Source organism: Bombus affinis, unplaced genomic scaffold (assembly GCF_024516045.1).
Source record: "Bombus affinis isolate iyBomAffi1 unplaced genomic scaffold, iyBomAffi1.2 ctg00000064.1, whole genome shotgun sequence".
Lineage (NCBI taxonomy): Eukaryota > Metazoa > Arthropoda > Insecta > Hymenoptera > Apidae > Bombus > Bombus affinis.
This window is the reverse complement of record NW_026108821.1, coordinates 1419626-1491714: the sequence shown is the minus strand read 5'-3', so window position 1 is coordinate 1491714 and position 72089 is coordinate 1419626. Positions and strand designations below refer to the sequence as shown.

Here is a 72089-nt window from a genome sequence, read left to right as displayed (position 1 = left end):
GACGCTATCAGTTCTTACAGTATCACGATCACAGTCAATTTTAGAATTGAAGAAGCAATTAACGGCGGATCGCAAAGTAAGAAGCTTATAACATAATTGGCAAGGAAGTCGGTAAATCGATCAACCAATCACCTACATCCAACCGTCTAACGAAAGATGAAAAGCCATCGCGATAACGATCCTTCTCACCTGCAGGATTTTCCGGATTCACAGACACGAAGCTCGAATTATTCCTGATCGACCACCACTTTTCGTTTTTCGGCTGAAACATCACATGCTGGCCATTCGTCAGCGGCTGAACGAAGAACGATCTCTGCCCGATCAACATCAAGGCGTACACTTCTTCTTCGCATATCGTCACGACGACGAAGGAACTCGCGTCTCCTTCCAAGCTGCCTTGTCGAAGATCGCAGTTCGCCTTGGCGTTACGTCGCTCGGACTTGGTTTTACCCTGGCGCACCCAATTCACGGTGAAATTCGACGACAGTATCAATCGATCGTTGGCCATGGTCCTTAAGGTCCAGTTGCTGATCTCGGGGAACACCGGCTCTTGGTGGAGATACTCGCGCCAAGTTTCTCGGTCTTCGTGGGTCGATCTTCTGTTCCGCGCGCTCTCCTTCGGGATCACTCGAGGGTAAACGATCTCGTACTCCTGCAAGCTTTGCAGAAAGTCGCTTATTCGCGACTTAGTAGCGATCGTGCCGAGCAGCCACGTGGCGAGGAGAAAACTGGGAAGTTTCGATCGCGTCATGTCTCGCGCGCTTTGATCGAAATTTCAATAGGATTTTCTGGCTACCCAAAACTCGCCAGGCATGCTCGTTCACTCGCAGACGTAGTTATCGCGATGAAAGCAGCTAGTTCGCAGAACCGATATTCTCATTTCATTTCGCCGGTTCGTAACGCGTTCGAAACGCCGTGTTATATAGACGCGGATGCGACGATACTCTCGCGATCTAACATTTTCAATATCTCGCGCTTTATCACGTAGCTCGCGCGGAAGTAATACGAAGGTGAATCGTTGGTTTTAATACACAGGGTGTTGTTTAATCGATCGTATAATGGAGAAGGGAATGATTCTACGGTACACCAGAGATGAAATGAAATCATAGAATGCAGTGGTTTTGTAGGTAGTGCTTTATCGAAAAGATTAACCGTGAATATTTGCTCGACCTATTTATACCAAATTGATACAGAATCTTACAATACAGACGAATCTTTCTCAATTTCCTTCGATCATCGTCTCTAGGCGTACGAAACTGCCTCGTTGAATTCGAACGTTTCTCGATTTCCTTCGACGTCTTTCAATTTCTTCTTTCTTCAATCGCCGTTCGCCTTCTCAAAGCTGTCTTCGAACAGAATTCTTAGAACGACTTCCAATTCCTTTCGATTCGTCCAATCGTTTAGCTTTACGAAACTGTTTCGCTAAACTCCTTTTTCCACTGTACTTGCGTATCGTAACAAACTCGTCGGCGGTAACTCGCGTCGATTCACCACCAGTAAAGTAACCGGGAATGCAGCAAACTAGTAGTCGGTAGAACGAAGCGGAACGTAAGTGGAGCGAGCGATAAGAGCGATCGCGACAATCGCACGCCTCGCTGTGCGATTCCCACGCGAACGAATCATCAAATTCGAGCCAAAGATTCTCACTAACTCGAAGATTCGCGCCAGTATTTTCCACGCGCGCATCACAGAAATTCGAACGACTTTCGCGAAAAGGACGGAAGGATAAGACGATCGATCGGATCTCGGGTCGATCGCGATACCCCCGGACAGAAGGTTTCGACGAAAAAGTGGAGTAGACGCGACGAAGGAGCGTCGTGCAGCAACTGGTGGCCAATTTATTCACCATGTGCCGTAGGAATTTAATTTTCTTTCGCGCAAGAACGATCCACCATCGGAGAAAGTAGAATATAATTAATTTCGATCTCGTGTCGATCGCGACGTTCCGGATGGAACGTTTCGCCGAAGAGGTGGAATAAACGCGACGAAGGAGCGTCGTGCACCAATTTTTCCACCACGTGGCACCACGTGGAAATTTAAACGTTTCCCATGAAAATGATGTACCATCGGTGAAAGTAAAATACGATAATTAATCGGTCGTCGAGTCGAACGTGATATTCCGGATAAAATTTTTCGATGAAAAAAGTGGAGTAAACGCGACGAACGAGCTTCGTGCTACGACTGGCAGCCACATGGACGGATGAACGCGGCTGGAAACGCACGCGAGTGCAGCGGCGAATTGTGCGTAAGAGTAAGCGCGAACGCGAGACTGAAAAAAGCACCAGCGCTTACCGCCCACTGAAGTTCTAATAATGGCAGCTTTATGTGCAATCGCCGAGAAACGAGGATGCTGGCGAACGCATTGTTCGACCCCGACCGAGACGATTTAACAAGGGCCGAGGATTTCATCTTGAACGTTGCTCTCGACCCCACCAGAATTCTTCGCTTTCCCTTGAACCGCGAACTCGAGAATATCGTATTCAGTAAGGCGACGAATCTAATGAACGGGAATTAAATCTGTTCCGACAGCTTCCTTTGCCTGGATGAAAGTATAAGTACGAGAGATAAATTATGTTAGATAATGCACAGTGAGTGACTGGCAGAAAAGTCATATCTACTTACGTGTATGAATTCTAAGTAAAATTTATATTAAACATTACTTTTTTTTTGCCTATTACACACTTTTTTTTCTATTCTACGATATCTGTCACACGTTTACTCGTCTCGTCGATTAGAATTCAGTTTTATAAAATTACAGCATTTCTTCTTCAAATTTTCTTCAGGACTTTCGATATTTGCGATGCTCAGTGCGTGGTGGCTGTGCAGCTAACAATATCTTGTATATCAGTATCTTTTATAATCTTATACAGTGGCTGTGAAAAGGTATTTATATGCGTTAGGTTGTCCCAAAAGTTTCTTTAGTTTTATAAGGAAATATAATGTTATTATTATTGAATTCTGTATGAATAAAATAAAATGGATTCTATTACTACAAAATAGATCATACATAATTCAATACAATAATATGATACAAAAAATGTACATTTATTATTTCCTCACAAAACGAAAGAAACTTTTATGCCAACCTAATGCTAATACTTACGTATCTCTATCTTTTCCAATTTTTTTTCATCAGCCGTTACATTTCACTTTCAACTAGTGTCAATAGTTCGTAGTCATACGATAGTACTATCAAGTGACGCGAAATTTATCTGTCCACCTGCATAGTGGATGGTTTTCGACCAGTGACTTTAAGCGATTTTCCACTTTCTTCATATTTTTGCTTAGATTCCGCTTCGCTTAAAAAGATTCACATGTATCGATATGAAAATTATTGGAAGATATTCTAGCAACTTGCAAGAGTATTCAAGAATTTTTGAGCACACTTTTTAAAACACGAGAACGTAAACAGATATTGCATGATCCTAAACGATCCAGCGTGTAAATGTCGGTAAGGCTTTTGCAGACAGAGGACAATTAATATGCTTTCAATTAATAGAATTGATTAACACGCTGGGATAAACACAATAGTAGAAATAATACAGAAATACTTTTTGTAGCCACTGTAAGTAGCTGTTGGGTACAGTATTGTTCAAAAGTAGACAGACGCTCGATTACTTTTGGCAAAATGTACTTTACTCGCAAGATTATGCGTAAATGGACTGCAAAATTTCATAACAATTAAACGTAAAACGGACAATAGCCTACGTTTTGTAAAATGGTTTATCGAAATTAGGAGATAAAGAATTTCAGATAAGTAAGAGTGTAAAAAAGAAGAGAAAGATGGTTTTAATATTAATTTTAAAAATATTAAAAGGGACATTTCTGATTTTCTTATCCGTTGATAAATTGTTGTTTGAATAATTGCTTCTTGGAATAAAAAATATTTCTTTCCATTTTATTTGCGTTTTACACGACGAGATGAATGGCAACGAACGAGATGCAAAATGAGAGATGCTTAGCATCGAGGCATTACGCGTGGGCGATAGATTAGTATGACTCTTCAGAATGAAATTACATTACGCTTAACGACGATCGTTATTCTTTCCTGGAATGGTTTTATTTCCTCTTAACAAGGCGATGTCGTCTCACGTTTTCTACGAAAAACAAAAAATTCCATTCTTTGCCTTAGTTTTCATTATATGCTATCGCACGATAAATCATATCCCTTTGTTCACGGATGTGGAAATTTAATTAAAACCGATTCCTAGAAACGAATATGCGTTTTCCATTGGAACAAAACCCTATATCCCGTTAGAACCTTCCAGGAATTCAAGAACTTTGTAATTTTCCGTTTGACGATGTCGGATCTACATTCAACCTAAGCTCTCTCGATTTCTACGAAAATGATAACACGCAGATTTCCAGGATGCTGTTGAAAGAACAGAATGCACGAGTATAAACTGAATGCTTTCATTTAGGCAGTGTAATTACGTTAATTGGTTACAGCTGTAAACGCGCTGGTATAAACTATATAGTTTAAGCGATTTAGTAGATACCTGATCTCGCGTTTCCATGTTTCCAGCGAAATTTCAGTATTATAAACGGAATGCGGATGTTTGTGCGTTTGAGAGAAATGTGGGTGTGTATAAACGTCCAGGTTGTACACTCTTGTTCACGAGTATCGAAAAATATGCCGATCGTTAAAATTGTTCGCTTCCTGCAAAATAATCAAAATAATTGGAAACCAATCGGAGGATACTTAAAAATTAAAGTAAAATAAAAAGAAAATTAAGGTATAATTAATAAAAGAATATTATACAGAGATCGTACGAGGGAATTTAAATAAAAGTTGTGTACAATTTTCTAATGTTATGTGTCCACGAGAAAATTCCCATTCTATTGGGTTTTCCCAAAAATTTCTTTCGTTTTATAAGAAAGTGACAGATGCACATCATTTTTTGTTTTACATTATGATCCATTTTGTTCTATTAGTAGAAAACGCATCATACAAAATTCAATAAAATAATATAAAAGAAAAAATGTTGTGCATCTATTATTTTCTTATAAAACAGACAGAGACTTTTGGAACAACCTAATATGTTTCTCATTGACATCCTTGGGAATTATGTAGAGGATAATGGAAAAATGGAAATCGATAAAAAGTATTTATTATTATATCGAGATTAATGAGTTTTTTTTTTAGAAAAGTTTGTTACTTTATACAATTTATTGGTAGTGTATTGCTATAACAATTTTTCTAAAATTTACAATTTAAATTACATTGGTTCGTTGAACGATCGAGTAATAACTTAGCAGTGTTTTAAATCTCATTCTCGTAGATTTGATTGTATTTGTAATTATTATAATTATGAGCATCGTATTCTTAAGAACATCCCCTTTTTATATTATCAATTGTTCTTTGATTTATCGACATCATTAGAACGAGAACATCATTATTATTTTCTTATTTCTGAGCTTCGTATTATCGATATCGTCGTAATTTTATTGACTTATTAATCAATATTCATCGTAATATTATTATGAAACACATAAGGAATGAAACTCCATGTACACATTTATAAAATGAAAATAGCATTTTCATTGGTAATGCGACAAATCTTATGTATCGTGTTGTTGTGTAATATTACAGTGTATGTTACAATGTACGTATAAACGCGTTAATGGAACCAATTATTCTCATCGGCAACTAAAATGATTCACGATCGTGTGTTACTTCGTCTGCAATGTCAGGACGGATACATGATAATTGTTAATGTAATTTGTAATACTAAAGCTAGAAACAGATCGATCCCTCTTATCGTCAGATCGTTCGCAGCACCGGTACCGATATTGCAAAACGATTTCTCGCAGCAAGTGGTGCAAGCGGAGAGTTTTGTTCGTTCACCGACCACTATACATCCGGAGTCGCATTTGTTAGTACACTTTCTCTCCACCGACCAAGTTTGTGGACTAGACGTTGAATCTTCGGTGCTGGTAGTGTAAGAAAATCGCTTTACCTGAAGAGAAAGAAGCAAACGTGAAAGGAATATTTGCAGATTTTAAACTTTCACGATGTTCGTTATATGACATGTCCTAGCGGATCGCAAGAGACACTCGTACGCTAAAATATAGTATTTCTTTTAATTTTGTCCGAGTACGAGCTCATTTTGGGCGGCATTAAACCACGAACTTGATAGTATCGAGCGAAAAGAGAAAAAAGAAGACTGAAAAGAAAAGATGAGAAAGAATTCTACATATACGTAGAATGATTCTTGATACTAAAATTAAATTAATATTTGCAACAATTCCTTGTTTCACTCTGTATGACATTTCACATTGGAACTTGTAACGAACACGAGTGAGTGTGAACGTAACATATTTTTAGTCAAGGGAATATCAATTTTCCAGAATATCTCGCATCATTTCCAGAGAATACGGCTCGTTCATTGTTAATTCGGTCGGTTAATATCGATTACGGATTTCGTAAAATTTTTGCCGTGTATGTGCAAACTGTACAATTATATTATATCCAATATCATTGTTGATTACCAATAAATAAGAAGAACAAATAAAAAATTGCATTTGCATATTCCCTCAAATGTGTACACCATGTACATATGTTCCTATAAAGCGGAAACAATTTCAATAAAATACGTAATTATTATGAAACTGAATTGATCGACTATATTGAACATTTCCAAACACTAAAATCGTGTTATGAACGAAATGAAACTGTGGCTCTATCTTGAACAGCCTTCTCTCGCTCTCGTGTTGACGATAACTAATATCGCTTTTAGCTAGCTGTTTGCTATATTCTGTTTGCTTTAAAAGCACGCGATCAAAGCAAAATATCAAACATCTGCTGAAACACGTGCGTGACCTGTGTATAATCAACAAGCGTTTGAATCGCTGTTATCGTTTGTCATTACCATACAGGTCCTTTTGTCACCAGTGCACTTGTGCCCGAAAGTGGTGAAGTTTCCGGTCAGATTGGCGCATCTCTCTCCATCTTCCATTGTATCACACTGATGACATCATAAATCGTTTGCTCGTTCCGACGCTGCGTGAGTTCGATGTTCCGTAGTTAACAGTTGGCCTGATCATCGGACACAATCAACCGACAAATACGTATTAATTAATAGAAATCGTGATTTATCCTAGATTTCTAAAGATTATTAAAATCGACGTAGGAATCGGACGTAAGACGTTGGGCAAATCGTTGTCTACTTTTTAATGCTTCGCATCTTTCTCTCTTTTATTTCTTAGAAATTACTTCCTTCTACATCTTCCTTTCTTTCATTTTTCAAACAAATGTGTCGTGCTTTCATTAACGTCAGATTTTTGTACATTTTTATAAAAATAAATAGATATTAGTCTTGACATTTACAGACACATCGGCGATATGCGTAAGATGAAATTTCGTCGCGTTCGTTGACAAGATTGCTAGGAAGATTGCGGAAAGGGATATCATCGAGGAAATCGTCTAATAAGGTGAAACATCGGTTTAGGTTTCTTATTTACAACGGAATTCTTCGGATGTTTAGCTTTTCCGTCGAATAGCGTCTCTAACGATATTTAGCCAAATTTTCCTGCTGTTCTTGCGATACGTCCGACGGTAAGACTTGGCAAGCAAAATATCGTAAACCTATCTGGAAATTACGAAAAATTTATTTCGATTTATTTCAATTAAACGTATTCCGAGAGCATCAAATGTATTCCTTATCCATTGACAGGTAATCAACGAAATCATACACGGGTACTTAAAAATACCTACAGTTATGAAAGATATTTCCAAGTTCGGAAAAACGCTTCCACGCAAGTTTGACCAATCGTACCAATCCTCTAGAGTTTCAGCTTCTTAACAGATTGGATCATCTCCGAAGATTAAACAGACGGTATACGACTACGTTTGCATCTATACGACAATTGAATCTACGCAAGACTGCAGATTCGATATCCACGAAATATTCTATGTATATTTCATGAAGTTAAAAATTAAACTGTTTTATTTCACATCTGGTTCCAATAGAATAAGATGGATTAAACGTAATTCAATAAAATAATTTAAAACAAAAAATGTTGTGCGTCTATTATTTCCTTATAAGATAAAAGACACTTTTGGGACGATCTAATGTTAAAAATTCTCTGTGAAAGTTGATTGTAATATTCTTCTTATCTAAAGAAAAAGAGAAAATAGAAATAGATGTATTCAGTATGAATTATTTATTTTATACATAGGAAACATAGGCAAGACGGTAAATGAAAAAGGTAGCCTCGAAATGAGAATTCATCGCGAAGCTTATCACGGAAGAAAAGTGAATTAAATGCACCGTGTACGATGACCGTTGTTTACACGATTCGTAACACAAATGGCTAACACCTACGAGTGAAGGCTTCAACAGGTGCACTTTCCTCTATATGCAGTTTATATGTAGAGGAAGATCTTCGCTATAAATAGACGAAACATCGTTCCTTCAGACATCTAGTGAAAACTCCCTCAACGAAACACGCTCCTAAAACGCAACTTGCTCGTAAAACAAATAGGGCCATGTAACTGAAAGGAACCTCGAGAAAGAAAGAGAAAAATGGGAAGAAACAGAAACTTCCATTTTCCATTACAGAAACGCTCTTTGTTGAAAGAAAAATTCCTCAAATTAAAAATTCTCAAAAACGAAATACCGCCATTGTCTATCCTGGCAAATTATCTTCCGTCTTAACCAGTTACCTACTCTTGACGAGTATACTCGTCACTGCAATTTCAGCGAAAACTAAAATATATTCGTAAATTTGAAGACGTTTCGACCATTTGGAAGCCAGGACCAGGTAAAACGAACAAATGAAGAGATATAAATAATTATTATGAAAAAACTATAATACAGCGTGAACAAAGTAGTTGTTCTGTCCTTTCTACGCATTTTAGTCGCATTAGTCGCAACGGCTAACTGGTCAATACATTGTTGAGTCGATCAACTTTGGTATTCCGATCGTATCGACGTGAAAATCGGCGTGACGAATAAGGCGCAAGAATCGTTTTCTTCTCTCACAAATACCGAAGATGAACAACGCGTATCGGCGAATTTTTAATTTCAGAAAAATGTAATTTGATTCGTGGCGAAACGTGTGAGAAACGCGTCGAATTAAAGAGGCGAAGGTTTAAACAGCCCGACAAAGCGAGTGAAATGCGAGGCTTACCATTGATGCTTACGACCATGGAGATAGACGCGACGATCAGGAAGTACGTGACAGGGTACATGTATCGGCCATGTTGATAACGTCTAGCGCGTCATATTCGAAAATAAATTCGGCTGTTTAAATTGCGATCGGCTGATGTCCTTGGCGCATTGATCGCATGCTGGTGTATGGCGGCGAGCGCGTTGCAACGCAAAACGAGCGGATTTGGGTACAATAGACAGCCATATTGAGAATAGCCGGAGTCTGCGCTGGATGGGTACAGCTGCTCCAGAAACCTTGAAGCCCGAGGAAAATCAATATCCATGGCAGCCGGAAGGTCTTGTTCGTTCAGCGGGAACGTTTGACGTCAAAGTTTCTGCGCATTCGCATCACATCCAGGAAAAAGAAAATTCACTGTCACTGAATCAATGATTTGTCGACACCGCAACTAAAATTCAACTTACAATGCCTCGAAAGCTAAAATAGTCCGACACTCGCCGTAAAAATATCTTTCGTTTCGTACGTTCATTCGAACGAAATAACTCGTCTGCAACTGTGGACCGAACCATTTGAATTTTGCTCGACGAGTTAGAGGAAATCTTCGGAATGTGTTATTTAAATCTTCGTTACAGGTACAGCTAGAAAAATTGTAAAAAGCTACCTTTACTTTCTTCTTCGCTATTCCGACTAATTGTAGTTCTTTCAACATTTCTTTACACGTCACCTATTGTTAATCTTTCCAATTCTTCTAACTCGTAAAAAAAAAAAAAGAAAAAAGGAAAGAAACAAATTGTTTGACTCAATTTTTGAAAAGTTATTCTGTTTTAAAGAACGCACCAACGCCTCCTATAGCCCGTTACACGAGACTTCGGGATTTTGTTCGTTTTGTAACGAAACACGACTATCCCGATCACATTGGTAGAATTTGAAATCATCCTGAAAGTGCAAATGTAAAAGACAGAAAATAGTTGTGGCGAATATTTGGGGGGGGGGGATAGTACATAGTATAGATAGGTATTTTGAGCGTACAATAAATATCAAAAATTATTCCATTGAATATCAAGACTTATCGGTACAACAGATAATTGACTGTTTAATTAATTTCGTGAAATTAATTTCCTCCACGAGATACACCATAAAGAGCTATCTTCAACATATTATAGACGCTAAATACTGTCCCATTGAACATTGAGATGCATCGATGTGATGGATAATTGACTGTTTAATCACTTTTGGAATCTCTGCGAAATATACACTCGCACTAAATATCTTGTTACTTAAAATACAATATAATATGTAATATGCGATATGTAATATAATATGTAACATACACGTACACACGCGATATATTTATAAAGAAGCACGTATCAGAGTTGGAATAATTTCGTGAGCAACAGTAGACGGTAAATGTAATTTGCAAACGACCTCTTTATCAAATATCGATAAACGCGATCGATATGGAAGGGATCAGTCCTTATGCTGGCCAAATATTCCGTCATCATTCAAACATCCATCGAAACTAATCCCAGTACATACCATTCGAATAATCGAGTAACTTCGTTATCGCGTATGATACAGTGCACTTACTTGATTGCAATGATATCTCAACGATTATTAACAGATACCAAGATGTCTCGACAGTTGCAAAAATCTTTTATAAATAAATTACACGTGGCTCGCGAAGCTGTTTCAACGTTGCTGGAAACTTTTTGCGTATATGATATACGAAGCATTTCGAAATGATCATTGCAGCACTGTAGCGAGACACGCCTAACTTGATCGTATCGGTGAAATTTCAAACGGATTTGGAAGTGTGCATAGAAGTTATATTTATCAGGGACACGTACTTTCCAAAAATCATCAAACTATTCGAACAGTCAATTATTATTTAGTATGTTAATAAGCCACGATGTAATACTCTTAAAGAGTTAGAAAGAATAAATTTTCGGAAAATGGAACAATTTGACTTTCAAATGGCTTGTACGTGATGTAATCATCTGTTTGATGAACTTTTAATTGCTATCGTAGATAGGATCGTAAAATACTACGAATGTTACAGACATTGTCGTGATTTTCCTATAAAGTAACACACGACGCGTAGTCCGTTTGATGTTCGATTTGCTTGGCTCTTGTAATCCAATTTCAATAAAATTGTACAAAATGCACGTGATACGAAAAAAAATATAAAATATACAAAATACTCTTTACTTCTCTTTTTTTTCTTTTCAATCATATTCTCAAAAATATGAATTTGCATCAAAATCTACAGTCTAATTAGAATATTAGAAAGAATATTCAGACAGACGATGTATATAAAGGAGATACAAATTACGACGATGAGAGAACTCGCAAGATATTTGTATCTGTGAAATTGCAACTGTTGCGTCGATAAATATCTACGCCGATTAAATTTTTGATACACTTCGGATTCTCATCGGAAAACCAGTAATAACATATTTCTATTTCGTAATATATTTCTGATATACAGAGGATGCTCTCAAAAAAATATACACCCACTTTAATTAAATGGTATCGTGAAATTGCTGCATCGTATTATTACAATTTTTATACAAATCTTCCTTTCCTTCAATTTTGTGTACATTTCGGATGTATTCCTTTCTTTTAATCCTATTAATGGATCGATAGATTTAATTTTATAAAATTGATTTTTTGAATATTTATACATTCCATATCTTTTTAAGCACCACGTCACATGATTCTTTCGGTAGAAATAACTGCGTGAAATTACATTTTCTCTGTACCTGGGAGCTTTTGCGCTGTGAATTTTATACGATCGAAGCCCCTTTTTCGAGTGGCATGGGTGCTTCGGCATGGGAAAGTGCCTCTCCGTTATCGTTTTAGCTGGCTGTTTCCATTTGTATAAAATCGTCGTTATTATCGTCTTTATCACAACGAAACCATCCCATTACATCAGTGTATTTAAGGTTTCCCCACAGTTACCCCATCATTCGAGCAATCCACGTGCTTTACATAATTCTCAATATCACGTTTCCATTTTCTAACATCTGTGACTGTAGCTTTTCCAACGTCACGTACTCTTGATGAATTCTATCGCCGATTCTTACACCACCTCCCACGTTTTTAATTAAATTGTATTTTCTTTCTGTACGACTGGAACGTTGTTAGTTTCATACCAAATTCTTATTTATCGGAATTCTATTCTATCGAACAGAGAAAAGAATGTGTAGATTTTTTAAAAAGAAACTTATCCGTCACTGAGAAATGTTAAGTTCGACTGATAAAACGTACAGACACCAGAGTATTCGTGGGAGCAGTCGAACATCAACGATTCTACGATCTCGGCATATTCCACCTCAAACGCGATTCCGTAAAATTCAAACTAATCGTCCAGCGAGCTGTTCCATGTTTTCCAAACTGAACAGATCGTGAGCATCGGCCAGCGATATGGGAAATGAAGATAATTTCCAATTGTTCGTAACATCTGACGATCATTCGACTTAAAACATAGTTCTCGCGGTCGCGGCAAACAAGTTACGCAGGCAATTTGTCAGCTGTCGAACGAGAGAGCTGGCTGGTTGTACTGCGTTGAAGCAGAGCGATTCGAAGAACGGGAGAGACGCGAAAGGGAAGCGTTCACCGAGAATACGTCCGTTTCGTCTTTCTCGTTAGACGGTGGAAATGAATTGGCGATTTCACCATGAATACTACAAAGGAAGTTAACGCTGTAACTGGCGCGAGTTTCGCGTGAAACGTAGCCTTTGACGAGGTGAAAGCCGGTTTGTTTGCGCGTCTCGCCGAACAAATCCGATAACTAAAATTGTCTGGCGAAATTGTTTTACACGAGCCGTGTTCTCGGTAACGCTAGCGGCTATTTAATCAAAATTGTCGGCCGCGTTTCTCGTTGGCCGTTCGATCAACCAACGTGTAATTAAAATGATAATCTTAATAGATCCTCATGGACAAAGCTAGCGAGGCTGGCAGTTGGCGAAGCGAGCTAAGCAAATAGCGAATTATATCGCGTGTTATAACTGGATCGTGGAAGTTTGCGCATATTTTTACACTGATAAATTAACCCTGCTGCTGATCCTCTAATATTTCTCGTTCGATCTCATCTATTACAAATAACAGATACGTAAGACAACATAGGAAAATATATAAGTAAATAGTATCGCGAATAATTACGAATAATTGCATTCATTTTCGTTAAAGGTAAATTATATTGTATTTACGTGCCAAGGATAGAACTGAAATTGCCGCTGATATTGATTTATTCTTGTTAAATTTCAATGTCAGAATAAAAAAGTTTAGCAGTTAGCCGTTGCGACCTCTTTGAAAAGCGTGTACCTAAAAGTGTGTCGCGAACAGTAAGCGATGGCGAGTATACTCGTCGAACACGGAGTACGGGTGGCTGTTATAATATAGAATTAAGTTGTTACGAAACGACTGTTTTATTTTTCAATTTAGTACTGACGGGGCTCGTCGTAACGTAAAATACTGCCATCTCTTCGTGACGAGTATACTCGTGGAAAACAGCCAATTGGTTAAACCAGGACCAGATCACGATACCGTTTAAAGATGAAATTTGTAGAATGGTTAGAGTTAGAGAATATCGGAACTTTGTATTATTATAACGTTTACCATCGCTGCGCTCTCGATATTAACCCTTAACTGCTGCTCTGGGGCTCCCAGACGATATAAACATCCGCGTAACTTCGCTCTCGAGCAACGCGTGATGTCAAGTGTCTTGGTAATTTTCAATTAAGTCGCCCCTTATGACTATAACTTATAACTTCTGATCTTTGTTCCGTATAGGAGTAATTGAGAACGTACAACTTTCCTTTCGCTTTGTTTCGTCTTGTCCATTATGGATGAAAATGCGATTATAGTTACGAAACGAATCATTCTTCGTTGATCGCGATACAATGGAAATGTTTACAGCGAACGTTCCCGAGTGCTTCGAATAAAGAAAGAACGATGCAATACGATACTCTTTGACTTATAAATAACTTTCCTTTGAGACCAATCCGTGGATCAATTTTCTGGCTCCGCAGACGCAATGTTACACGTAATCCTAGGAATCGTGAAGTTTTCAGTCTTTTCTAATATTATTTTTCAACTTGAAATTCAATCTATTGGACGTAGGAATATTTTTACTGTAAACTATTAGAAAAATGTCCATCGTATAATCGACGAGCATCGCGAGAGTAATATCCAGGCTTTAAATTCTAAAGGCTCGTTACCGTACAACTGTAGTAGGCAACGTCGTTGCTCTAAACATGTACGTAATTTTGTTCACATTGTATAACCGATAACTATTTTCTTTTTATTATTTCTTTTTATTCGAATGTCCTTCAGCTTTCGCTTTACCACCGTACATCATCCCTACGTCATGCACCGATACTATTTTTCTTTTACACGGTGACACTTACTTCTCTGCTTGACCATGCGATCGTGATCATCATGCAAATGGTCTAAGACTGTTGTCGTAATACTCTACGGAATAACTAAAATTGTTGTATCGTTCTAACACGTTATAGATTTTATTCAAGAGGAACGTTTACTCGATAGAAGACTCAGATTCATGAAATAAGACACGGGTTTTCCCTGACGCCACTTTACGATATAAATAATTAAACTTTTTCTCCCTCGTATATGGAAAGCTTAAAATACTTTTCCTGTATTATCTATGCCAAATCTCCTGTCAATTTCGTTACTAAAATAAATGTTACAGTTATCAGCAATAATCGCCTGCACTCGACTATACGTTTCTTTAATTAAAAATTTATCAAAGCGAAGTCTTCGATTCTTTAAATTCTGCAAAATTTGATGAAACGCGCAATGACTCGAAACTTCTGACGAGTAATGTACGCGAAAGACTCTGTATACTCGTTAGGTCGTTCCTTAAACGAGAAACAGATCGAACTGTTCGCGTTCGAGTCAAACGTAAAGGGAAAAGATTAAATTTCCTAACTTTCCGTCGATAGGATCTTCATCGACGTTTATGACAGTTGACTTCTCTTAATTAGCGAAGCTTCAAGCTTTCGATATTTCCAAGTTTCAATAATTCTCATTCTCCGTTCGCCTTTCAATGACCGTTATTAGCGTGAGCGTGTGTCAATAATCAAAGCGAACGATGCTCTTTTGAACCTTCCTTTCCTCTTCCATTCGTCTTCCTTTTCAGAACGGAATAATGGCTAGATCTACTTTACTCGTTGCGCTGATTTAACGAGTGCGTATTTATTCTCTCTTTATTCTTCGTCTGCTTCTGCCTTCGCATTTGTTGAACATCGATTTGATTGCTGAACTCGACTGTGTGATTCTCCTATCAGGAACGACATTTGCGTCGGAATATACATGTTACGGTCGTTCTTTAAAATTCTTCTAAATTAAAAGTTCCTTAAAACTCTCCTAGCTGCAAAGTTCTTCTCCTGAAAGAGTCGCGGTAAACGTGGATATCTGACGTTACGCGTTCGTTAACGAGCATCTCTTATGTCAAATATTACAAAGCAACGATTTACCCAAAATATAGAAATATCTTCCGAAATAGCGGACTCATCGTTAGATTATTAGATCGTGGATGTTCGTGCATTTGTGGGAATTTTAAAAATGCAAAAGTCCATGAAACGTTTAGGAAACGTAGAGGATGAAATAAATCTCTATCCGTTTCGGTTTATTCAGTCGTATTCGTGAAAGTAGCAAACTGCACGAACATACATATATTATTATTATTATATCTTGCTTTTGCGAAAAGCATTTCTCTTGCAAGCATTTGCCTTTTATATTTCTTACTTTTGGCGTTCCGCGTACTTATAGGAAATTGCAGCTTAATCGTTGCAATAAAACTTATCGCTTTCTATTTTCCGTTTTTGCACATCTTCGTAAATTTATCGCATTAGCGACGTGAAGTATAACGGACGATTGATCGTAAATTGAAATCACAAATTCCCCATCGACCATTTCACAACAGACTGCCGCAGTTGCATGTTTTATAGGGGTGAATAGCCGCAGAGAAATCGATTCCAGTTCTACAAGGGACAAGTGTTATTGCTTTCATTTGAGCGCTCTGCCTAAGTATATTGTTCGTGGATTTACTGCAACTATGTTTGGGATTCTGAATTGCAACCTCCCAAGAGAAAACTTCGAAATGCTCTAAATATCGTATCGGCTACTTTCACGTAATGATATATTTGTTCTTTGACAAATAAATAAAGAAAAGAAAAGAAGAGTAAAATACACATCGAGAGTATTTTACCTCGAATACGTATTCAAGGATTATTTGTAGATTTTTCAGACCAAAGATACTTTTGTAAAGTGTATAATCATTTATCTGGAAAGTATTAAAAGTACTTCGTTTCTAGTAGGATTATATAATATCAATATCGTATTTAGGAAGTTGTGAAGTTGCGAACTTATTAATAGGAAACATCATATAGATACAGAGAATGAAATTACTGATCGATACAGAGGATATTAATTCATTTAATATCTTGGCGATAGCAGATGATCGCTTTGCAATTAATCAGTACTCTGCAATTTATAATTGGATATAATGCAGTTAATTATTTAAATCAATTGTTACGTGTATAAAGATTGATAGCAGGTATTTATAACTTTTCTGCGATTTTCACATTAAGCATGATGAAGCAGTTGAATGATTAATTGATTCTCTTTAACATAGCCATGAGGGAGACGAATTTTTTTTAAAAAGAAATATTCTCTTACCAACTACCGTAAAATACCGAGCGTAGGATTAAACTGTTAGTTGTGAAAACTATTAATATTAAATTAACGTTCGTTGGGACGATATTCGTTGGAATTATATTTTCAAAGTCTCATCTTTATGTATACTACCTGAAGTATAATATTTCTCCAAATAGTGAAATATAAAATAATGAAATGACGATGTTACAGTAAAAATCGTTTTATCGTACAAAATTGAATATCTTTGTGTATTTGCTACGATATAATTATTAAAAAGAAGAAGAAACTTTCAATCATGAGAAAGATAGAATATAATGAAATATATTCAGACATTGAATAAAAATTTTTATTTTCATTTCGGAAGATGGAACGAACACGAAATATGCAGCAAATTTTGCGAATATTTCAAAATGAAGGAACTGCACAAATATAAATATTTGCAAGTTAATTGCACTTAATATGGAACACCTGACTTTAAAAGCTTCCCAAAAAGAGAAACATGCTTTTCTTTTCAATTGCTTTCGAGAAATTAATAAGTCCTTTCTGTGTCGCTTTATAAATTCTTTTAACATCGATATTACGTTTTTTCCTAATATTAAATTCTAACAATTTCTTACAATTTTTTAGCTGAAAGTTGTATTAAAATAATTTTGGCAACTGCTGAAAATTGTTGAAATTGTTGCACCAAGAGCGTAATTTCTGGGAAAAAAGGGTCGATGAGAACTCAAATCCTTCCGGGACTGTTTTACTCGCTCTATTAAACAAACATGTTTAATGATAAATCATGCAAAAAGTAATATTTTTTACGTTCATTATTTAACACGACTCTCAGAAAAATTGTATAGGCTGTCAAACGTAACAATCAACTGCATTCGATCAACATGCTTTCATTTTTAAGGAAATATTTCATTTATTATTTGCGTTATTACTTTAATAAACGTTTGCTATACCGTTAACGTTCATATCTATAAACCAACGTTTACTTACAGCTTTACCCTTACATAACGTCAATCTTCGAAAGAATTACGGATTTTTATTATACAATATATTAATCTTAGTTATTATAACGTTAAGTTATTAGCAAAATTACAAGATTGAAGTTACCAGAAGAAAAAAAGCGAGGTGTTCGTTTCCTCTTTTACAAATATAGAAGAGGAAGGTTGCTTAAGAATGATTAAAACGTAAAATGAAATTCTAATTAAATAAACGCCGTATTACCATTTTTCTACTATAGTTTCGAGTAAATTCCGCGCACTAATCGTATCTCTCTACGGCACAATAATAACATTCTGTTAATCAGCCTTTGAAATGTCACCGCAAATGTTCCATGTGCAACGTGACGTGTATTCCGTGATAATTTTCTTAAACTATATGAAGTTAACGTTTATAACATTCTATAAAGTAATAAGCAAACTAAATGAATAGCCTTCATCACGCTGTATATCCTGTTTGCATATTTAATATTAATATCAAAGCTTCCATGCAAAAAGATGTTGTATTTTGCAAGCGTATTTTATTACCGAGTGCATAATAATTCATTAACAATCCCCACGATTTATCGTCACAGTACGAAAGTACGTTCAATAATTTACATTCTGTTTTTAAACAGCCTGTTGTAGCTATACTTTGTTTTCACGTATTTCAAGTAAACATATCATCGATAAATACACCAGTACAAACGCTATTATATCGATGCAAACGTTAAAACATTTTCATCATGGTGAAATGTATTTGGTACATCAATTTTAGCGAATTCAATTAATGTATGACGAATGTTAAGCATTTACTTTGATTCGTTGAGTTTTAAGAATGAAATTAATTAAAATTTCCTTCAATCAAGGTAGATGTAATTTTAACAGAAAATTCCATTAAATTTCTATAAGTATTTCTAATGGTTACTCTTATGCCTATAGATAAAAATTAAAAAGCAAACTATCCTATAAAAATTAACAGATAAGATTATTTTTTCCTGTTAATTTCTATGCCATAATTGCCTCTTCGATTCCCTATTTCTCTACGATTTATTCGTCTCGTACACAACTTTAACGTAATATTTGTAACAACAGACAGAGATACTTAGTTAGATTTAACACGATTCTTTTCTTCGCTTTTGTTAAAAAATTATTCGACCGCAGACTGCAGCTCCTCCTTCGATAAATTTTAATTCTCATTACGTGTACGTACATAAAACGTAGCGAATACGAAACAATCACAGAATAACGTGATCTTCGATGAGATGCGATGTTTTAATAAGTTCTGATAATAGATGCATCATTAAATATGTAATTGGAAATGGTTGTTAATCGCGAGCATTAAATAATAATGTAATTTGAAAATAAATTAAATTCGATATATTTATACCGAATATATTAAAGACGTTTTAACATCGACATATTCAACATTTACTACTATTTTCCAGGCACAATATCTTCTTGTCGTTACGTATTTGAAACCTCCATAATATCTGAATTTATTTTAGCGGACACAGCAGTATGTAAAAGTTACATTAATGAATAAAAAAAAAAAAAAAACAACAACAAATCGCGAGTATCTTCGTTAACTTACAAGATACGTATTATTAAATATCCAAAGAACAATTCTAAACAATTTTGCAGAAATAACATTTCAAACAAATATAATACTTATTAATTGATATATTAAATTCGTCGGATGCAATTTTTTAATCGCACATGAAACAAACGTATATTTCTCATTTCGTTGAATTGTTTTCTACATTTAAATTATTCCTGGATAGATAAGAATTATACGAAACTCACGAAATAAGGAAATAAACAAAATAAAAAGAAAAAAAGAAGAAAAAAGAGAAGAAACTGGTAGATTTCACTTATCGTTAAACTTATTGTTGAAGTGGTCACCACTTCTAGGAAAACTCCACATCTGGTCTTTTTAGCTTTCTCAAGCGCTGAAGCCATCGACAGCACATAGACAAAAGAATAGCAGGGAGGCAGACCATAAACTGTAGACAGCTCAAATTGTATTCCTGTATTTCATTATTAAGTCAAATATATACTTTGTATCTTACACTTCATCCACGCGTTTTTCTCTCTTTATATACTGAATAACCTCAACAGGTTATGGGCCCAGGGCTGTAAAGTGTAAGATAGCAACGCGAAGTGAATAAATTGTCAAAGTATTGTGCTTAGTAAAGTAAGTGATAGTGCCAAAATGGAATCTGCAAGTGCGAAGATCGAGATGTTACGTGGCGAAGAAAACTGGCTCCAGTGGCGTTTTGTCATGCGTACACTTTTGGAGGAAGATGACGACCTGATCGACGTGTGTGAAGGGAATCTGTGTCATCCAGGTAACAGTGCGGAGAAAGAAATCGCCCGTAAAAGATTTTTGAAGGCAGATCGGCTAGCGAGAAAATTAATTGTGACCTCAGTAGGAAAGAAACCGTTGGATCTTCTTTTATGTTGCACAACAGCACATGAAATGTGGAAAAAGTTGAATACAGTATATGACATGAAGTCGGATGAGAATCTAAGTATGGTCCAGAAGCAGTTCTTCAATTTTAAATGGGAAGAATCTGAAAATGTATCTTACAACTTATCAAAGTTGGAATTGATAGCGGCGAAGATGAAAACTCTTGGGAGTGAAATTGGCGAGAAAATGCTGATAACACGCATTTTATCGGTGTTACCGAACAAATTTGACCATTTTCACAGTGCGTGGGATTCGGTGGAAGAAGAAAAGAAGACCTTAGACAGGCTTAGTACCAGGCTGATGGCGGAAGAAATCAGATGGAAGAAAGACGACCAGGAAACATCGGTGGCGCTGGTAACAAAAGGTAACAATTATAAAAGGGAACAGCAGAAGCAGTCAAGCAAACGTGAATACGAGAAACAAGGACCAAGCTGTTTCAACTGTGGAAAAGTTGGCCATCTAAAGAAAGATTGCTTTAGATGCTTTACATGCAAAAGGAAAGGCCACACCAGCAAAAATTGCTTCAAAAATAAGAAAGGAAACAACAGTAGAGACAACCAGGAACCCAGAAATGAAAATCGAGATCACAGCGGAATTGGTCTATTAGGAAGCACCTCAAAGATACAAGTGGCAAACCATGATGCTTGGATAATCGACTCAGGAGCTACGGATCACATGACAGGACGACAAGAATGGTTCAGCGTCTTCGAAAAATTCGATAACACGGTAAAGATAGAAATCGGCGATGGTACGTTCATGGATGCGTACGGCAAAGGAAAAATCAAGGTAGAGACTTTTGTGGACGGCAAATGGGTAGCATGTACAATGAACGATGTCTTGTATGTACCAGGTATGAAAAGAAATTTATTTTCCATTAGATCTGTTGCAAGAAGAGGTATAGATTTCTGTATTCTAAGGGAAGGGAAAAACTGCATGTTTCTACAAAATCAGAAAATAATAGCAAGGGGTTCTGTTATTGGAAATTTATATAAGGTCGACATGCGAGTTATCATACCGTCAGTTTGTAATCTTAGCAATAGAGCGGAGTCAAACGCGGACACACTGCAGTTATGGCACGAACGGCTATGTCATCAAAACATCAGACACGTTAAGGAATTTTTAAAGAATTCGAATATAAAAGTTGTAGAGGATAGTAACTTTTTCTGTGAAGGTTGCGCGTACGGGAAACACCATAGATCGAGTTTTCACCAGAAAATCAAGCGTGCGACTAAACCTCGCGAAATTATTTATACGGATGTATGTGGACCCATGGAAGTCGAGTCATTAGGCAAAAAATTGTATTTTCTTGCGTTTAAAGATGATTTTTCCAAATTCACAAAGATTTACTTCTTACGACATAAGTCAGAAGTAATCGAAAAGTTAAAAACTTTTTGCCTAGAAGTCGAAAATCAATTCAATGATAAGATTAAAGAAATTCATAGCGATGGAGGGAAAGAATTCAAAAATAAAGAAGTTAAAGAATTTTTAAGAAGTCAGGGAATTAAGCATACGATTAACGTCCCATACACTCCTGAACAGAATGGCGTCGCAGAAAGAGAAAATAGAACAATAGTAGAAGCAGGAAGGTCGATGTTATATTCGAAATCTAATCTACCGCTGTTTTTATGGGCCGAAGCCATGAACACCGCAGTGCATGTCATAAATAAGACCGGGCCGACAAGACAAGACAAGAAAACACCATATGAACTGTGGTACGGGAAATCGCCAGATGTAGAAAAGTTTAGAGTTTTCGGTACTGAATGCTTTGCACACATACCTGCGGAAAAGAGAAGGAAATTGGACAGAAAGGCTAACAAAGGATATTTGGTAGGCTATCTAGATGACGGACGAGGGTATCGAGTGTACGTGCCGACCGTAAGAAATGTAATATTAAGCCGTGACGTAATATTTAAGCCCGAATTAGAAACTGAAAAATTCGTTAATTTAAGTTTACCGAAAATTGTCGAGCGCGAAGATGTGCGTGCACAGAGCGATAGAGTATGTACGCATGAAAGTGCAGAGAGTGAAACTGAAAAACAACCTTTTATAACTAGCGAGAATGTGAGACAATTGAGAGATAGAGATAAGATCAAGCGAACCGATTTTTATGGTAACCTAGTAACGTACGTAGCGAAAAAATTACGAGTGGATTTTAACGAAGCGATGAGATCCGAAAAGAAAGAAATTATGTGGCTAAAGAAAATATTTCTCGAATGCAAAATAGAGATATTTAAGTATACGCTATGTGTAGATAATACTAGTGCCGTAAAATTAATTAAGAATCCTAAATTCCATCAAAGAAGTAAGCATATTGATGTAAGATACCACTTTTTGCGAGATTTATACAATAGAGGCGAAATTGATGTAACATATGTAACAAGCGAAGAGCAACTGGCAGATATATGTACAAAGGCGTTGCCAAAACCAAGATTTGAATATTTAAGACAAAAGCTAGGTTTGAAAAATAAAAAGGATGTTAAGAGGTAATTGCTTATAGAGATGTAGAGTTTTTAGGGAGGGTGTCGAAGTGACTATCACTTCTAATATAAAAAAAAAAAAAAAAAAAAAAAAGAACTCTACATGATCTGTTTAGTCTTCTCGTAGTTTTTTTTAGTAATAAATTAATTTGAATGGAAAAGAGAAAGGCAGCTGGCAAATGTATTTGTGAAGACATTGACAAAATCAAGGTTCAGATATTTACGACGAGAGTTAGAAAATATACAGATATAATTGTTTGTTGGGATGTAGAGTTTTAGGGAGGGTGTTGAAGTGGTCACCACTTCTAGGAAAAATCCACATCTGGTCTTTTTAGCTTTCTCAAGCGCTGAAGCCATCGACAGCACATAGACAAAAGAATAGCAGGGAGGCAGACCATAAACTGTAGACAGGCGACGTTGGCTTCGGGGTTTTCAGTCATAAAGTAACACTGCTAGCGTGCGGATCTGGACCAGCTCAAATTGTATTCCTGTATTTCATTATTAAGTCAAATATATACTTTGTATCTTACACTTCATCCACGCGTTTTTCTCTCTTTATATACTGAATAACCTCAACACTTATATTCTTAAACCAAGTTAAACTTAGTTCGCCATCTTCGTGATATTACGCAATTCAACAAACTGTCAGATGCAAATACAACGTTAACATAGAATTGTAACGATAAAAATTATATTCGAAGTTATGGTAATCTCTTCTGCTACGACTCATCATTGTGCAACTGTAACTTATACCATTAACAAATCTGTATTTTCAGCCACGTTTCTAACTATAATCGTACATTCCATGTACATAAGTAATGTCCACATTGAGGAACGTATAACGCTTAGTTAATAAATTCGAAACCACATCGTTCACGTGTAGTCCACGTGAACTATATTTGAATTGTGTTAAAATGGCAATTTGTAAATTTTATACGTCATATCGAAGGGATTAAGGATATTGAAGGAGAATACATAAATATTCGAGTCGCGTACGTAAGTCTTAATATTACGAGCATAAATCTCCAAAATCTTCCGAATCTCCGTCGTATCTCAGCCACGTGAAATTATTTTTCATAATCTTAGTACGTTATTGATCTACGATATAGTAAAAGTTCTATACAATAAGTAATAAGCTTTATACAATAGCTCGTGGTTGATAACTCCGCGTTAAATACAATTTATGGCAACAAAATTTTATCCTATTCTAACAGTTCGTGGAAATAAAAATCGACGGACTTATGTAACTTCCAGTTGGCGAACAAATTACGGCAAGTTTCCAACGAATGAAACGCGAATAATGAAATTACACGAATACCGAGGAACGAACTTTAAAATTCCTCGTATCGATCGAATCGACTTATTCATTGAATTTTCCAGGATCGCTAAAATAGGCTAAATCTCACGGACCAAGGAATTTCCGACGATATGAAGGAATTAGGTAACGTTGTCGGAGAAGAGTGCGCGAATGTAATACAATACCTTGGAAAAGTAAAACGTTTCTTTTAATAATGTAAATGGGCTGAAAAATATTGCGGCAGAAGCGAGCAATTACTGATTCTACGTGAAAAACCGAGTGGAAAATGTGGAATAAAATTTGTAAAAATTTAAGTACACCGGTTAAATCCTCAATTTCGATCCTCAGATGAAAAAAAATTAATTGTAATAAATCATACCAGGTGTTTTTCCTATCTTTCTTATTTTTCACGTAGAATCACACTCTGTGTTTCTATTCGATCTATTGGCCAGAATCTATAAATTTCACGTGGCGATCAACGTATTGATGCATTCTGTCAATTAAAAAAAGAAGATATAGCTTAACGTAGAATAATCTTTTTTATTGCGATAGTGATGGAAATTTCATTATCGAGATTAATCGTGACCTTGTTGAAAGTCTGATCGGCGCTATAACGAAAGAGTAGTTAGGAGAGCGGAATCACGGCGTGGAATGGAAAAGCGTGAGAAAGTAGTCTCATTATGTAATTAATGATCGAGGAATCGAAATTCTGTCGTATTTTACAGCGAGGATAAGAACTACTCACGCGACAATCGAATGTCACTTAAGCGCTCTGGAGATGGAATCAATTAGTACTTCAGTGGCGTTAATTCTTGCGCGAAGATCAATTCTCGCAAACTATTCGAAAAATAAGGATTAAAAGGTTTTTACATAGGGAAGCGTAGGATTGAAGCTTAGGATTTAATTTTGACGCGAATAAATGAAAGTTTAAGAATCAAGATTTAATTGAAATAAAAGTAGGATCGTTAAATTAAAAAACGTGAATAATTCTCAATTTTTGTCGCATATGAAGTATAGACACAAGTCTTTCAAATAATAAAATATTTAACCAACGTTAAATATTTAACTATAACGTGAAAGTAATATAAATGTAAATGAATTTCGAACATTCTGAATTATAACACCAATTAATCGCATGCTAATTAATATTTATGAATCATAAGCGAAACACGATGGAAAATCGAAATTCGATATATATTTCGAACCGTAAAAATAAGATCAGTAGAATGAACATGAGTTAGTGTACACTAGTTTTTTGTTAAATGAAAAATAATAGATACGAATAGTAATAATAATAGAATATTTCTTAATTAACTTTTTCATTAATAGATATTATGTTTTCATATATACAAATAAATATAATTTTCTACAAATAATATATATGTTATCAATTTAGGATATGAGTATAAAATTTCTCACCATGTCACAAATTTTCCCGAACGTTATTTTTCGCATTTGAATTTGCAGTTGGATACTACGACTATATTTCTTATATCTGTTTACAAGTTTAATAAAACTATTTTACGCCATGGCTTCGCTTGTTACTTACGGCTTCTTCAAACCAAGCGATTAAGAGATGGAATAAAGCTGAAATTACGTGATATAATATGCGCGTATACTTCGTGTGCCTGACATTACGAGCATCACATTACTTACAAAGGAGATTTTACCTTGTATAAATCATACTTTTACTTTAGCAGCATAATAAATTTTATCCGATTACTTGAAAGCTGTTTGTATTCCGAGTTATTAAGCATCGTTATAACAACGAATGGTGTTGATAATTCTCTAATTTATTTAAATTTCCAAATTAACATAAAGTGTTACGTAATCATTTTATAAATGTCTTAAAACGTTATGAAAATTATTTTATATGAAATCTTCCCTTAGAGAACGTGGGCAGATGAATATTAAACTTTGATGGAACGCATCTAACGATTAAATATTACATATCTATGAAATTCATCTAAATGATTAAATATCAGATATCTATGGTATTCATCAAACGATTGAATATCAAATAATATAAAATAAATATAAAATAACAGTTAGCAACATTTCGATATTATGGATTAATTGAATTAACTTTTAAATTGAAACACAAACGTGTTGACTACAACCTGCGGATTAAAGCGATTACAACTTACAAATTAACATAAAGTGTTACGTAATTATTTTATAAATGTCTTAAAACGTTATGAATATTAGTTTATATCAAATCTTCCCTTAGAGAACGTGGGCAGATGAATATTAAACTTTGATGGAACGCATCTAACGATGAAATATTACATATCTATGAAATTCATCTAAATGATTAAATATCAGATATCTATGGTATTCATCAAACGATTAAATATCAAATAATATAAAAAAATATAAAATAACAGTTAGCAACATTTCGATATTATGGATTAATTGAATTAACTTTTAAATCGAAACACAAACGTGTTAACTACAACCTGCGGATTAAAGCGATTACAACTTTTTCCTTTTTTTTACTTTTTTTTTTTTTGATAGGAAAACTTCAACCAATACTTTTGTGTAAGCCTGTGAGGTAAGCCTCGACTTCTAAACTAACTTCGTAAGCTATAGAACTAAAAGAGCATAATCGTAATGTGATACGAATAGTCGGAAGAAATTTAACATTTATTTAAAAACTATATATATGTATTTAAAAACCGCTATATTACAAAGTCTTTAACTATATTTTTATGAATCTGTATAATTTTTTAGAATTTTAAAAGGATACATATATATATGCAAGCTCCCTAGATTTCATGTAGGATAGGGATTCTTTTTGTTTCGCGGGTAGCACGACAGACTGTGTTTCACGGACAGACCGATCTTCCCTTGTTTTACGGACGACAATTTTAAGAAGCACGTTTTGCCCGAACGGACGGACAGAGAGTTACATTAGAGACAAACAAGGTTACGGAATAGTTATTTAAGATTTTAAAGACTGAAGAAGAAAGATCGGTAGCTCAGGACGTTGAAAATCGATTCTCAATTTTCAGGTAAACATTGTACTAAAGACTTGTTATTTCCCGTTTATATAATAATTGTTATTTATTGTTATAAACGCATATTAATTGTTGTTTATTTTTGTATTTTATTATTTACTTCATAATAAAAACTCGATTTTCAGACTACAGAATCGATCCCTGAATTATCACCAAATTACGATCTTACAAATCGATTTTCACTACGCCATGCCGTTAGAAGTGAAGCTACGTATCGCCATGAACGAGAACGCAAGGGGGGGGGAGAAAATAGAATGCATAAGAATCCATAAGAAAACCAGAAGATGAAGTATGTGATGTCTTTCCTCCAGAATATCAAGCAAGAGATCATCATCCGCAGTTATTCAGTTTATCGATAGTGAAGAAAGCCGCAAACAACTTAACCAAGGTAAGCCATTACAGAAACATTGCACTCACGATGGATGACGCAACGGCAGCGTCATACATCGGTACAAGTTTAAACTTCGTGTTTCGAGATATTTACTTAGAAGAATCGGAGATCATCCCCATAAGGAAAATAAAGACCGAAATCGAAAAGCCCAATCTTCAAACAGAAACATTATTAGAGATCTTCCAGAAACAAAACATGCATGAGAGAGAAGGCACAGACTTTGTCATAAAACAATTTGATGGAACGCAAAAAGCCACAGATTGGAGTATGAAATATTCATATTTCACATACGCATCCCTTCCATACTCTAATATGAGTATGAAACCGAATACGAAAAATACGAAATCCAAACTGATGAAAAAAGGATCAAGAATTTGAAGAAATATTTGGGAAAAACAGCATCAGAATGGTACCAGACAAATCTGCCGAAGGATGAAGAATACAACTGGGAAAATTGGAAGGTGGCAGTTCAAAAAGCTTCTGGCAATAAAGGTTGGTCTGCAGTACGATACGCTTATAACTTTAAATACATTTCAGGTTCAGTCACTGAATATGCCATAAAAAAGGAATGATTAATATTGGAAGTAAGGAGGAAGACTTCTGAAGAGACAGGGATAAATCTAATTGTTATTGGATTACCCATACACATTCAAGATAAAATCGATAAAGAAACAGTACAATCAACAAATGGCTTAATCGGATCCTTGGGGCAATATCAGACGAAGGGAAGAAAAACACAAGGGAGTAACGCAAGATTGGACAGAAAGCCAGAGCCACTGCCCAAGAAACAACCTTGTGTGATTTATGAAGCACTGAATTTCCCAGGTCGATTTCACCCAATAACAACTCACCAAAGAAATACATGCACATACTCATCGATCATTTTTCAAGGGCTGTTTTTATGTCCACATCGAAAACACAACACACAGAAGATATCATAAAACTTATAGACTCGACAGGAGAAACTGATTGCATAAAAATTATCCTTGCAGACCGATACCCAGTAATGACATCCAAAGAAATTCAAGAGTATACGAGGAAAAGGAACATTAAATTAATTTTCACCTCGACAGACTGCCCATCCTCCATTGGACTGAACAAAAGGGTAAATCAAACATTAGTAAACAGGATCAGATGTAATTCAGACAAAAATAAGAGAAACTGGACAAAAATCACAGAAGAAAGCGTAGAAGAAAACAATAACACCAGACACAGTGTAACGGGGTTTGCCCCAAATCATTTACTGAATGGAAAAATGATTGAAATCGTCCCTAAGGAAATAATGGAGAATAAGATAAACCTAAAAAGAGACAGAGAAGAAGCATTCAAAAACTCAACAAGAAATTAACATTTCGAAATTAACAAACAAAAATACGATAAAAAAAGAAGAGAACACGAATTTAAAATCGGTGATATGGTCTTCACCCATAACGAAAAAAAAATGAATAGAAATAAGCTGGAAGAAATTAGGAAAGGACCTTTCATAATTCTAAGAAGGATTTCAAACTCCATATATGAAGTGGATAACGGTAATTGGGGATCTGAAGGGAATCTGTTCCACTCCCCATTCGAGGGGCGGTGTAAACTCCCTAGAGTTCATGTAGGATAGGGATTCTTTTTGTTTTACGGGTAGCACGACAGGCTGTGTTTCACGGACAGACCTTCTTTTGTTTTATGGACGACCATTTTAAGAAGCAAATTTTTCGCGAACGGACGGACAGAGAGTTACATTAGAGACAGACAAGGTTACAGAATAGTTATTTAAAACTTTAAAGACTGAAGAAGAAAGATCGGTAGCTCAGGACGTTGAAAATCGATTCTCGATTTTCAGGTAAACATTGTACTAAAGACTTCTTATTTCCCGTTTATATAATTATTGTTATTTATTGTTATAGACGCATATTAATTGTTGTTTATTTTTGTATTTTATTATTTACTCCATAATAAAAACTCGATTTTCAGACTACAGAATAGATCCCTGAATTATCCCCGGATTACGATCTTACATATATGTACATATTTGTATATTTATATATAATATTTATATATATAAATATATAAATAAATATATATATATATATATATATATATATATATATATATATATATATAGAGAGAGAGAGAGAGAGAGAGAGAGAATGTTACAAGGAAGTAATCTAAAACTTCGTAAATTTGTAGTACATGTTTAATGAGAGAAGTATAAAATATCTGATAAGCGTAGATCCAAAAATTAATCCTATTTATTTGATATACCGTACTTTTTATTTAACATTTAAATCGAACGTTTAAATCGAAGCCTCGATAGAATAGATAGAATAAACGTGTCCAATAAAATAATCTCCTCCATCATCTGATTTGAATTCAACGAATTTTTTTTATGAATACACATAGAGAGAAATCTACCTATTGTGGACACACGTACAAATCAATAAATAATGCATGTCGTGCAATATCGGCTACAGAAGGAATAAATAGAGAATTATGTATTATCCACAGATGGCAGTTATACAGTGACTACGAAAGGTATTTAAATAATATGAATATAAATACATGATACATGTATTAAACTTGGTATTATTTAATGGTACTTTCATACGATTATAAGGATTTGATTTGAAATATAAAAGCTGATAGGAAAACGGTTCATTGGAAAATATGGACACGCGCAAATATTTTCTCGTGCCCACAGTATATTAAAACAGAAAGTCAAATGAAATATTTCTTATCAATGGCGAAGGATATTTTTCTCTTCTTCTTGACCCAGCAATTGGATTTCAAATATTATATAACGTTGATTAAAATTTCCTTTTCTCTCGAGTGAGTACTATAAGATCACAAAATGACATAGATCTTTTCTTTGCAACTTGCTGAATATAAAACTGCGTCCTTTTACAGGCAACCATGTATATTCCAAGCGTGATGAAGGGATTAGATCATCGTATCGTAAATTATGCTTACTTCCAACCCCAAAGGCAGACTTTCTGTGTGCTTGTCTCTTTGCTTCGAGGGCCAGCGTACTCTTCACTCTATATGACAGAAACAGCCTAGAATCCAGGGAGAAATTTGAAAGTCAATCGAGGAAGGAACTGCAAGATGGACAGAGCAAGGTCTCGTAGAAATGTATGAGATTCGTTTCTCGCAAATTACGAGATACGGAAACGTTTAAAGTCATCTACAGGCGGAAATCTGTTCAAGACAGTCGCGGTAATGTTTCGACGTTATATTTCATACGTTAAGCCAGCTATTATTTAAATATGTTCTTTGAAATTAAGTAAAATCAAAGTAGCTGAAAAAGTACAGCTGATAAAATTACGTTCAAAACGTGAATGAACAATAATTTTTACTTTCGTTACGCTGTTGTTATCGATTATCCATTATTTCTTATGGAAAGAAATGGGAACGTGCTTAATTTACGATAAAAACGAGAAACAATACGTAAAATATTTTTCACGATAAATTATTTTCATATTGTTTGAAATAATTTTACGCTTCCGCGATATAAGTGGCGAATGTAATTGAACAAGAATCATTTTTGATAAATGTAACAGATATATACCGTATATATATGCAAAATATATCGTAACGTGTTAATTCATAAAGTTACGTAAAATTATTGGAAATCTATGTACGTAGGTATGTTTAAATATTTCATTCATGTTTTTATTCCATTGAATTGCAAGTTATATAAAATCATTTCATTAATAGTATAGTTAAATAATATAAGAATTGCGAATTAAGAATATTGTTTATTAGTGATATAAATAATTAAATTAGTAATAATGTATACTTAACACGTTCTTGTATTTTGTTATTAAGGTAGAATTAAATGGTTAAAGAATTAAAATTATTTCGCTCTTCTTTCAAAATTATTTCAATCTCGATCTCATGTTTTAGAAGGGAAAACTATAATTTTTGTTCTTAAAACATATCATCCCCTAATAGTCTGCGTTCGAATCATGATTATTCTAAAAACCACTATGATTGTGTTATTGAAACAACGTCATCAACTAGTTTCTTAAACTACGTAGATGCTATTGAAACAAACTACGTACATGCATAGTAAGTTTATATGAATATTAAACATAAGAAACTTCGTTTGACTTGATTTGGCTGAAATCAGCTTGTCGAAGTGCATCATAGAAATAAGTCACGTCGATCAAAGTTGTAGCGCAATATCTATTAGACCGTCATTAAAGTCATCGTTGGTACATTAATAGATGGTATCATACAGTTAAACGACATGTCACAATATTCTTTCATCTAAACCATAGTAGCAACAGACTGTTTCCTACAGACTAGAGGTATTTCATGGGACGATCATATAAATTCTTAAATACAATAATGTATAATACACATACATACATACGTGAACCAAGTCTGTAAGCATAATCTATAGACTATAATAAATACGTGAAACATTTTGAATTCTGTATTAGATTTGAAGAAATCTCGAATAAATCAAAAGATATTAAATACTACAAAACTGTGAGCATTATTAAGGATTAGGATGTGATTTTTTGAAAGATATAAATATAATTTATGAGTAGTTTCAAAGATGAAGGTGAAAGAAATCTGTAACAAGAATTAGTCCCTTAAGGAAACGTTAATTACTTTGTTACTGTAGAAACACTTGTGGATTCTTCGTTATAAAACTAACAATTATCTTTTATCTAAAGGATATGTTATAATACAAAGATCCTTAAAATTATTCGATGGAATATCCTATTGATATTAATGCTGATTACCTACTTTTTAACCTATCATTTACAAAGAACAGTTTATTTATCGAAGCTATAAACTTTTTTGCCCGCTTCAGAGCTTTCATCGACGATTTATGACGTACATGGTGCAATAATGCCTAATGCGATTCTCTTTAATATCCCATATTGCATACATTCTCGTACCGATTACACAAATTGTTTGAATTCAAGAAACATGAGATCACTATACCGGTATAAATTTGTTATTTACTTGCTCTGAAATATCCTTTCAAGTTTGAAGTGAAATTGAAATTCTTTCAAATAATCTTTGACTTAAAGATGTTATTTATAGTTTCGCGTTTATCGATATTGATTCCCTAAATTTAACTGATTTTATATGTATATTTATTTTACGATTTAAGCATTACATGTTAGTTTAAGTATCATTTACATACCAGCTACTTGAAATCCATTTAATTTCATGTAACTTAACTAATTACAGAACAAGGTTTAACTTTTACGCTAACTAAGCTCAAAATGTCCATGAAGCATGATTTGTTTCTGGAAAGTCATTTAACTATTTTAACTAACGAAATGTATAACGAAAACTATCGATTTTCAGAACTTTATAATATAATGGAATCGTTTTACATATTTGCGGACAAACAACACAACACAGTTTTCGTCTATGAATACGAAATAAAAAATTTAAATAAAAATTATATTAATCCTTTCGGTACGAGTTGTTTTTTAACATCGATGGTACGTATAAAGCAGTAAAGCATGTGCGTGACCTGAATACATTTCCGGTCTTTTTATAACGATTGTGAACAAATAATGTAAAACTATAACTTCAAAACTATAACGTATGTTTCCAGATAAAGAAAATAATCACAAACTTCGCTGGATGCATAAGCATTCATAGACAACATCAATGGAATTTTTTCTGATGAATATGTACTTCTCCTGTAGGAAAGTATGAGATGACTCGTTTGTTTGTAAGAAATGTTCAAGAGCAGTTATGAAATCATTTACGGATTTCACTACGTTTTACATATTCGAAACTTTCCATCTTTGCATTTCTTTTCTGTCTCCCCTTTCTCATGAATACTTGAATACATGATTTTTTCAAATGCAATAAAAAAAAAAAAAAAGAAAAATGCTAATTCGTATATTACAAAACTTCACAAAAATAATCGTAAGAATCTGTTCTATTTTTTCTCGTATATTTCCTTGTTTGGAAAAAGGAATAATTTATGACTTGTAATTTGTAAAATTACGCTAATAATATCAGTTTACTTGTACAAGATGGCCACCATACACATATTTGTCACATTAGAAAATATAGACCTAACCAAACAGAAATATTACACATTACAAGTTAACGTACATATATATGTAGTATCTATTTACAAGTATCGCAGATTACCTCTTGAAAAGTAAGAAAACATAAAGACTAAAGTAAAGTTGTAAATCTAAACTACAGTTCAAGTTATACAAGGCATGCAAAGCTTCTCTTGAAACGTTAGGTGCGTACTTCGATATACAATATAAAGAAACATAACCCGCGAGAAAAGCTATATAGTACATACCATACAGATTCCTCGCCATAACATTGTCAATATGCGCAACGAAATCGGTAATTTTCGCGCTACCACTCAAACACCGTTTCTCTCGCTTTGGATAATTGAATCAAATCTAGATCGTCCATGTTTACAGCGAAGCAACACGTGATACCGCCAAAAGTGCTTTCCACCCCCTCACATAACTGACATCGGCCGTCCGTGGATCCAACGGAAGGATTTTGAACGTTGGAGAATGCGTAACGCTGATTGGCTATTGAGCTCGGGGGTCGATCGTATAAAGGGACGCCGGGTCGCAACGAGCCTCACAGTACCGCTTCGACTGTGAACGCGATAGGAATTGGATCGTCTATTTTACAAAGCTCCTTTATCTTTTGCAACAATTACATTCGAATGTCTTTTCAAGCGCTAACGACATAATCGACGTTTGGTAAGCGATTAGTAACTGCGAATTCGTAGAATTCGTGGATAATTCTCGAGCTGTTTCGTGCGTACGCGATATTAAGTGGCACGCAAACAGGTGCACCTATTCGCGTAGCGCAAGAAATGTATCACGGAGGTCGTTGCAGGTAATATCCATCGACAGACGGGACAATTCGGATGCACGATCTATGCCTATGACTGTGCAGTAGGGCATACTCTTCTCGACCACTTGTCTGGCGCCAACCACCACTATTGTCTCGCGAAGGCCAAGCTGTAAATCTTCGTTGCTTATACCGTTTTCTTGGTGAGTGTTAATTTTTTACTTATTCGATGGTATAATAATACCGTTATTACGAGGTAAAAGTTTTTGGATGTGTGATTTCTTGATTGAAGAGACGCTATCATTATTAAAAGTTTGAATATCCCGCCACTAGCGAGGGAAACATAATACAGAATGATTCTTTCATTTGCTTACATTCGATTTGTTAATTTTACTCCTATTCTCCTTTTTAATTCGTCATTTAATTGTGAGGACATATGCTATGAAGCAATTTTTGTTACTTTTAGCAGCGTTGCTTTATTTATTAAGACTGTTGAGCAATACGATCGTTTACTTTATTTACTGCCTTGTTTGCTATTATTTTACTTTTAAAGACAGGTATTTTGGAAATATAAACTTCTACATATTGGTATAATATTGATATACTTGAGATAAGCTCGTTTATGCTGTTACTGTTTAGGATCGTTTATTCATTAAGGTTATTGTAATCATATGACAACGAGAACTAGTGTAAAATATATAAAATGTATAGTTCTATTTTAATAATCAATTTTTAGTGTCTTTAGCGAAACGAATTGATTCGTATTAAAAATGTCGTTTAGTGAATAGGAAAATAGGACACTGAAGGTTTAACTAATTTAAAACGATTTAGTTATTGAAGATAGTACTTGCTGAGCAAATGGATCGCTAAGTTGTCATAATGCTACAAATGATACACGCTTGTTAAATGAAAATCCATCGACTTTTCATTTTTCCATTTGTTTAAGAAATATGTTATCCTATTAGTTTATTCCATTAATTTTTATAATGATATATGCAAACAAAAGTGTATAAATAATAATATGCAAATAATTTTTTAACTTAAATGTCACTTATTTAATGTTTTATAGAATGCTATAAGTATACTACTGATAAAATTAATTAATCGAGAACGGAATTAATGCTGTTTACTGTAATCAGAAAGAAAATGGATTAAGGAGCGAGAAGATTTCGAACGTAGCGAAATTATTTGTTGATTGAATATCTTCTCCAACCCGACAAGCAATGCGGGTTATTACAAGTAGTTTTTACTTAATTTCCAATTAGTTATCGTATCTATAAGGTGTGATCAAAGTTTTGGTACATAAATTTAGCTTGCATCGTATTGTACCGATTTATTTATATATCCTTTTTTATATGATTTATGTTATTGAGTTAGGATTATATTAAATTATTAATAAAATGAAAGAAAAATGGAAATTAAAATTAAATAAAATAGAATTGCATTAAATAAGAAATAGAAATAAAGTCGAACTAAAGCAAATTCAATTAAATTATTTCTTTTTACTTGCCTATGGGATTCTGGGATTATTAAAGTTCCTATTACGTACTCGTATTCTCGCTAATTCTTAAAATGAATTGACTATGAAATGAATGAGACTATTTCTCCGATTATATTAAAATACGCAATATCAATTACGTGTAATTGAATACATTATTCGAACGTTTTCTACAGAACTCTTGTTATTAATACATTATGGAAAATTTGAGACCAATTCGATATATATATAGAGGTTGCAAGGCATTTATTGCAAACATATGCTTAACGAAAAATTAGTATACAACATTAGTAGTAGTCTCAAACATACAATTAATCGCAGTAAATGTCCTGCGACTCTTACATACATTTTCATACTCGTTTGAAATTGTAATAATACGTTAATCTTGTCACAGTATCGATAGGATATCAAGATATTCTTAATAATATGTCCACAAGGAGTTTGCAGGGATATTCAAATATTTTCGCGAACCACTGTAATTCAGCACAAGAGCAGAAAATTCCAGATTTTTTAGTTCTCGATCAGAGTGAATGTTTATACAAGTAACATTCGCTATCTGTGTCCATATTTACCGAACATTTCTATTAAACCTGCGCCAAGCTCGTAGAATGCCTCAGGTCGTATATGAGATGTCAGTTTTATCAAACGAAACGGGACCAGCTAATGTTTAATCTCGTAAACTGAAGTTGCCAGCAGAAAAGTACGGCTCTATATAGTAATTGGTGAAGACCGTGAAACGCGAAAGATGAGAAAGAAACAAAAGGCGGGGGATACGACGAATCATGGCAATCCATTTTATTTTCTAGCCATCGATTAACGGCCAACGTTTAATTTCATTTCTTTCGCAGAACTCAATTAGAATCGTCGCGACAATCGCTAGAAACCGCAGGCAAATCTGCCAACATATCGATCGTAGCGGACGCCAATCCCTCTGCGTTAAATGAAATAACGAAATTCAAGATGTAAATTTCACGAAACTTTTCCTCTCGGATTTGTTCGCCAGTTGATGCTTCAAATACTACAGAATATAGCTATTTGCTTTTTGCTGGAAAGCTGAGCGCTATTTCGCTTAAACGTGAAACAGCGAGAATTAGGTATTTCAAAGACACTGTCTATGGAAATCGCTGAAAATTCCAGCCATTTAATTTCACACTGACCTACTCCTGTTTTTTAAATACTTTAGGAGAGGGCGCTACTCGTTACCATTTTATATAGCCATGAAGCGTTTAATCTTCGAAGGAGGATAATCTTAACAAGATACATCTCGGGGTCGATATTATCGGAGATGAATAAAAGTTTTTCGATTCTTCATATTTGATTTTTTAAGTAGAACTTTCCGTTGATCCTGGCTTGAATCTTCTTCTTTTTCGTGCACCCAAATGCTTATTATTAGATGAGAGCGATAAGAAGGGTTTTCGTGTTTCTCAACATTAAAGACAACAGGAAACGAGCTAATAAAATTGAAGTCACTTAGCCCTTAATATATTTAATATGAGTAATTTTTTAAATATAGCCATCTATTAGCGTGCGTTTGAACTTTGCGTTTTTCTTTTTCGCGCACCTGAACGTTTTTTATTAGACTGAGTGGGACACGTACCTAGGAAGCTTTCCGTGCTTCGCAACTTCAAAGTAAACAAAGGACATTTGACAAAGTCAACAAGCGACGAGTTAATAAAATTGAAGTTAAGATAGACAGAAAGATAATACGTATGTAGTACCTCTGTGGAAGATAATATAAAATGGAAACGTATTTGACGCAACAGAAATATCTTTCTGCAAATATAGGAGACGAGGAATCAATTTAGCAAAATAATTAAATAAAGTTATTGAGTCGCGAATTGTAATGTAATACCAGATAAAATAACTTTAATAATCTTTGTTTCTTATATTCTCGTGAATAATAATTCTTTAATCGATAGTTCCATGGATATTTAGAATAATATCTACGAATTATTTAGAAATGCATAAAAATCCACGGTTTGTTTAATCGTATAGATACATACATAGATAGGTTGAAGGTTTATTTTGAAAATTCATTAGAAACCTAAGAAGTGAATTTACGAACTGCACAGGCGGATAAGTTTGAACGCGAGGAAGAGTGTGGTTCTTGAGTTCGATGATTTTTCCAAGTAACAGTCTTAATTCACGTGCGAATGTTAAATTGGAAATCTTTTAAGCTTTACGCAAATTATACACACGGTTTACACAATAAATATTTATAGAGGTGAAAATGATCTTTAAAACAATCCTTCGTATTAAAACCAAATATTTGAGTAATTCTTAAGGCGAAGATCGCGTATACAAACATTGAATATATTACATAGAGGAAACGTTGCAGAGTATTTTTTCCGGCTTCCGTAAAACGACTGCGTCTAAAGGACTTTCGAAACTTAATTATCCCGGTTGAATCTTTAAAGTAATATACATGGACTAACTTTTCATTGAAGACACCGGTAAGGAAGAAAATCGCCAGGAACTGGTAATTATCGAGCGCTTCCACAATGAGTAGACGGTCAGTTTGTCTAACTCCTTCATTCAAGGATAGCGCATACTTGAAGTGTTTCCTACTCCGGGGACTGTTATTGAAATGCTTGGAATTGCACGTATAGTTGCGCAGTTATGCGTTTAAGGGCCATTTCTGTCATCTCGATTTTTTTATTATCGTTGCACACCACCTTGCATGATTGTAATAATATTTAGACAGAAGAAAAAATATGAATAAGTATTCTTGTTATTATTTGCGTTATTAAGTCAAAATGGAAAATACCTTCGGTTCGAACAGTTGATTTTAATCAACTTTAGTTGAAATTCGATTTGTACTTTGGAAATTTTAATCGGTTGCAGAATATATAATATTAGAATATATAATAACGGATATAATATGCAAAGTTAAATGTATTCTACGTCATTGTCATTATTGTTATCGTGATCGGAGAATAATATTTCAAAAGACATGACGAATATATGGCACAGAATTTGTATTATGAGATCGAAATGGAAAATACTTTTAGTTCGAAGGTTTGATTAAAATTCAAATTTCATTGTGCTTGACGAATTTCCATCGATCGTAGAATATACAGCTAAAACATCGATGTAACATCGAAAGTCAAGCAATATTCTACTTTCTCGTTTCGCTTGTTATCGTCATGTACAGCCTCGTAATATTTTTAAAACCATAGGACACATATAAATGAGATATAAATACGTAAGTGCGTTATTAAATCGAAATGGCAAGTACTTTCGGCTCGGATATCGATCAAAATAATATTGAGAGTGAAATGCAAGCTATGTGTATCACGCGTTATTTCAGCGCCAAGTTTCGGTGAAGTTGAACCGAAAAATTTGATTTCAACGCAAATCAAACGCTGGTTGGCCGTGTCAAACACATATCGCCGTATCCACTGTTTTGGTCCGGTTATTTCATGCGTGATGACACATATGCAAAATTGAAAGTCCTTTACAACGTACGTACACAAGTGTCCCGTGTGCTTCTTATCTCTCCTTACGCATAAAACGCTATGTGTATATTTCGAAATATGAGAAACGGTTGATTTGCTGTACAAAGTGCAACGTCACATAATACAAAATGAAATTTATCTTCTTACAACTGAAACGAAAACTCGGTTTATTATCTGTGATTTTTATCGAAAGGTATAACCATACCAGATATAACGTTACAGAATAAAATACGTCGCGAAATACCATTACAGCGTGCTTGGTTTTATTTTCTAATCTTTTTATCCTAACTTTGTCATTTCGCTCGTGCGTGTGCCTTGTAACGTAACGGTAGTAATACAGTTTTTACGTTCACTCGCATACGTAGCTTGCAATGTAGTATACTTTATGTTCAGACTGCTGGCCATAAACTCGATTTACAATAATTATCCTCCCTCTTGCCTTGTATTCTCGCTTAATCATACACACACACGCAAAACCTTATTTTTATTATTCTTTTATTTTATTCTTTTTTTGTTATTTTACCTTCAGTTGCGATACGTAAAAGATTCTTGTAATTACGCTCCATCTAAGTGTTAGCCTTATACCTCTAACGTTATAAATAAATTCTTAATATCGAATCGACATCGCAGAAAAGGTAAAATATGGAACACTCACATCGGTTAACAGAACAGAAATGTAGTTGTTCGCAATCATCGAGATCCGAGCATCAAATTGTTTGACTACTCGATGATCCACATTTTGCCATCAGAATAATAAATCTAAAATTTAGCGAAAATAGTTTCTGGCAAAATAAACGTTCAGAAAATGAACGACTAACTAAGTGAAGTAGCCTATAGTCGTTTGGCAGACATTCATCATCGATCGGATTAAGAAAGAAAGGGAGACCTGTTCCATATTTGGCCACTTTCCTCTATGTATGTAAAGTGTTTATAACGTAAAATGCTAAAGTCGAACCTTGTTAGCTCGAAGCCCAAGAGATGAGCAAAAATTTCCGAGTTCTAGAGGTTTCTTCTTATCGAAAACGTCGAGCAAATGAGGTTCGACAAGCGGAAATTCGAAGGAGTACGAAGGTTGAATTGCGTTCATCTTTTCAGGAAACGTTGGTATTTTAAGCTTCCCCTTCGAATTCGTTTGATTCGACGCAAAAGATCAACCCCTGTCACTTTTGCGACTTAATGCGTCTCTCGTTTCAAATATGTCAAATTGACAGAATAGTAGAACATCGACTCCGCGAAAGGATAAACAATTAATTTTCCTCTTTGTCATTTGCACGCATTCTAATTCGTTCTTTTTTTCGGAGATATCGGATTTCGTTCACCCGTAAAGGTCACAAACTTTCAGACAAATCGTTGCAATCTCCTTTACATCTTCGATGTGTAATACGAAAGGATACGATGGATACGATGGATAATACGAAATCGTTATCGATGTATTAGGTATAATATCGGTTGGTCGGAAAGTTCGTTCCGATTTTTAAGGAATTTAATAAAATAAAAGCTTTGCTTAGTACTTTTCCATTGAGGAAATTTCAAGTATGTTTTCATTTATGTTTTTAAGCATATCACGCTGAAAAAACGTTACTGTAAATGTTTTTAAATATGCTCGTTGATTTTTAATAAAATATTACACGTGTTAAACGCTGCTGGGAAAGTTCGTTCGGATTTTTAACTCTTTGGACGATGTAAAAAATCATATTGAAAAGTTTCCCGCCGGAAAGCCTGAGAGGTTCTGGAAGAATGGATATTCAAGTTGCGTGAAATATGGGAAAAGTTTGCGGAACAAAAAATCGTGCCTATATAATTCGATAAACGTATTTCGAGTAGAAATGCAAATTAGAACCAAAGGATCTTTTCAATCATTCGAAAAATACGTGGCAATTCAGGCTATATGCTTGTCAGAGCATCCGCGGAATATTAATTCTGTGTTATAACAGCCACGCATACTCCACGTTTCACGAGTATACTCGTCGTCGCTTACTTTTCGCGACGCATTTTAACACGCTTCTCAGAAAGGTCGCAACAACTAACAGCTTCATATCGTATAAATAAATTAAATCTTTTTTAAGAACATTTTGGCCATTGTATCTTCGATAGCTAAAACATTTTATTCCAGACAAATCCCTCGCTTCGTGCAACCAACACCGAATTATTTTAAATTAGATTGGTCGTTTGGAAAGAAGATACGCGTTTTCCTTTGCCCGCCAATTTGACAGGTGTTGGTAAAAACACGGTGGAAATGACTGGCGCAATGACGAAAAACCTTTAGCTTCCATCGATATGCGTCTGACGTCGACCTTCGAAGAAGTTGGGATACAACTTGCGTCTTACATTTTTCGTCTCGCGTTATTTCCGTAAATATACAAAGAAAGACAGATGTCTGTCTCAGTGTGGTTCCGATCGTTCGGGATCTAAATTCAGACCTAAAACTGTAGGTTCATTCTTCGCCATCCGCACGCAATTCTCGTGATTCTTTGCCCAGAGTTTTATAAGACAGTCGCTAACGAGCTAGCTAACCGAAAGGTCTGCGACTGCGACCAAATGCTCTGGAACGGTACGACTTTTCAAACGATAAGGATCGACGACGACGAAGACTGAAAATGCGAAATATATATATATAATGCGTTCGTCTAATAACGCACGCACATTCGTACGGTAAATACGTGAGGTTATTTGGTGCAGGATGTGTAGATGTTTAATAGTATATTTATTAACAATTCTCGTTTTCGACTCTTTACGTACAACTCTCGATTCAGCAAATGTTTTCTTGATCCGATTCGTTTCTTTTTGTCGCCCTTTAATATCCCCACTACGCACGCGGTTGCTAGGCGTCCGCTACCATTGCCACGTGTAAACGGTCACGGACGAAAATGACGTTCGAAAACTAAAATTTTTCCTTTTTGTCGCCTCTCAATATCCCCACTACGCACGCGGTTGGTAGGCGTCCGCGACCATTGTTACCTGACGTTTGAAAACTAAAATTCCTTTCTTTTTTCGCCTCTGAATATCCCCACTACGCACGCGGTTGGTGGGGATATTGAGAGGCGACAAAAAGAAAGGAATTTTAGTTTTCAAACTTCATTTTCGTCCACGACCATTGTTACACGACAACGGTCACGGACGCCCACCAACCGTGTGCGTAGTGGGGATATTGAGAGACGACAAAAAGAAAGGAATTTAATTTTTCCAACGTCATTTTCGTCCGTGACCGTTTACACGTGGCAATGGTAGCGGACGCCTACCAACCGTGTGCGCAGTGGAGATATTGAGAGGCGACAAAAAGAAAGGAATTTTCCTTTTCGAACGTCATTTTCGTCCTTGACCGTTGACACGTGGCAATGGTAGCGGACGCCTACCAACCGCGTGCGCAGTGGGGATATTGAGAGACGACAAAAAGAAACGAATTTTATTTTTCGAACGTCATTTTCGTCCGTGACCGTTTACACGTGGCAACGGTAGCGGACACCTACCAACTGCGTGCGCAGTGGGGATATTGGGAGGCGACAAAAAGAAAGGAATTTTCCTTTTCGAACGTCCTTTCGTCCTTGACCGTTGACACGTGGCAACGGTAGCGGACGCCTACCAACCGCGTGCGCAATGGGGATATTGAGAGGCGACAAAAAGAAAGGAATTTTATTTTTCGAACGTCATTTTCGTCCGTGACCGTTGACACGTGGCAACGGTCAAGGACGCCTACCAACCGCGTGCGTAGTGGGGATATTTAGAGACGACAAAAGGAAACGAATTTTCGTTTTCGAACGTCATTTTCGTCACGCCTTTTTCCAAATATTCGGTGGAGGATTGTAGGGATATCGATGACTGGTTAGGCCTATTGGCACTTACGCTTCGATGTTATACTTGTATCGACGAAACCGTTGGAAAGTTTTGTTATCGCAGCTACATACGTAAGTGTGTAACACAGATTAACCATCGTACCTGATTAACACTAACTCTTACCAAATCTGACAAAGTCAAATGACGAGTTTGAAGGTTTCGTTTAAAGTTTCATTTAAAATTGTACATTAGTCGTTATTTTTTCTTCTTCTTTTTTTGTTTATTCAGCTTTATGTAAATTCTCGTATTGACAAAAATTGAGAAATCGAAAAATATAAGAATGTGCATAAAGTTAGACGAACGAAATGAATAAGGGCAAATGCACAATTTTAAATAAAATTTTCTATGTCGTTTCACCGGGCTTGGTAAGATTAGCGTTGAACAAGGACAAAAGGCGCCTTTATCCGTCTAACACGGCATTCTCTTCCCATTCTCATATCGCATCCATTTACACGGTAACGTACGACTCTCGTACTCTGTATCTCTATATCTTTATGGTTATTCCAGACAATGCCAACAATAGAAAGAAAGATTGGTTCCTGACGGCTCGTAACGTATAGCTGGAAAAGTTAGAGTTGCAGAGAGCAACTTGTTAGAGTAGCGGCAATATGGAAGTTGTACTCGCACAGGTAAACTTGGCCATGTAGAAGTCTGGGCTGGGTTAGATCGTGTTCTAAACTCGAGTTACAGAGCTAAAATAACGTATCCGGACGTGTAGATGATTCAAGTTAAAGCAAGCTTTATTTTCACTTATAGGAGGCAGCGAAACGAAAGGAATCAAAGAAAATTGTTGCAGCCTCGTGCAGGTTTTTGAAGTCATAGGGGCTCGATCGTAAAACAAAATTCGTCGAACGAGCGGGTATTCTATTTACCTGATAAAGTTAAATATTATCGCCCGCGCTACAAAAGAAAAAATCCATTATCCATTTGTTCCTATCTCCACTATTTACATACACCGTTTTTGCAACGGTAAAATTCCTTTGCAAATCATTTTTTAACGAAAACTACGAACAATGTTTTCCGCGTTACTCTGACGCGCTTTTAATTCGCCGTGCTTCATGCGGCTTTTGTCGCAGCCGCTAGCATTGAAATACGTGTCGCGGAAAGGTCGTAGTTGAAGCTGCGCAATAGTAAACGAAAAAAGGCGCGATATCGGTTCATGTTGTAGGCGATTCGGCGTAAACGCGTGGGAGAGATACCCTACAACGATTGCCGCGCTTTATTAACTAGCGTAGAGAAGTTGAAAGCGAGAGAAAATTTCAGTGACATCGATGAACACCCGGCTGTATGGAATACGGGTCACGCTTATCCCGGGCATCGATTGAAATTACTCGCACGAGATACGACCACGGATAAACGTTTCGAGGAACTTTTCCGTTGTTCCCAGCGTCGTCTCCTCCGATTTGCGAAATCTTTCGTACTTTTTCCGTCGATGTAACGAGCGTAGTTTCGGTCCAATTGGAACAAGGGTCAAAGAAAGGAAGCTTTTTGACTCTCGATGGCTCGCTAAATCGCGACCTAGCAAACAACGAATCAGCTTACGCGGAAATGCTGCATTTATGCATAAGAAGCGCGCAAGCCAATTTCTTCGAAGATAACTACGTTCAATTAGCATAGAATTAATATCGTAAGGTCGGAATTTTTTTCCTTTTTATATAAAATGAAAACTGGTATTTTTAACGAGACTTTTTACTCGAGCAGAAAGAACGAGATTGGTTGTTGGTTGAAGTAGCAATAACGATGTGACGAATATCATCATTCGTTCGTTTCACTATTAATTTGGTGACGTTTTAACGACCAGGTATACCGGTTTCATGTTCTGTGCGAAACAATCAGATTGTGACGCGTATACGAGATATAAGCGGATCATAGAATTTTGTACGTTTGTGTGGGAAATGTTTAAAGATTCGGAAGATAAAAGAAGCGAGTAATAGAATTTAAGGATGCATAGAATTCACAGAATATGCAACGATATATAGGACATTCAAAGTATAATCTTCGTCAGGATATTTAAGAAGTACAACAAATATCTGTCCGGGTTTTAACACTTTAGTGTGACCGTAAAAATATAAATATTCGTATATCCACAATATAAATATAAAAATTTCAAATAATATTTCTAAGTGATGTGGAATAATCGACGAGGAAGTAACAGTCGAAGACTGATGTACCCTTCTTGCGTGTCAGTATTGTTTCATAAAAATGAATTTAAAGGAAACTATTTGGAAATTGAGGTGGAAGATACCCTAAACTACGATAAAAAATACACACGTACACACTATTTATACATACGTACTGAGAGTGTTCCAAGGATGAAATGTTAAACAGCGTTGAATATTAAAACTATTTTAAAAATTAGAGGAAAATTAAGCCAGTTTACTGCTATTACTATTAGGACCGAATATTAAGAACCAGATGTTACTAATCAGATGAATAATGAATGAACGAACAACGCAACGACAAGAACAAATTCTTTTTTTCGAATAAAGTCATCACACACACGCGCGCTTGTACGTTCACCTGAAGTATATAATAATTTATTATATTAATTAATAAGCCTATATACTCTACAATGATATAATTAGTTAATCGTTGAGCGTGGTATCGCAGGAAATGCGTGGACGAAACGTGCAAGTGCATGTATATGCTCGAACGAGAAACTAAGTTTATCGAATAATTGAAAATATTCCGCGAACCTATTCCATAGAATTAAATAAAACGTGGCTTTAAATGTTATAAAATTCCTTCTTCTTCTCGTCTATTCGATTTTTAACCCGACTTTTTCGCGCCTTCTTCTCGAACGACAGTAAATTAGAGTTGGAAATATTTAACGTCTCAAATAAATAAATAAAAACTAATCGAAATTCTGGATTGCGTGATTGTGGGAATAATTTTCCCAAGTATTGAAAATTCAGGCAACATAAAGAGCTTAATACGTAAAGATCGAAAGAATGATCGAAAAGTAAAATAGAATTACCTGTCTGTATTATTTATTCCCGAAACTAATGAACTAAATAGAAAGCGAATGAAGGTGAATTTCCTTTTTAAATTTTATCTCGCATGGGCAAATTACTCTATACTTTGTAGTACGTATACAGGAAATTCAATTTTCATTTAAATGCAGTGCACGTAACCTCTGGTCTATTGAAAGGAGAAACCTACCTGAAGAGTTCAATTCTGCCATGTGATATTTAGACTCATTCCTCTTTCATACATTTTTTCTATATTTCCATTTTAACCTCGTTTCTCCTTTCTCCGCTACCGATAATATCGCGTTTCTGTCTCCTCCAATGTTCCATCTGTCCACGATCTGTGCAGTGTACGGGTGTCTCGTAGAATTTGAATTTCAATGCGCCGACAATGAGTTACCTACCTGCGGTTTGGAAATTATTTTTCATCGTCCTATTCGAGAGAGTTTACGCAATAGGTAAATTTCGTTTGTTTCGATAAGTCGGTTAAATTAGAAGCGATGCATAATAAAATACGGGTAAAATGTTTCGGGCGAGAAAGACTCCGTGGAACAGTGATTAACCTTTCGCGATTGCATGTAGATTCGATGACGAACTCGAAGATTCTTTATATCGAATAACCTTTGAAGCCACCATCTATGTTTATTTGTTAAGATTCAGGTTCAAGTGATCGACCATTTCTGATTTCAAAGAGATGGCTTGGCTTTCTTATTTAGAAGTTTTACATTCGATCTTATGTACGAAGGGAACGTGAATCTTTATATTACTGCAGGGAAAGCTTGAAAGTTGGGGAAAAGGTAATTTCGTATTCTCCATTCACCTTTGTTCAATTCATTTTTATGTAAATCATTCCGCGACACAGATAATCACAATAGAAAAGGACTGAAACTTCGATAAAAACGTCCCGACAATCCGATAAAAATTGTCTATGCAAAGATATTTAATGTTTTCCACGCCTTTCCTTGATCTAATGTTTGTTATCGAATTTTCTATTCGTGCATTTATTCTTCAGACTCGACGAAAAAATTCGCGGATATATATACACGTGATTTCACGAAATTCTCGGGAAACCGTCCAATTTTCCAATCGTCAGAAAGATTCAGTCATTGATATGAAAATTGGTTTTGTTCCGCTTTCGAAATTTTTCAATTCGTCGTACTCAGGTTTTTGAATCCGATTGGTCTGCCCCCAACAACCTTACGACGAATCGCTCGCTAGGAGACGCCTCCATACATGTCGGTAGAATTCGTCCAAGTCAAAAATATCCGTGGATCGTCTACCCGCTGCGGAGCAAAACAGATTTCAAGAAAATTCTCTCCGCCCATTATCCAGCAGTGTTTCGTCTTAATGAACAGTTCAAAAGACTATTAATCAGAGGATACGCCGCACGAAATCCTTTTTACGATCCGTCTCACAGTTTGCTAACCGTCGCCAGTAACAAACTCCAATCTGTTCCACAATCAACTCTAATTTCAAGGCAATCGGTCGATCGCACGGCTGGCGGACGTAAATCTCCACGCTAATCTCATTTTGGCATTCCAAATCGTATCTCGAAATGGAAATCACGTCCGAATACCCGGAAGATATAGTTCGCGGACCATCTCCGCGGGAAACATCGACTTTCTTTATTAATTCGTAATTGAGACTGATTTGTGTGGTTCGCGTGCTGTAATTCTCCGTATGTGCGTATAGCGCACGCGTGTGTGCGAGATACGTGACGGGGGAAAAAATGTGTGGGCAAATGGGAAAGACAGGGGCGGAAAAGAAATGTAGACGCACAGTGGTTGCAAACAGTATCCGTACGTCAATGTATTTACTGCTTCATCTACGTTGGCGGATAAGGTGAGGCAGCTTCAAATTGATACATCACGAATTTTATTAAGTTTTCTTCTTTCTAAAATTTGTTCAAAATCGTCGACGATAGTTGTCTATTCTGTGGCACGTACGTGCCGGTGGCTGTGAAATTGCAGCAAGTCGTATACGATGGAGGACGAGAGGAAGTTTAAAAAAAAAGGATAAAAGAAACGCGACAGTTTTAGAAAAAAAGAAAAGTTGTAATTGATAAGAAGAATTGGATTGCGAACAAGCTTGATACGGATGACTGTCTTCAACGTTGTTGGTGATGAAAGTCGCAATTAGTACGTAAGGTGCAGTTATCGTACACAGTTTTGCGAATTTTAAACTTCCCTTCGATCGCCGCTGTATCTCGTTTTTAGACGCGTTTCGACGTTCGACGTTCGGCGTTCGAGCGCGTTAAAAAGTATTTTTCCGACACGCAATAAAACGTTTCGTAAAATATACGATCTTCTAAAGTGAGATTTACGCGTCGTACAATTTTACGAGCAGTTTGTTCGAAAATGTGCCTCTTAAATGCTTAAATCACTTGCACTATTTTTAGAATTAATCGTATATTCTAGCTGCTGACTTACGATAATAAAAGATAATGGATTTTGTTGAAAAGACAAGTGAGAAACGAACAGATTTATTCTTTTTATATCGCATATATGTATTGTAATTTTGCACCATTACATTGTTACATTCTCATCTGCTTCGATAACGAAATTTTCTGTTCCGTACGCTTTAAAGGCTCCAAGATATTTCGTGGTTCGATGGAACGTAGAATATAGCAGATCCATCGTGTCTTTACATTTTATCTTTTATCACTGACCTCTCACCTGCATATAATTTGGATTATAACGTTATTTCAGCATCCGCCTTTTCAGCGAAAGGTGTAAAACGCGAAACTCCTCTTCGAGATCCATCGATGTTTCCATAAAACATTTTGTATGGGGTATTACCATACACGACACTTTAAGCTTTATAAACAACGTTTTCTCACTCAGTTACATCATACGAGTTACGCCATTGCCAAATGTTAGCCCGACATTAATAAAATTACAAGATAAAACAGTCGTTTCGTTGCAATTTCATTCTACGTTATAACAGCCACACGTACTCCGTGTTTGACGAGTATACTCGTCACCGTTTACCTTTTGCGACACATTCTAGGCACACGCTTTCAAAGAGATCTGGAAGAGCTGATTAATCGTATCATAAATTCACTTATCACTCGCTTTTTATCGAGCAATTATCACAATTCATTAATCACTGACAATTAGTCGGCTAAATGGTAACATGGACCGTTAGCATGGAAACGTAGAAGCATTTCAGCGTTCGCTGCGTACACGGGATTTATCGAGAAAAATACAAGTAGAGTAGAAATGCGTTTATTGAAACAAAACTTTAATTAACGCCCAATTAACGGAACGTTTGCTGGTATTATTCGAGCAAAGAGCGATACGTAGCGAGAAAAATTGGTAAGCTTCCATTATACGAACTCCAATTATATAAACTGTTCTCGTTTCCTGACAACTTTAGATAAATCGTCTTCCGCCATATTTGTCGAACGCGGTTTAACATCCGCAGCGGTCTCTCTGAACCCCGTAAAAACTGTGAAATGGAAGAAATGCATTTTGTTCGTTCGCCTGTGCAACAGAACGAACGTTTCTACGTCGCTTTTGTTATTAAATGGTTTCGTAGAAAGTATTACGTGTTTCGTAGTATAGAGCCTTTTAATACAGTGAAAATACGGTCAGTTGGAAAAATCTGCGTACATCTCTTGGATAGAAAAAATATTTTCTACGTAAAGACGCAGGCAGAGAGGCGTGTGCAGTAGTTGTTTAAGCTGTAAGCTGTTTGATAAATGTATTTTTAATATCTTTCTCGATAAATCCTCGTACATAGAAATACTCCGAAATGCTTTCACGTTTCTCTGCTAACGATTGATATTACATTTAGCCGACTAAAAGATTATGACGCGTCAGAACGCCTTGCGTTGCAGCGCGTGAAGTAGATGCGACAGGAACACGTTTACGCGTATACGGTAATAACTTTTAGTTAAATATCAACGTTTTCCTGACTTATCATCGCTCGTACGCAGAGACGAGCTCTGTCACGAAGCTGATCCTCGCTTTAAATTCTTACGTACTTCGACGATATGATTATTTAACGGGGTGTCCTGAATTAGAATGTTCTAAAACAGCGTCTTTTTGTGATTTTTTTAGAAGGGAAAGGAAGAAACGAAGTTATTGAATTTTGAGGTGTGGCTTTATATATATTTAACGAATACAACAAATTTTTTTTAATGTTAACAAAAGAATTATATCAGATTTCTAATCGTTTTCAGTCGGCGTGAAAGATTCACCTCGTAATTCTTGACTGAAACGGAAAAACTAGAAAGGATTAAATTATTATATATTTTTCTTCTCGATGAACTAAAAAAGTTTGTCAAAAAGTTGATTTAAATAATTGTTATAGCACCTTGAAGTTTATTCTTTCTTCTTAAAAAACACATTTTTTTATTTTCCGCCTTCCTTTTTTTTAGTCCATCGAGAAGAAAAATATATAATAATTTAATCCTTTTTTGGTTCTTCGTTTCAGTCGAGGATCACGCCGATTGAAAAATGCAGCCCATGAAATAGTCTTAGAAATAATTTTACGCTGTTATAATTTTTCTTTTACTTTAAAAAGAAATTTTTTGTATTCGTTAAATATATATAAAAACATACCTCAAAATTCAATAACTTCGTTTCTTTCTTTTCCTTCTAAAAAAAAAATCACAAAAAGACGCTGTTTTAGAAGTGATTAACTTGCGATTTATCGTATATTTCATCTGTTGAAGTAACTTCGTGAAAAATTCTACATCTTTATTTATGTATATCCATAGCCTGGAGACTGCTATTACGCAGATATATTGCAAATAAGGAGCGGCGCATATTATCCTACCCTTGAATGTATATTATGTTCTGGGTTGCAAGGTCTAGGAACAAAGAAACTAATAAACAGATTTCTCTTTATGTTCCCTATAGCCTCTAGCCAAAGCCAGAAGCTTACCTTTTTTGGTAATATTCTTTTGCCATAAATTTATGAACGTGCTCCCTATCGTTCCATTTTCTAGTAATACTAAAAGATTAAGGATCTGAATCAGTATTATATTATATTTATACCTTTATATTTATTTATACCTTTATATTTATTTATACCTTTAATTTATACCTTATATTTATACCTTTAATCATTTCAGTATACTTTTCTATTACAAATTCATCCACTCGTTCTTCGATCAGTCAACGTCAAACTCAACATCATTCAAAACACGAATTAAACGATGAACGAGAAACGCCAGTTCTACAAAACATAGAAAAATAGAAACATTCCGATTTTTCTTATGAAACGTTATCGTTTCGAGTCAGGTGTTTCCGCTCGATGCGTAACATTTTTTAGAATTGAAAGTGAAATTGTCGAGCATCGTTGAAAAAAAATTCTACGTCGCAGCATGTACGAGCAATTTCAGATAAACACAGTTTATATTTTAATCGATGAACGGAGGCTCGATCTCGAGAACGTTTGTCGAAATTAATATTTGTAATCGTGGATTTCGATAATCCGAGAATTAGCTTTTACCTGATAGAAAAGAACTTAGTGGTAAAATATTGTTTTGTCAAACGAGAGGCTGTCTTTAAGTTTCAATCATATCGGGTACTTCGATTTCTTTAGGTGACTTTGATATTAACCCTTTCCACTCCGAATTTTATTTCAATTTCGTTACCAGCAGCTCGCAACGCTTTTAAATTCAATTTGAAATTTACTTTAACTAAAAAAGAAGACAATTTAAATAAACAAAGGAAGAAACAAATTCATTTAAATACCAGTTTTATTCACACTATTGTCGTACCTTGTAATTTTTAAGTGTATGGTATATCTTGGAACAACTTCCAGGATGCAATCCTGGCTTTTTTTCGCGTGTTTCACAAAAAAAAGGTGGGTCTGAAATGTCTAGTGGGACTCAACAAAGGAGTTCCTGAGGTAAAAACTGATGTCGAGTTACACTCCACACAGGAATACAAAGGGTTAAATATGCCATGTATCGTTCGTGTACATACATAATTTTCTAATGTAATTTGATTAAATCCGCATGTTGCACGGTTGCACTTGATTGTCCGTGCGTTAAACCACCAAGATCAATTTACTGCCGGTATCGACATTAGTATTGACATTGCTAGTATTACGCTTGACGCTTTACGCCATCAAGATCATGAAAATCTATTTCGTCTATTTTTTGACATATGCCATGCAATTTTACTCCTTATCGATATATTTCAATTTAATTTTATTCCAACTTGATCGTGGTGTTTGAAATTAGAGAAAAACGTAAAATAATAAACAGATAATAATTCTAGTAGTTTCTTACAGTAATTTTCTAAAACGATGCTACGCAGTTGATAAAAATATATAAAATAACGCGTAGGGCAACTGCTGTATCATTTTACCGTGTTGCTGATTTTATCGATATAGACGTAAATTCGAAATATCAAATACCTTGACAGGATATTCGACCTGTGATCAAGCTGCTATAAACTCGATGGTATAAACTCTTGGCAAATTATATTGTAAGCATTAAGAATTTGCTATAAATCGCTCGTCGTGCCGTAAAACGTATCAGTTACAGAGCTGATAAAAATTTTCCATCGACGAACGAAATAGACACGCGAATATTTATTCACTTGACCGTGTAACACTGGCAATTTGCAAGTCGTGCCAAATCCGCCGACACGGTTTTGCCTCTTTCTCGCCATAAATCGCACGTGTCAAGAGATTCGTGTGACAATCGATTGCGTTGCTCTTGATTGGTGATGTTAATCGTAATTAGAAATATGTGCGCACGAATAAATTTGCAAATAAAGCCAAGAACAGCTTGCAGCTTGCAATTTCCGTTCCGTCGGGCGATACTGCGCGAACAAATCGAAGAGGACAACAGAGTCTCATAAACAAGCGAATCTGCTAAACAAGATCTAAAATGTTAAAAACACGTCGCTGATGGCCACGAGTGGTTTACTGCATATCGAAACTTTAAACTACGTTTCTAATTCGCGAGATGCGCAGGTTACTCGTGAGATAAACGAGATATAGTGGAAACTCATTGTCTAACTCGCTACAAGTTGCAAAGAAGAAGCCACTGATCATTACTACGACGTCGTGCACTGTGCACGTTGATTCGTTTGAAACGAGGTCTCTTTATTTTTAAGCGAACTCTAATTATTACCGAACCGAGGTTTTACCAATCTACGCAATTAAATCTTTGCGTTTGCACGCGAAAATTTTATCCGTCGCTCGACCCTTGACCCAGACTAGTCGACCAAACTCGCGTTTCCGCAGGGAGAGACTTACTCAAATTTCTCATCGACCGCTCAATCGACCCGTTTGTACCGTAACTACCCTTAGGTAACACGAAAACAGAGGTCCTTGTGCCCCGGAGTACCACGGCACAGCTATGTGCCTGACGATATACGCGTTAATAAGCCACGACCCATGCGCATTCTTGAACCCGATAACAGGATAGTTGCGTTGATGCGTAACATTAACATTCGTCATTTTTTCGATCAATTTACTTTATCCAATTCTATGGGATTCACGTTGCAACTATGAAAAGAATTTGCGACTGTTTAGTCGGTATTTTTCTTCTTGCTATTTATTACTCTTCCACCTTTTTTTTTCTTTTTATACGTGAAGAAATCCTCATGAACACTCCGCTGCTGCTAATAATCGGTAACAGTAGAGTAGTGTTGGACTCTTACCGACTAAAATTTCACGATGATCATCCTACGCGTACGACAGGAGTGCTCCAGGAACCTCTCATGAATTGTCTTCAGTTGCACACTTTTCCGTCGTCCTCTTGTTCGAGCCAATCCTAATAATTCACCGTTTGTTGAATTTGATCCTAGGGAGGGGGGGGGGGACATTGCCCCTAGCGTTATCCCCTGTTTTAGTCGTGGGTCCGTTGGGACGGCGATGAAGCGGTTCTAGGGCCGCCTGACCGCCATCCCCCTGCATGCGTTATCCTACAAGGGTGAGAGTTCTTCTTTCTCTCCCTTTCTGCTCGCTCACAAAAGAGGCGGACAGCCTCGTATTCCTATGGTTCGCTCTTAACATCGTTTCTAGAATCGCCGAGGGTGTGTCAATCTTTCACCTATGACGTGCCGCAGAGCTGTGTAGCTCCCACGCCGGACAAAGCTCCAGCGCGTGCTGCGCCGTGTCCCTGCCCTCCCTGCTTTTTAAAATTCGCGATTTAAAATTTATATTAATTTATATTATATTTAAAATTTTCGCGATTCAACGTTCAAATTGAAATCTTTTTCGTTCTTCATTAAGTTAAGATTACTAGAAAATAATCGTAAATGCTGCTTTATAATCATATAATTCAAGTTAGAAGTGTGCACATACCTTAATATTATATATAGAATGAGCAAATACTGTTTACTAATATCTTCTACACGTTTCAACGATATATTCTGGACGTTTTGCTTGCGACGAAATAACGAATGCGACTGGTTTGTTGAAATAAACGAAGCCTTGTTATAATGCGTCGCTATCAATTGCGCCACAGTGGCCTCCCCTGACAACCAATAAGATAAATGGTCCATTGGGGAAGAATGTTGTCTTACATCGTCATTTTATTATTATTTTGCCATTATATGCTTGGAACAATAAAAATATTCCCGTGGCGTGCTGAGTGAAACATGTGATTTCGGCGTGTCAGTCAAAGTGTTAAGGAAATTGAGCTACTTCGTAATAATACGTCGAACTATTTTCTTTTAATTACACAACTTCCGTTTGTGTCTTGAAGTTTCGTAATAGACCTCCGTGGCCTGTCCGTGGTCCGTCGTATTGATACGTCTTTTGCATATTCTCACACTGAGTTTCACATCTTGTACGTCTGTACGTTGTCAAAGTTTAGACGCAGCGATAGTACAAGTAGTTAGAGGTACGTTCGAAGGTGAAGTTCAAGTTTCAAGCTTCAAGCGTAGATGTTCAGTAGGAGAGACGCGAAGGTCGTTGGTTGAAAGAGTAGACCATGGACGTAAACCAAGGAGAAACGTAACTGAAATTCTGTGCTACCCAGGAGAGCGAGGATGATGAGAAGCGAATATAAAACAAACATATAGGTTGCTGGCAAACTCGAGGGAACAATAACTCGCCTCGTTCGCATCAATGTCGCCATTGGTACGCGGTTATTCCGCTTTTTGATCCTCGAATTGAATTAACGCGAAATAGCAGCCGAAAGCCTTTGTGATTGACGTGACTTTGAATAACAGCGAACAACAAAAATTCGATGCGACACTCGAGCGCGTGGCAATGGGAGCAGAGGACGCAAGTACGTCAACAGCGGTGCAATTTAACAATTCGAATGTGGTGAAGTGCATGGAAACCTTTAATCCGAATAATAGCAAAGAAATAACTGCTGTCCCTTGCACGATTCTCGAGTGGCGTCATCGACCGTCAGCTCTATCGATAGCGTCCGTCGCGAAACAACAGTTTGCGTATTGTTCGTTCATAAAATTGCCGAGTATCGATTATCGTTCAATCCGGCGCGGCAATCTTTGACCCGCGGCCGGCATTATTGTCCAATTATTGGAAGAATTCGAGAATCGACGCAGCTTCCTATTGGCTTTGTTCGAATTCACATCCAATTCCCGGAGTTAATTGGATTCATTCCTTCAAACGTATCTTCATTTACCTTCGATGTGCGAACGAGTTTCGCAACGTGATGGAACGTACCTTGTGCTACTTCGTTTACCCCAACAGACACAAAACAGAACGATTCTATCGATCAACGAGGTGCCTTTATTTTTTTTTTTCCTCCTCGGTTTGAGCAGAGTAAAAACAGTGCGCGTAGAGTGCGTTTTGGCACTCGGTTCGGGGATCGGTAATCCATTAACGCTTCTCTGGCTCGTGTTGCAGTTGTTTGCGATTCAAAGTGATTCGAGTTATCAAGCGACGTATAGTTTGGCGGCGTAGCCTGTACAGCTCTTAATGTACCAAGCTAAGAGTTCTCGTAGAAATCACCTCGAGTGTCAAGAAACAAGTTTTTTCGCCAGCAGGAGAAAACTTGATGTAGTTCAGCCTTAACATATTCCAGATTCACGAACGAGGGAAGCGTACGGGTAGAGAGGCGTGTGTGTGTGTGTGTCGGCTGTTACTTGCAAAGGAAATTCTATTCGTCGAGATCGATGGCATAGACGAAAGCTAAGAAACGATCGACCAATGTTTATTGAAATTTATATTCTTTTTTCACAGAAACGACGTTGCGACACAATCTTCCAGTGTTAGTGGTAGCTTATTCGGTAAGGGAAATCACAGTTAAATTTCATAATACGGTATTTTTATCGGTACGTAGAACGTTCTCCGGTAAAACATCAAAATTATTCAATTTTGCAATTTACAATGTTTTCTTCGCGCAAGTACCCTTCAAGTAAATTTATTAATTTACTGCAGAGATTACTCGCGTGTTTTTATTCTTCGAAAAAATTGCAAATTAAGCGTCTAACGTAATTTTACGTCGTGCATATTTATGCGCAACTGTGATACGAATTCAGAGGTTCGATAAGGAAAAAAAAATGAAAAAATAATGTGTATTCTGTGCAACCACGGAGAAAGGAATATCCGTTGAACAACCAGTTTGTGAAATATCGATTGAATTTTTTACCGAATAACTTGCTGAAAATAACGCCAATTGTTTTAAAATTAATAAAATTTGTATTCCATGCAAAGATATTAAACCGATAGAAATGCTGATTTTATCTTGACGTTTTCCATTATTTTCAAAACAACTTTCTCAACAATTGTAGCCTGACCTTTTACGGTACACAGTTTAACCTTTATACGGTAACGCACTGTTGTAGAACGTATTTCGCGTCGTATAAGAAACAACAGAGAATAGATTTTCTGTTCGAAAACAATGAAAGAGATTTAATAAAAACAGTTTTATTATCGTGCAGGTACGAGAGACTTTTATCGTGAAAGCTATTTCACGAACATATTTACCATGGTGTACAAAACGGTGGAAAATTCAGGAGATAATTTTCACGAAAAAGAGATATATCACGTAGAAACGTATCATCGAGAAATATATATTAATTATCGTTTGTTCTAATAAATAATTAATAATTCAATTACGATACGCTTATGATCGATTACAACTTATTCGAATATCTCGTAATGATTTAAACGAAGACGTTTAAAAGACATGCATTGCTCCTTCTATCAGCTCGACCATCGTTAAGATTCTCTGAAAAAGATCATTCCGCGAGTATAAAAAATTACCTTCGTTAAGTCCACACCGTTCATCAAGTCCGTTAAGAAGTTCATCCTCCGAGGAAATGTTTAAGACAGGGGACCGAGGCAAAGCGTTCGATGAAAGGGCAATTAAAGCGAACGCGTCCAATGAAAACATATCAAATCGAATTCGTTGTTAACTAATTTCTCGAATTATCGAAAAACATCGCTTTAATTGATTTTCGAACGAAATACATCGGTTCGAGAGTTTCAGGGTTTCAATTAGACTGCCGATGTTTATATATTTATGGAAATTCGCGTAGTATGAAAAAAAATAAAATATACGCGAAACGTGAGAAGCGGAAAACACATTGTAGATGTGGCAATATCGATAGTGGACGAAACAAATTTTAATTTGGCTCGCATATTTTTATGGAAATTCGTAATTCCATCGATCCGAAATTTTATTAAAAAATATTTTTTATCGCTTCGATGAAGGTACGAATGAATTTACGCGTGAACACCAGCGATCTAGTTATCACGCAGTTGTAAGTTAGTTATGCTCTTAACGGGACCCAGAACTTGGCAGATTTGTCATCTATTTTAAAAAACCTTCCATCGTTCGATTTGATAGGCTGTTTCCCTTTTTGATCTGGTATTAAAATATTCCCCTTGCTCAGCCTGGAAGTGATCTCCAAGTCACGGAAATAAAACGATAAAAGAAAAGCAGAGCGCAGATAAAATTTTCCACGAAACGTTGGACATGTCTTATGCCGTTAAAATTACTGAACCTGCTCGAACGAGCTGAATAGCTTTTTTCGCAGCTGTACGACAAGTTGCACATCGTTGCACGCCATTTGTCGCGATTAGCTGCCGCCGACTAATGTGGAGAATTTCGTACAAGTCGTTGACTCGCTGTTAATTAAGAAGGCAAAGTTGCCGAGTAAGACGTCCGAATTATCTCCCTTTCTTTTTTCCCTTTTTCTATCCAAACGAAACTGACAGTATCAAAAATGAACGTTTTGGCGGCGAATAAAAAAGCTGAAACTGCGTTCCTACTAACGCGATTCTTGTCGTGATAACAAAACGCAATTACTATGCACGCCGATTTATTTAATTTTGCTTCTCGTTGGAATTTCTGAGAGAAATTTTTAGTGATAGTGAAAGTAGCGCAGGATGACAGCTAAAACAACTTAAGGCAACTTCGACGAGTTAAAAAAAGGGCAGAAGTTTATTCTACGTCGAAGATAATACCGAGCTTAAGCGGGCTTTATCGCGATATCGTTTCACGTCAAAATATTTTTCTCAATAACGTCAAAGTCTTACGTTCGTTTTTAAAATCCTGCAATTTCGATTTTCTTAACGTCTCGGAAGATCGCAGAGGAGAAAAAGCGCGACAAGAATATTTTCATTGACCTTTCCGCTTTGTGACCACCTTGTAATTAAACGGAAAGATTTTAATATTCCATTTATTCCATTCCTAGGATTCCTGAATTCCATTCATAGGAAATTCGAAATGGAACACGAAAAAATATATAAAATATATAAAGTAGCGTTTTCTACAGCAATTGGTTGGTAAGGCAATTTTCAACCGAGATTCTACTTTTTTACATTCTCCAAAATATGGATCCGCGGTTTAATTAGAATTTATTGGGAAGAATATGCAGAAACACGATGCAAGGACGAGATACAAGTTACGAAAGGATTTGCGAGTAACTTACGAGTAGCTTAGCAGCTACGATCTGTGAAATTTCAACTTAGTAAATCTTCTACACGAGGAATAGCGAGAAACAGGAATTTTGCGGAATTGGTCTTGTCGAACTTGGATTCGGCTTGGATTATTCGATAGAAAGAGTGACGATCTGTCGTGTGTAGCGGAAAAGCGTGTGAAGCTTTTCACAGAATCGTCGCAAAGGGAAACGATTATCGCGTGAATCGCTTCTCCGAGAAATCGAAAGCTGCATCAGACCTGTTTCGAAGAAAAAGAATTTAACATACCGTGTCCCTTATCGATCCGGAGCTTTCACGGGCATTTATCCGCCAACAAGAGAAAGCTTTCGCTTTCGATATTTCTATCGGGCGCGGTGTGCGTTGTCCTGGAAAACGGCCACGAGTTTAAAGCGTCGTTGAAAGGCGTATTCGCAAGAATTGTAAAGATCAGATCGCAAGCCGAAGGCAACGGGAAGCCGATGCTGACAAATGATGTTCACCGTAATATCGTAACACGACGTATTGTAAGGGATATCGACGACGTTGTGTTCGCTACCGATGTTTTCCACTTAGCTGTAATTAAATAAAAGCGAGGATGATCTGAAAGATCAACGACGACAGTCAGTGGCTCGTTCTTCAACGTTACAAGTTCTTGCGATTATCGTTCATTTTCAAAAAACGAGATGCATAGAACAGTCGTCGCGTACGTTTTCTCTGCGTTTATGAGAAATTCGAAAACGAGTACACAGAGTGTACGAAATAATGCAGAAGCGTATAAAATATTCAAAACAGATATAAGCAAATTTTCTACTTACAAGACAAGTTTCGAAAGATTATGAAACTTCCGAGACGCGTACAGGACATTCTTTCGCTGTCCAAAGTTGCTCTAAGGGGATGAAATTTACCTCCGAGAATCGGCCTACTTTCCGATTTTCCATTATAGCTTTCAAGCCACAAGTATACATAGAAAGAAACTTTTCGGACGAGAGTTACATCTTTCGATCAGCGCCTATCGTTCGATAAAAGTATCCGTCAATGTTACAGCAATAGCGGGAAATTTTCAGAGGTAGATTTCACTCTCCGAGGGTGAATTGTGGCAGAAAATAAAAATTGCGCCATACGCATCCACGTATTCTCTGCGTGCAATTTCAAAGTTCCGCAATTTGTTGAATTTACGCGTTGACGTGTGCCTGGTTAATGAAGCGCGTTTTTATTTATTTTCGTTGGAATATGTATATCGTGGTCGTTTTATACGTTCAAGAGAAATCTGAAATCATGCAGAAATGGATACAACGTGCTCATAACGTGTAAAAACGTATCGGATGTCGTATACGTAAACGTATAAAATATCTAAAGTAGAGTACCTGTTGCTTGTAACAACAGCAGGTTGTCCCCTAATCGTCTTTGTTTTACAAACATATCTTTTACGACAACGCATCTTTATACAAACACGAAAATTCAGTCAAACAATGCGATCTTCATCTTAATAGGACAAAATGGATCGTACGTAATTCGATAAAATAATAGAAAACAGAAAAATGTTGCGCGTCTATGATTTCCTTATAGAACGAATGAAATTTTGCCACGATCTAATATAATATTTAACAAATAACGGCAACTTCCGGTTCAAGTGTCTCTCTTAATTATTTTCGTGGAAATATGAGCGCGCAATAAATATTCACAGTCTAGTTAGACACAGTACTGTGAGAAGAAAGTAACAGAATTTTTATCACTATAAATAATAGATGCATATCCTTTATCACTGGTGGCATCCTAAATCATGCTAGTGGCTTTTGTCGTGTGACACAGCCTGGATATTTCTCTTCGGTTATTATCTGTTAGTCTGTATGTCCGGAGCAAGCTACATATATAAATGTACGTACATATATACATACATACATACATACATACATAGTATATAGCAACGACAGGAAAAAGACTCGCAGCGATTAATTTTCGTTTGCCACGAGTCTATGAATCATTGGCGTTAGTCTGCTTGTTCGACTGCATTTTCCGTGGTAGTTCGATGTGATTAGGATAGCTCATTACATGGTCGAAACATTGTTGAAACTGCTATATGACCATGATATTACACAATGAGTGTGTAAAGATGAGAGAAAAGAGAGCGCGATAGGGAGAAATTTTGGATCTTTGTTTTGATCTCAAAATGGATTTTTGTTGAAACGACCTTTTTCGTTTAAATAATATGTAAGTTTTTTATTTATTCAAAGATAGCTACGCATCTTTCCATTTACGTAAATCGATCTCTTCCATCTTCGTGAGTTAGATCTGTCGAAAGTTTTTTCGCTTTCTCGAGTTGGCAAGTTGGAAAAAAAAGAATCCCTGACATCGCGACGCGAAAAAATGATCGATTTGCCATAGAATGGTCATGTACAGTGAACGGCAATACTATCGCAACATCCTTCGCAATTGAATAATTTCTTCGTAAGGTCAGATCAAACGACTTGAGTTTTTGCGATGAACAAGGTAGAGGTTTATTTTTCAAGCTTTCTTTATCTGGGTTTAGAGCAACGGAAATTGGAACATCTTTCGAAGATTCGCACACGTACAGAACGTTAAAAAAATAATTTATTCCGAAATCTTTCAACTTTCGATTCGCCTTTCATCTCTTCGATTCGCCATCTGAACAAATATTTCGAAAAATTCAAATCAATTTATATGCTCGTCCTTGCTTCTTTCATAACACGGATTACTATCATTTTGAATGAACATGTGCTTTTTTCGTGATTCGAATTAAAAGAATTAAACAAATCGGAACGTTGTTTTCCTTGTTGTAGCATTAACATTTTTATTGCGCTCGTAATTCACGATACTTAGGCTGCAACATACCGAAGCTCTTCTCATACTTGTATCGCATTAGGGGCAAACGTTACATGGTTGCAGAACCGTACAAGCAATATGCTGGAGACAAAGTGGGGTGGGATTTTATGTACCAAGTTAATGCTACATTCCGTTCTCGTTCACCCTAATGGGACGGCTTAATAAATATCATTCGATATATCTTGAAGGTTCCGCCATTTCTATCTGAAAGTTGTTCACCAAGGGTAGAAGGTAAATTATCGTTGACATTCCCTTCAATCTGACATAAGAGACACGAAGGGGACGAAAAGATTGAGAATTAATGGTCAATATGATCTTGTAGATGATTTCTAAAATGTTCTGAAAGGGAGATAGCGACTGAACCTATACTGAAGCTATACAATCTTAACATTTTTTTCGTGTTTAAAATTACCAATTTCTATATTTTACGTTTCCTTCATAAAATTAGAAACTTTCTTGACGAAGTTGCTAATAATCTACTTGGCCAGTCGACTGTTGCCACCTGTTTGGAAAACGTTTTCCTAAAAAGCGATGACGAGTATATTCAAACACAGGGTATGTGCAACTGTGTAGTATGGAATTAAGTTGTCAAATAAACTAAACCAGAATAACTAGTGAAATTGACTGGTTTTACAATTTTATTTTAAAATTCCTACTTCATGTTATATTTTTCTCCACAATGATGTAATGACTTTTGCAACGATAACTAAAAGAATAATATAATGAATCTTGTTTTGTTTTTTATGTATTCAAACTCAAAATAATGTATCAAGGCTACCTATACCAATATCAGTTAAAATACCCGGTACTTGTCAAGGTGTAAAAGGGTAAAAGGGTTCCACAATCTGTTTCCCACAATCTGAATCCCAATTAACCAGTTTCCTCGTTTTGTACAACTTGCCACGCGTTCTTAAAATTTTTACTGCGTGTCATTCGATTTAATGATAACATTTATCAGGAAGTGTATCAATCCTATTATAAGTGTATCAATCCTAGTTCAGGGATGATGGTCCCAGATGGATTAATAATCCCAGAAATGCACTACATAACATGGAATTCCTTCTGTAAGAAAGTAATAAATCACTAAATATAAAAATATTCCATTGTTACGTATTTTTTAAAGACCAGTCATTTTCGCTGGTTTTAGTAGAAATAGCTTCGTGTTAACTATCGGTAGTTCTAGCGTTAAGTTGTAACAAAACGACTTTTTTATTTTTCAACTTTATTGCCGAAATTTATCGCAATTGAAAACAGCAAGTTTTACCTATTTTTTACGCACGACGAGTATACTCGTCAAAGACAATTAACTGATTAAGATATTCTGTATGAATTTACCATAGAATCCAAGCGGACTGACATCGATGATAAACGTACTGTCTTTTTCACCTTAAAAATATCTTCTTATTAGGTCTAAAATAATGAAAAGGGCAGGAAACTTGTGAAACTGCTTCCGAGGTATAAAAAGAAGAAGATATAGGGGGGCGTTAAAGGTTTTTAGGAGGGAGCGTTTCAAAGTCCCCAAATAAAAACTTCGAATGTGGTAATTTTTTTTTAATAATAAAAGTTTTATCGATGCTATATCGTTTCTCCCTGGTGTCTTCTGTACGCTTTGAGACATTTATGACCATTCGTAGGTGAGAGTGAAAGTTAATGATATCTCGCTTACGTCGGAACAACGACTTTATCCCTTCAAATTTACGATTTCGATCTTTTATTTTATCTTGTGAAGTTTTATGCTTCCAGCGTGTAGAGAGGTGTCTTTGCATCTTCGACTTTGCTTTGATCAACGATCGAGAATTTTATCTTCTGCAATCAAGTTTATTAAGTTGGACCAACAGAAGAGTTGCTCCAGTATTACTGTTCCTTTGCAAAATATTCTAGATTTACTTATTCGTTTATTTTTATAATTATTATTTATCGATTATGTCTTATTTATCAAAATATTTCTTTGTAGTCAACAAGCGACACGAAGGTCATCGAATGAACAAACACGAACTTATCGTATTTGTGGTTTTCAAGTATGCCGCTAATATTTATACGTTTGTTAGAAAATTTGTGCGTAGCACGGCGAAAATATGTGAATTATCAGAGGCAAAGTACTTTATTTAAGCTCCGTTCCGCCAATAATATTTACAATTATATTAATATATACAATTATATTAATTTGTACGACAATCTGCGGTTTATTGATAAATTCTCGTTTGATAGATTTTGTATAATCGGACAGAAAGCTGGCAAAGGCAACGGAAAATTCGCAGAAGCGTTCAAAAGGGAATGTTACCCTCGTTCGTCAGTCTGCTTGTTAGCACCCCCTGTAAAATTAATGAGGAGATCACCCAATAAGAAATAACTGCAAATTTACAGATAGGGTTCCACCCACGCAGTGTTTACCTTCTAATGAAATCAGCCAGGACAATTTATTACGACGCAGTTTGCTAGCGATTAGCTATCAAACTTAAACGAAACTATTCAGATCGACGCTTTGGTAATGACATTATCGATGATATATCATTCCATGATACGTGATATAATTAATTTATACGTTATATCAACGTATTATATTATTTTCATCGCGTTGCTCTACCTATTATGGTTGTCGGAGCATCCCATAAATAATTCGATTGATCGAGGAGCGAAATTTGCGACAATGGAACCCGTCTCCGTAGAAATTTTATAAGAGGAAAGTAGAACATTTCATAGGAAGACAGCAGGCAGCTGTGGAAAATGATAAGTACATTAAACGGATAGACTTAACCAGTTAGCCGTCTTCGACGAGTATAATCGTCACGAAGAAGTGGTAATATTTTGCCTCACGACGAGCCCTGTTGGTAATAACATTAAAAAATGAAACGGTCGTTTTATTACAACTTAATTCTGTATTGTAGCAGTCACTTTGTGTTTGACGAATATACTTGTCGTTTCCCTTAATCGTTACTTAATGATCGTTACTTAATGATTAACCGATTACTTTAACGAAAGTGAATATAATACCTTTACATTCGTTGCATTCATTATTACGTTTATATATAAAATTTGCTGTTATTAAATTCATTATGATAGTGAAAGAATAATTCCGCCGGAATATTATATCGAATTTCAACGTTAAATGATTATTAAATTATAAACGATGATAAACCATAATAATAAATTATGTCTACCACGTAGTAGGTACGAGAAACGTATAAAATTCTGTTCAACATACACATGATAACATACACATAATAAAATAATAGAATAAACGAATTGCTAGCTAATTGTTTCATTATAATTCGATGAATAATATCGTAAGTTAATTTCGCGTATATTCAATTACTGAAACACATTGTGTATAATAAGAAATTTTAACATCAAATTACCAAGTAATTTAATTTCTGATCTCGAGATAATCCGCGTGATATCCTCTTTATCCTATCGATATTAAATTTTCACGAAGAAGTTAATTTCAAGCGAATGGTAATATTAATCGAATGTTAAACACGTATTCTTTGCTACGCTGTCGCAATGCTATGTTAATTTATCAAGTCGATAAACTTTTCGACCGGAACACGTAATACGCAAACTTTCACCAACTAATACGAGTTGCAAATTATTAACGCACTATTCGTTTCTCTAACGTTATTAACTAAGAACTTGCACAAATTTCTATTCAATGTCGAGCAATATACGCTGGAATAACGTTTGAGACGTTGTTAAAATTGGAAATTGCGATAAACGAATCGTTGACTTTTATCGACAATGTTCGATAAAACTTTTAAATTTCGACAATGTTCTGTCTATTAAAGAGAAATTACATTCGTCGTTCTCACATGTAAAGTTACTTCACCAATTAACATGGAACGCGCGTGTTTCGTAACACAGACAGCACTATCCTTTAAACCTTGCTGCGATAAATAGGTAATAATAATAATAATAATAAATCGATAATTAATACAATGTTTATGCTGTATAGAGTGTACTATATATCTATATAATAATCTATGTTTAATCTGTGCATTGAGGTTGAATGATAACTCCGACAAATGTGAATGAGAACTCCACGTGCGTAAATGAATTTCATTTTGTAGCCGACAGATGAAATTTAATAAATTATATATATAATTATATATATACTGACAAAATGTTATTTTCTATCTACTTTCTATTATCTAATTTTTATTTTAAAAATAACATTTTGCTAGTTTTAACTCGACTTAGTTCGCGAAAAAATCGAATTTGCAAATTTATGAAGTATACTTAAACGACGGTATGTTCCGGAATAAGTAGGACTAGATAATTGACAGGAGGTGGTTTCACGTGTGAAAATAAGTCGAAAACGTAAAATAACATTTCTTCGTAGAACGCTTTGTTTCCCAGAAAAATAAATTTGAAAATTTTTCATTTATTCGTTAACATTTATTATCTCGAAAATGAAGCCTTAAACGGGAACATGTTACTCCACATTTTCGACTTGTTTTCACACGTAAAATGACCTCCATGTCGATTATTCAGTCCCGTCCAGTCCGGAATTACCCACGTTCCGGTATGCTTGATAAATTTTCAAACTCAATTTTCTCGACAACCACGTCGAGAATGCAAAAATTTTTATGCTATATATATTTCATTTATATTTCCACGAAGAATCACGCGGTGCTTGCTTCTTCGTATCACTCGGCCCGGGCTCCGTACATCAAACTTGCACGTTGAACTATCTCCGCTAGTTTTGTCTTTCTCATATCTATCTACATATTAAAACTACGCTGAGACAACTTCTTTTTCGTCTTTTCGAGTTTCCTTTGAAACAAGAAATAGAGATAATTTTTATTACGAAAGTCGATAACGTCGCTACGTTGTACTTGGCGTTTAATATCGAGTACTTATTACGAAGAAACTTGCTCGAGTCCTAAATGGGTCGTGTTGTTTTTCATTGGGGAAGTTGATAAACGACGATGTGGAAGTAAAATAGTCGACAGTTCTCGTTCGTGCAACATCGCGACGATCGTTCAAACCACGCTATTCTCGATACTGCAAACAACACGTGACGTCAAAAATGCATCGACGGTGTGACGTAGAAAGTACACGTACGAGGGGTTGCATGCTTGGTGTGGGATGCAACACATGGTGTGTAACGATAGCAACCTCTACACTATACATGCTCGTATAAGTAAAACAACAAACAAACAAAAAAAAAAAAAAAAGAAAGAAAGAAAGAAAGAAAGAAGAAGAAAGAAGCGGTCCGACATTGTAACTCCCTGTACGCTTTAACTTTGTACCTGTAAGGGTTGAACCGTGGTTGCGAGGCGATCGATAGACTATCTAAAGCTGCACTCACCAGGTCTTTGCTTTATTGGATATCACTCGATATCTTTCAAGAAATCGCATTCGAGTGTAGTCGATTGATTGGAGCGGAGGCCCGGCTCAAATCGCGTCTTCCTACCGGCTGAATTTTGCGATACTACGCTTCGTCCGAATCTTTGATCGGTCCCTTTAACGCGCAATTTTCTAACTTTTATTTGCCTTCATTTTTCCCCACTTTTATTTAAGGATTTTTACTTAACGATTCCCTTCACGCAGCACGTGCTATCGCTTTTTTTTATTTTTTTTTTTTTTACTTATTACGTATATTTATTGCTCTTTTATCTCTTTCCTTGCCTGCTCGTTTCATTTCTTTATCTTTTATTTCTTCGTTTCTTTATTTCCCTTATTTCGAATATTCGCTGTGAACTCCTTCTTCTGACATTTTTTCCATCTTTTTATTCATTCTCGTTATTTTACATTATTTCGTTATACGTTGCCACGTCTCTTTCTTTCTGTTTTCACAGATTCCGCGTATCTTTCTGTTACCTGCTTGTCAATATCTATCGCCTCCGTGTTCATCGCATCATCTAAATCGCGTACAGTCTCGAGGCCTTTTTTCCGCTCAACGTAACTTGCTCCTTCTGCTGTCATCCAATTTTTCATATTCCTTTGCCGAGGATGACTCTATCGCTCTATTATCTGCGAATGACGTGTCTAAAGACAGTTCACGTGGAAGTCTCGTTCTTTCCTGCTTTTAAATGCGAAATTTTCAGATCAAAATGTTTGTGTTTAGTATTATTACAGTGATCTTTTAGCGTGGCGTTAATTTGTTGTAGGAGCAAATTAAATTTCCTAGATAAGGGTTAATATCTGCTAATAATAATTTTCATTGACAATCTGACTAACAGACGACGGTAATTTTTTATCAATTTTCTGACGTTATCAATTTCCAGATATCGAGGCACAGGAAAACAAATTACTCGTCCGATTTAGCGCAATTAATTATTCGTCTTACTCTGATACAATAATTTACAACGTACAGTAATCGGAAATCGATCGTAATTTTCGTCGGTATAAAAACCGGGGCTGCTTGCAGCCTGTCGTTTAATGCGCAAAAATATTTAATATTTCTGGAACTTTTGAAAATCATGAAAGTTTTACGACGCGAGAAATTGATGATGTTCATAGTTGAATCGAGAACTTCAACCGTTGTGACCGAAATTCGCGATTTATGATTGTGCACGTAGCTGCAAAGAGTTGGAAATAATTCACCAAGTTCAGTCAGAACAAATTGATCAAAATATAATTCTAGACGTATATAAACGGTAATATAAATTTCTTGACAGAAATTCGTTTTAAGAATTATAAATTCCAGAGAATGAAATTAAGAACTTTCGGGAACTTTGAATAATCGGAATGCAGCGTAAAATTCAAGTACGTCGAAGCATCGAAAGTTATTTTGATCACACGTCACCGTTTTATTAATCTTGACACCTTAAATCTTTGTATTCGTTATTTTACATATCGTAATTAAAGTACAATAATTAATTCTTAATTAATTTAATATATATCATAATTTATTAATATTTAATTCTTTTCCTTAATCATTGATGGAACACTGATCCATTTTTTTACTAAATAACAAAGAAATATTAATTTACTTTGGAAAAATTTATGAAACTATCCACCTTAGTAATAAGAAACATCGAACGATCATTGAAACATTCGCGTCTGACTAGTTACTGTCTAATACTACTTTTCAGGCTACACTGTATCTTCATTTGCTATACTTATACACTGTACAATTGTTATTATATATAATTTATATATATATATATGTCGGAGATGAAAGAACGCCGGAGCTCCTCCTTGGATTCGCGGGAATACCGCAACTCTGTAACTTGGATTAAACGAATGCCGCTCCGATTGTTCGAGATTTATGATCATGAGCTTGGGCTCGAGGCGACAATCAGTCGCCGAACGTAGCCGCGGTCAAAGGGATGAACGTTTTATCTAACAAAGGCACAGAGTAACTCTATACCTCTCCTTAAAAGAAATAGTCGTAGCGATACGTGGCAGTAAATACTTCAATAGTTTCTATCCCGCGGCCCGCCACACGCAGATTTTGTCCTTCGGGTAAGATGATCGCCGGGTGTCGGCATGCCTTTGTGGCGTATGTTTAGCTAACGTAAGGACCCGCTATAGATCTTAAGATTTAGTCAAGCGAAGTCCGTCAAATAGACTTTGTTGCAACTACGGGAAGATAGGAGAAACCTATCCTCCACGAGCGTTGCCCCCCGTCAACAACCTCCCCTCAAGGGCGGCCAGCATCTCTTTCAAAACGCCGATATGGAGATCGACCAATTAGCAACAGCGCTAATTTCCCTCTCCTTTGGAACGAAAGCTTTCTTTGACGAATCCGAGGATCTCATATCCTTAGACCCACCCAATATAGTTTTCCTCGACGACATTGTCACGTAAAATAAAAAGCAGGAGGCTCGAACGAAAAGAAAAAATTAAGATAACAAAAAAAACGAGAGAATTTATTTCTGAATTTACACTGACGGCGATTTTGTTCTGAGCTCCAGCCGTGACTTTCCAAGACTGCAGCTCTTACAATTTGACTTTCGGTAACATCTGTTTCTTCTTTGTTTGTCATCCCTTAATATCCCCACTACCCTGTAGGCGTACGTGACCGTTGTCACACTTCTAGGACGTTCGGTGGAAGGACCGTTAGGATACAGATGACTCATTAGGCACTTCGGCGATATACATTGTCGCCAAGGCCGCCACATCTCTATCTCCATCATCGGTCCATCGGATTTGAAGTATGCCGGTCGTGACATACCCCCCAGTTTAGATTGATCTTGGTCCTCTAAGATCGTAGTAGAATTGGTTGGATTTGTTTATAAATCGTAATTCCTATCCTGTGAATTTAAGACAACTAACCAAGGGTATTGTTACTAGTGCTAGGGTCAGCATTATCCTGGAAAAAGTACGTTTTCAATCGGTTACCATGTATCTTTTTCTTAATATTGTCGATAGATATAATGTAGTAAGGAGTTTTCACATCATTGATTCTATGGGGTCCTAACCATTCAATGTCCAACTTATCTCTTTTATGGTCATTGTGAATTAAAACAAAGTCTCCTTTCCTAAACACGGTCTGAGTTTTAACAATCTTTCTTTCTTGGTCTCGCTTGTAGCGTTGCTTATTTTGAATAAGTGTTTTGTGAGCTGTTTCCCAATATTTATTTAACTGTTTTTGCCAAAGTGAGTACATATCGTCATAGGTAAATGTGGGGAATTTGGATATTGCGGAAGGTAAGTTCGCTTTTCGCCCAAAAGTCACTTCGAAGGGGGAGAATCCTGTTCCTTCATGTTTTGCAGTGTTGTATCCTAAACAAATGAAATTAAGTACTTCGTCCCATTCTTTGTCATTGTCGTGTAACGCAGTACGAATTAAATCTTTAACCGAGGCATGTGTTCTTTCGAGGGATCCGTTACTCTGTGGGTGAAATGAAGTTGTTTTGACGTGTTTAATTTTAAAGGCCTCTTCGAATTTCGTCATTAAATCGCTAACAAAATTTTGTCCTTGATCTGTCAGAATCGTCTTTGGTGCCGAAAATATGTAGATATAGTGCTCAATGAGCGCGTTAATTATAGATTCAGTTCGTTGCGTTTTAAGGGGAACAAGGATCAGATATTTCGTAAGTTCGTCGTGAATTGAAAGTATATATTGATTTCCGCGTTTGGTTTTCGTCATCGGTCCTATGATGTCCATAGCGATTTTGTCGTTAGGGTGAAGTGGTGTGTCTGAGATCTGTGGGGACTCTTTGGGTCTGATACGTGTTAGTTTCTCCTTTTGACATGTGTCGCATGTCTTCACGAAGTTTTCTACTCTTTCAAAAAGGCCGGGGATTTTGAACTTATCCTTAATCCGTTGATACGTTTTCTGTATCCCTAAATGTCCTACGGTGTCGTTATGGTTTTCCTTTATTGCTTGTAGTATTTCGCTTTCGTCTAGTTTTAAGATGGGGTTGGGCGCATAAGTAATTTCCTTGTATGTGTCGTTGAAATATATTAGCATGAGTTTAGTCTGTGTTTTCTCTAATTCAGTGAAATCGTTATTTCCTATGCCGATTTTTGTTGTATTTTTAAGAATTTTGTAAAGTTTTCTGATCCAAAGTGTCTCGTCGTATTCTCCTAAATCGTTTCGAGTTAATTGGTAAAATGTTTGATCATTCGGTTTAATTTCTAAGAGTTTCGGGTTTTCGTTGTTGTTTTTCCATTCGTTGAATGAATTAGTGTGGTCAATTAATAGGTCGAGATTAACTATTTCGTTGCGAGTTACCGCGTGAACCCTAGATAGGGCGTCTGCAGCTGTATTATCCTTACCCTTTGTGTATTCGATTTCATAGTTGTATTCTTCGAGTCTAAGTCTCCAACGAATCAGTCGACTAGAGGGGTCTTTGCAATTGTGTAGCCACTTAAGGGCTTGGTGGTCGGTTCGAATAATGAAGCGTCGTCCTAACAAGTATTGCCTAAGTCTTTTCACGGCCCATACGATGGCCAAGAGTTCCTTTTCTGTCGTGGTATAGTTTCGTTCGGGTGGGTTTAGTGTCCTTGAAATGTAACAGCAAGGATGACCGTCTTGTGACAGTATTGCTCCTAGTCCTTCGTTACTTGCGTCGGTGGTTAGGGTAAAGGTTTTGTTAAAGTCCGGATAAGCTAGTATTGGGGAATTACAGAGTTTGTCCTTTAAAGTATCAAAGCTAGTCTGGTGTTTGTCAGTCCAATGGAATGGTGTGTCCTTTTTTGTTAAGTCTGTAAGGCTTTTCGCGATTTTAGAAAAATTCCGAATAAATTTGCGGTAATAACCTGCTAAACCTAAGAATGATTTAACGTCCGTGGCATTGCGGGGTAATCGAAAGTTTTTTACAGCGTCTAATTTCTTGGAGTTTGGTTTAACTCCTTCGGCTGAAACTACGTGGCCTAAGTATTCTAGTTCCGGTTTTACGAATTCGCACTTATCCGGTTGCAATTTAAGTCCTAATTCTCTGAGTCTCTGAAATACTATCGCGAGGTTTTCATTATGTTCTTGAATCGTTTTTCCGAATATCACTATGTCGTCCAAATAAACAAGGCAATATTTTCCTACAA

At 36.0% G+C, this 72089-nt stretch overlaps 3 long non-coding RNA genes across 9 annotated transcripts; 2 read left to right on the top strand and 1 right to left on the bottom strand.

Annotated features, from left to right (window-relative positions):
* Window positions 1-2413: 2413 nt before the first annotated feature.
* LOC126926947 (uncharacterized) lies at window positions 2414-13718 on the bottom strand. 2 transcript variants are annotated; one of them, XR_007715027.1, is made up of 6 exons: window positions 12385-13718; window positions 9136-12296; window positions 6873-7039; window positions 3087-5960; window positions 2623-2826; window positions 2414-2539 (listed from the first exon to the last, which is right to left on the bottom strand). It is a non-coding gene; the product is annotated as an uncharacterized LOC126926947 (long non-coding RNA). The 2 variants fall into 2 exon arrangements; XR_007715028.1 differs by lacking the exon at window positions 12385-13718 and having other exon boundaries at window positions 9136-9490; window positions 9579-9724.
* Window positions 13719-26671: 12953 nt separating this feature from the next.
* On the top strand, window positions 26672-33311 carry LOC126926946 (uncharacterized). 6 transcript variants are annotated; one of them, XR_007715026.1, is made up of 7 exons: window positions 26672-27029; window positions 27161-28251; window positions 28419-29257; window positions 29923-30243; window positions 30322-30630; window positions 32749-32888; window positions 33005-33311. It is a non-coding gene; the product is annotated as an uncharacterized LOC126926946 (long non-coding RNA). The 6 variants fall into 6 exon arrangements; XR_007715025.1 differs by lacking the exon at window positions 33005-33311 and having other exon boundaries at window positions 32749-32891; XR_007715024.1 differs by lacking the exons at window positions 32749-32888; window positions 33005-33311 and adding an exon at window positions 29389-29438 and having other exon boundaries at window positions 29818-30243; window positions 30322-31100.
* A 463-nt stretch (window positions 33312-33774) lies between these two features.
* Window positions 33775-57030, top strand: LOC126926950 (uncharacterized). Its single transcript, XR_007715031.1, has 3 exons — window positions 33775-34139; window positions 34279-34436; window positions 56124-57030. It is a non-coding gene; the product is annotated as an uncharacterized LOC126926950 (long non-coding RNA).
* The last annotated feature ends 15059 nt before the right edge of the window (window positions 57031-72089 follow it).